Here is a 72,089-nt window from a genome sequence, read left to right on the forward strand (position 1 = left end):
CAAACTTAATTGTGTGGAAGTAATCCCAGGCAGTTTGATTCATAGGGTCATATCCCATACGAAAATAGAATGATAATAGATCAAACTAATGCAAAATATCTTATAACCACAATCAAATAGAATTTCTCTTGACATAGGATTCAAGTTGGCATGGCATCCCTATCATACAGGGTTTTTATTCATACTATGCTACAAATCGAAAATAAGATGGGTCGACACTTTATCGCGGCAAATAGGGCAGCTGGCGTTCGTTACAAACCAGGAGAAGATGCACTTCCTATGGAACGGGTGTTTGCATCCCCAGAGACGCACCGTTGTGCGCTGCGACAGCCCCAGCATGCATATGCTGCAGTGGCCGTCCTTCGGCGCAACTAGGACCCAACTGTCTTGCAACGCCGACAAGTTGACGATGAGCCGGTGGTCCACCCTAAGGGTGAGGTCGAAGTGGAGGCCACCGACCCGATGACACGCCTGCTGCCACATCAGGTGCATAACATCGTAAGGCATGATGATGTCCCACTCCTCCTCCGTGAGGTTCAGGTTCTTGAGCAGCCATACACGAGCAAGAATCTCGCGCATAGTTCGCACGACATTGCCCCCACTACGCAGCTCCCTCGGAGGCAAGCCAAGATCCAGCACCAACTCTTCGCAGGGTGTAGTGGTGATATCGTCCTCATCCAGTGGGGCAGGGAGGGGGCCGGCCATCCTCCTGAGCTCGTACGTCCTCGAGAAGAAGATCTGCATTGTCATAGTGTACGGGGACGCCTCGCCCACGGCCGGCGGCTCGCCGACGGAGAAGTCGGTCGTGCTTGCCGACACACGGCAGGCACGGAACACATGGGGGCCAGACTCGATGATGCGCTCGCGTGAGGAGCGCTCTAGTAGGGGCGTCGACGCCATTGGGGATTCTTTGGAGGGGTGTAGACTGGCGGGTAGTCGACGGTGAGGTGGTTGCTGTGAGATCTCTGGGATGAGGCCAGGGGAAGTGGGCGAAGTGCTCGGGACTAGGGACTGCCCTCAACTTTCCGCAGTAGTAACACTGTTCAAAAACTAGGCCGATTCACCGATTACTAGGCCGATTAATCGCTACTAGGACCCCGACCGTGTCGATTACCATTAATCGCTTGTGTTAATCCTTTAACCCGATTAATCATATCAAAAGTCCGATTACTAGGTATGTTCCCGATTAACTACTACACTTGGTCAAAAAAGTTACAAAAATTTCAATGCATATCGCTAGTATAAGCGCCATCCCTCCCCAATAAAGTAGGTTTTGCGAAGCTCCCGCTTGATTGCAGCCTCCAGCAGCTCGGTTTGTACTGCCGCCAACTAGTTCTTTGTGCTCTGAGACTAGTTACTCGTAGTTGCCCAGATACAGGAGTTCGACCACCTCGAGGAGCTCGTGCAAGAGCTCGAGGACACCTTCAATAGGTTAGGTGGTTGAGGTGTAAGAGGGGTCGTACCGTAGGTAAGTGGTGGGACAAGGTAAACTTCAGAGGTGAGAGGAGAAGAAGTGGAAGGAAGGAACGAGGCTTCGGCTAGTGGATTCTGATTCGCTCATGACCTTGAAGATTAGGTCACGGAGGAGAAGCGTACATGTTTTTCTGGGATTTTAGGCTCTAGAGAAGTAGCGCCAGACATATAGATGCTCATATACTATTATTTCTCTTATATTAACTGTTTTAAGTGCTAATTTGTGTAGGTTGCCCGATTAATAGCCGACCGATTAAATCAGTTAATCGTCCGAATTCCGATTAATCGCTGCTACCAAGCCGACCGAGCAGTTAACGATTACCGATTTCCTTACCATTCAGTAATAATAATTAGTGGACGAGGGAGACTAGTCCAGAGACTACCCAAAGTTGAGTATAGTAGTAGTACATCATGTTCGAGGGAAAATGCCCAAGATTTATTATCAAAATTCAAGCTAATTTCGCCTATTTTGTTCTGCCGTTTTTTCCTTGAACACAGTTCTGCCGTTCATTAGACATCATCCAACGGCCTTTGTCTTTGGGATTCGATGCTACAGTGCCATCTACTATTTTCTACCCAATTCCAGAAACATCCATAAAGCTATAGATATCTTTCCTGCTTGTTGGCCCCACCCCATTTTTTAAATCTTTTCTTCCTTATCCCCTTCGCTCATGCTAGCAGCTACTAGCAGCCATTGCTACACCAGCGAGGTGATCTCTATGATAGGCACGGTTTTAGATAGATAACCATGAGACACATGCCTCTCTGGTTGAGACTGAGCTCGCTCTTGTGATTGGGCTCCAATGGTCGAGGTGACACACAGCTGCAATGACAGAGGTTTGTGCTGGATGTAGGCAGTGGGATAAAATTAATTACCACAGAGGCGTAACTAGCACTAGATGGAGAAGGCATAGTACACAATTCGGACACGAAGTCGCGTCTGGCGAGCAGCTCGCATTCACTTGCATCAGTGCGGTACAACAAAGATGATGAAGAAGGATTGGAGCTTTGAAGGTAGTCAAAAAAGTTACAAAAAATAACACGTGCAAAACTTAACCTGTATAAACGCACATACATGGATAATTTTACATTTCTGCATGAGAAAGACATGTCAATTTTCAGTAAGACATGGTTTGATTTGTCAAATTTGATGCTCCTTAATGCATTTTAAGTGAAAATTATAGGTTAATTCATTATAATTTCCGATTTTTAACGTGCAAAGCACGCGAAGCTGACTAGTAAACTATAAGTGTGTGATTGCTTGCTTCCAAAATCAGGATATGTAATCATTTTATATAAGGTAGTACCAATTAGTTGTTATATTGCAGAACTTAGAGTTTTGAGAGATTCAACTCGTTGCTACTCCATTAGAATGGTCATGTTGACAAATTTGATCCCGTGTTGAACAGAGCTAGAAACATTTCTAAAACCTGAGCATGGAAGAGGCTAGGGGTAATTGCCCCAAGGCCAGCCGAGCCTATCGTAGGTGTCGTCCCGAGGCCGATGTGGTCTTCGCCGGTACGTATCTCCGCGTAATAGGTACCTTAATTTGGGGCGCGCGTGGACGTTGTTGTACCCCTAGCTCGAGACGCCGCCGTACCGCTAGCTCGACCCGCGACAAGGCATGGTGGCGGTGGCGGAAGGTAAAGCTCCTGCTGACAAACATATTAGGCACAAATGGGCAACCTTCAGTAACCCATGATCCATTTTTTTGTCAGGATAACCCCATGTACCAATGTTGTACCCCTAGCATGAGATTCTACATAAAAGTTGTTTTTATTTATTTTGAATTATTGGGTTCCAATGTTTGAAACTGATCATGCCCAATATGAAAATCCTTGATCGCTCTATACCCACACGGATAATGGTATTTTTAAAAATTCTTAAAGTGGATTTGAAATTTAAAACATATCCTAAAAATTCCATGATTTAATCTATCAACTTGCAAGATCTTGGAGCGAAAGAGCTTGTATTAGTCTGCAGAATCCTCAACGTTTCAAAGGCGGCAGGGGATCAAAAGAAAAAGGAAGTAGCCAGAAATTAGGGGTCAAAAATAACTCCAACAAAGGAAACTTTTATTGTTCGTAGAGGATGACATGCGGGACCCATGAGCCAGCAGCTTACTCAACGTTCCAAAGGCGGCATCAGGTCGAAAGAAAAAGGCATGTGACCAAATATCAGGAGCCAAAAATAATCCAAGAAATGAAACTTTATTGTACATAGAGGATGACATGCGGGTCCGATTTTGCAGCAGCGGTCTCAACCTTTGAAATGCGGCTTGAGATCAAAAGAAAAAGAAAGTAGCCAGAAATTAGGGGGTAAAAAACTCCAAAAAAAGAAAGTTGATTGTACATAGAGGATGACATGCGGGTCCCATGAGTCAGCAGCTTACTCAACGTTTCCAAGGCGGCGGGGGATCAAAAGAAAAAGGAAATAGCCAAAAATCAGAGGGTGAAAAAATCCAAGAAAAGAGACTTTTATAGTACATAGAGGATGACATGCGGGTCCCATGAGCCAGCAGGTTCCTCAACGTTTTAAAAGGAGGCTGGGGATCAAAAGAAAAAGGCAAATAGCCAGAAATTAGGGGTAAAAAATAAATCCAACATAGCAAAGGTTTATTGTTCATAGAGGCTGACATGTGGGACCCATGAGCCAGCAGCGTCCTCAATTTCAAAGGCGGCACATGATCGAAAGAAAAAGGCAAGTGACCAAAAATCAGGGGGTACAAAAAATTCTAAGAAAAGAAACTTTATTGTACATAGAGGATGACATGCGGGTCCCATGAGCCAGCACCTTAATCAACGTTTCAGAGGCGGGATGAGATCGAAAGAAAAAGGAAAGTGACCAAATATCAGGAGCAAAAAATAATCCAAGAAAATAAACTTTTATTGTACATAGAGGATGACATATGGGTCCCACTAATACAAGCTATTTCGCTCCAAGATCTTACAAGTTGATTGTACATAGAGGATGACATACAGGCCCATGTGTCAGCAGCTTACTCAACGTTTCCTAGGCGGGAGTGGATCAAAAGAAAAAGGAAATAGGCAAAAAACCAGAGGGTGCAAAATAAATCCAACAAAGGAAAGGTTTATAGTTCATAGAGGCTAACATCTGGGACCCATGAGCCAGCAGCGTCCTCTACGTTTCGAAGGCGGCTGAGGATCCAAAGAAAAAAGGCAAATAGCCAGAAATTAGGGGTAAAAAATAACTCCAAGAAAGGAAATGTTTATTGTTCATAGAGGCTGACATGTGGGACCCATGAGCCAGCAAAGTCTTCAACATTTCAAAGGTGGCAGGGGATCAAAAGAAAAAGGAAGTAGCCATAAATTAGGGGTCAAAAATAACTCCAAGAAAGGAAACTATAATTGTTCATAGAGGATGACATGCGGGATCCATGCGCCAGCAGCTTCCTCAACGTTTCAAAGGCGGCATGAGATCGAAAGAAAAAGGCAAGTGACCAAATATCAGGACCCGAAAATAATCCAAGAAACGAAACTTTTATTTTTTTGCGAAAGAAAGGAAACTTTTATTGTACATAGAGGATGACATGCGGGACCCATTTTGCAGCAGCGGTCTCAATGTTTCCAAGGCGGCACGGGATCAAAAGAAAAAGGAAGTAGCCAGAAATCAGGGGGTCAAAAAAATCCAATAAAAGAAAGATTTCAATTGGGCTGCATCTGGCCATCTGGGCCTTCGAACTATTGTGCTGGCGCTTTTTGACTTGTACAATTTCAGCCCACTCGAAAACATGAAAGTCCTTTTTTTCATAAAAAACATGAAAGTCCTATGTTTCGCAAAAACAAAAAACAAGGAGATTCAACATATAAGTTTGTTATGTAAAAATAAAGATTTAATTTATCCGTTTGCAAAGCTCAGAGCGAAATACACTGTTTATTGTATGCAAAATAATCAATATATCACATGTTTCTTGTACGGGGAGGCTGACATCGGGGACCCATGAGCCAGCAGCGTCGTCAACGTTTTAAAGGAAGCAGGAGACAAAAAGAAAAAATAAGCCAACAATCGGTTGGTAAAAAATCCAAGAAAATAAACATTTATGGTTTTGAGAGGATGACATGCGGGACCCATGGGGCAGCATCATCCTCAACATTTCCAAGGTGGCACAGGATTAAAAAAGGCAAAATAGCCAGAAATTAGAGGTCAAAATAACTCCAAGAAAGGAAAGGTTTATTGTTCGTAGAGGCTGACATGTGGGACCCATGAGCCAGCAGAATCCTCAACGTTTCAAAGGCGGCAGGGGATCAAAAGAAAAAGGAAGTATCCAGAAATTAGGGGGAAAAATAACTCCAAGAAAGGAAACTTTTATTGTTCGTACAGGATGACATGCGGGACCCATGTGCCAGCAGCTTAATCAACGTTTCAAAGGCGACATGAGATCGAAAGAAAAATGAAAGTGACAAAATATCAGGAGCCAAAGATAATCCAAGAAAAGTTATTGAACATAGAGGATGACATATAGGACTGACCTGCCAGCTGCGTCGTCATCGTTTCAAAGAGGGCAGGGGATCAAAAGAAAATGGCAAATAGCCAGAAATTAGGGGTAAAAAATAAATCCAACAAAGGAAACTTTTATTATTCATAGAGGATGACATGAGGGACCCATGAGCCAGCAGCTTCCTCAATGTTTAAAAGTCGGCATGAGATCGAAAGAAAAAGGCAAGTGACCAAATATCAGGAGCCAAAAATAATCCAAGAAAAGAAACTTTATTGTACATAGAGGATGACATGCGGGTCCTATTTTGCAGCAGCGGTCTCAACGTTTCCAAGGAGGCACAGGACAAAAAAAAATGAAGTAGCCAGAAATCAGGGGTGAAAAAAATTCAAGAAAAGAAAGATTTCAATTGGGCTGCATCTGGACATCTGGGCCCTCGTACTATCCTGCTGGGCCTTTTGACTCGTGCAATTTCAGCCCACGCCAAAACATGAATGTTCGGATTTTTCTCAAAAAAAAACAGGAAAGTCCTATGCTTCGCAAAAACAAAAAACAAGGAGATTCAACATATAAGTTTATTTATGAAAAATAAAGATTTAATTTATCCGTTTGCAATAGCTCAGAGCGAAGTACACTGTTTATTGTCTACAAAATAATCAAGATATCACATGTTTCTTGTACGGGGAGGCTGACATCGGGGACCCGTGAGAAAGCAGCATCGTCAACGTTTTAAAGGCGGCAGGAGCTCGAAAGAAAAAAATAAGCCAAAAATCATTTGGTAAACAAAATCCAAGAAAAGAAACATTTACCATTCTGAGAGGATGACATGCGGGACCCATGAGGCAGCAGCATCCTCAGCGTTTATTGTTCATAGAGGTTGAGATGTGGGACCCGTGAGCCAGCAACGTTCTCAACGTTTTAAAGGCGGCAGGAGATCGAAAGAAAAAATAAGCCAAAAATCATTTGGTAAACAAAATCCAAGAAAAGAAACATTTACCGTTCTGAGAGGATCAGATGCGGGACCCATGAGGCAGCAGCATCCTCAACGATTCGAAGGCGGCAGGGGATCAAAAGAAAAGAAAGGAAATATCCATAAATTAATTAGGGGTTCAAAATAAATCCATCAAAGGAAACTTTTATTGTTCATAGAGGATGACATGTGGGGCCGAGTTGCCAACAACGTCCTCATCGTTTCAAAGGGGGCAGGAGATCAAAAGAAAAAGGCAAATAGCCAGAAATTAGGGGTCAAAAATAACTCCAAGAAAGGAAAATTTTATTGTTCGTAGAGGATGACATGCGGGACCCATGAGCCAGCAACTTACTCAGTGTTTCAAAGGTGGCATGAGATCGAAAGAAAAAGGCAAGTGACAAAATATCAGGAGCCAAAGATAATCCAAGAAAAGAAACTTTATTGTACATAGAGGATGATATGTGGGTCCCATTTAGCAGCAGCGGTCTCAACGTTTCAAATGCGGCTTGAGATCAAAAGAAAAAGAAAGTTGATTGTACATAGAGGGTGACATGTGGGTCCCATGAGTCAGCAGCTTACTCAACGTTTCCAAGGTGGCAGGGGATCAAAATAAAAAGGAAATAGCCAAAAATCAGAGGGTGAAAAAAAATCCTAGAAAATAAACTTTTATAGCACATAGAGGATGACATGCGGGTCCCATGAGCCAGCTGGTTCATCAACGTTTCAAACGTGGCATGAGATCGAAAGAAAAAGGCAAGTGACTAAATATTAGGAGCTAAAAATAATTCAAGAAAAGAAACTTGATTGTACATAGAGGATGACATGCGGGTCCCATTTTGCAGCAGCGGTATCACCGTTTGAGAGGCGACACAGGATCGAAAGAAAAAGGCAAGTGACCAAATATCAGGAGCCAAAAATAATTCAAGAAAAGAAAGTTGATTGTACATAGAGGATGACATGCGGGTCCCATTTAGCAGCAGCGGTATCACCGTTTCAAACGTGGCATGAGATCGAAAGAAAAAGGCAAGTGACCACATATCAGGTGCCAAATAAATCCAAAAAAATAAAGTTTTATAGTACATAGAGGATGACATGCGGGTCCCATTTAGCAGCAGCGGGATCACCGTTTGAGAGGCGGCACGAGATCGAAAGAAAAAGGCAAGTGACCAAATATCAGGTGCCAAAAAAATCCAAGAAAACAAAGTTTTATAGTACATAGAGGATGACATGCGGGTCCCATTTAGCAGCAGCGTGATCACCGTTTGAGAGGTGGCACAGTATCGAAAGAAAAAGGCAACTGACTGATACGTCTCAAACGTATCTATAATTTCTTATGTTCCATGCTAGTTTTATGACAATACTCACATGTTTTATATACACTTTATATCATTTTGATGCATTTTCCGGCACTAACCTATTAACAAGATGCCGAAGCGCCAGTTCCTGTTTTCTGCTGTTTTTGGTTTCAGAAATCCTACACAGGAAATATTCTCGGAATTGGACGAAACAAAAGCCCATGGTCTTATTTTGCACAGGGGCGACGAGGCGGCCACAGCCTAGGGGGGCGCGGCCCCACCCCTGGCCGCGCCGCCCTATGGGGTGGGCCCCTCGAGCGTCCCCCGACTCTGCCCCCTTGCCTATTTATTCTCTCCGTCGCGAAAACCCTAGTACCGAGAGCCACGATACGAGAAAAGTTACTGTGACGCCGCCGCCGCCGCCAATCCCATCTCGGGGGATTCAGGAGATCGCCTCCGGCACCCTGCCGGAGAGGGGAATCATCACCGGAGGGCTCTACATCACCATGCCCGCCTCCGGACTGATGAGTGAGTAGTTCATCCTTGGACTATGGGTCCATAGCAGTAGCTAGATGGTTGTCTTCTCCTATTGTGCTATCATGTTTAGATCTTGTGAGCTGCCTATCATGATCAGGATCATCTATTTGTAATGCTACATGTTGTGTTTGTTGGGATCCGATGAATATGGAATACTATGTCAAGTTGATTATTGATCTATCATATATGTGTTGTTTATGATCTTGCATGCTCTCCGTTGCTAGTAGAGGCTCTAGCCAAGTTGATACTTGTGACTCCAAGAGGGAGTATTTATGCTCGATAGTGGGTTCATGCCTCCATTGAATCTGGGATAGTGACAGAAAGTTCTAAGGTTATGGATGTGCTGTTGCCACTAGGGATAAAACAACAATGCTTTGTCTAAGGATATTTGTATTGTTTACATTACGCACAGTACTTAATGCAATTGTCTGTTGTTTGCAACTTAATACTGGAAGGGGTGCGGATGCTAACCCGAAGGTGGACTTTAGGCATAGATGCATGCTGGATAGCGGTCTATGTTCTTTGTCGTAATGCCCTAAGTAAATCTCATATTAGTCATCATGATATGTATGTGCATTGTTATGCCCTCTCTATCTGTCAATTGCCCAACTGTAATTTGTTCACCCAACATGCTATTTCTTATTGGAGAGACACCACTAGTGAACTGTGGACCCCGGTCCATTCTTTTACATCTGAAATACAACCTACTGCAATCATTGTTCTTGAATGTACTAGGACGTCGCCTAGAGGGGGGTGAATAGGCGGTGTATAAAAACTTCTACTTGAGAGCTAAACTAGGCGGAATAAAACTACACATGTGTTTACTAGTTTAGCTCAAAGCCTATCAACTAGGGGTTTGCCTAAGAGCACCAACAACCTATGCTAGCATGATGAGCAACAAGATGATAACAAGCTAGGTATAGCACATCAAGCAAGATAGATATAACAAGGTAAAGCGCATAGGTAAAGGAGCTTGGGTTGAGAAGTAACCGGTGCACGAGGAGACGACGATGTATCCCGAAGTTCACACCCAAGGGTGCTACGTCTCCGTCTGGAGCGGTGTGGAGGCACAAGGCACTCCAATGAGCCACTAGGGCCACCGTATTCTCCTCGAGCCTTTCCTCCAAGGAGGAAAGCCTCAATCCACTAAGGGACCCTTGAGGGTGGTCACCGAACCCGTACAAGCTTAGGTAAACACCCAAGTATTAAGCTTGAGGCAACTCCACAACACGGAGGCTCTCAAGCACACAGCCACAAGAGGCTACAACACACCACAAAGCCACCAAGACACTATCGCGCCACAACCGGCTCCAAAACCACAAAGGCTAACACACTCCACAAAGGCCACAACGCCACAAAGGCCACCACGCCACAAAGACGATAAGGCCACTAAGGCTACAAGGCCACAAAGGATACAACACCACAAAGGCAACAACGCCACAAAGGCCACCACGCCACAAAGACGATAAGGCCACTAAGGCAAGAACACCACTAAGGTAACAAGGCCACTAAGGCAACAACACCACCAAGGTCAACATGCCCTCTACGAGATCGAAACCCCGGAGAGAACCCAAACCGATGCACCTAATGCAATGGCTAAGAACACCACTAAGATGCCCAAGTTCTTCTCTCCCAAATTCCAACAAAGCTACAAAAGCTATTGGGGGAATAAGGGAGGAAGAACAAATATGTGGAGAAACACCAAATAACTCCAAGACCTAGATCTAGCAAGATCACCTCACTTGGAGAGGGATTCAATTGGTGAAGCTCTAGATCTAGGTCTCCTCTCTCCTTTCCCCCAAAAATATGCAAGAAATAGTGGGGGGATCAAGAGGAGGAAGAAACAACTCAAGGTCAACAATGGAGGAGAGAGAATTGAGGGGAAGAAGTGTTTTTGGGTCAGAGGTGGAAGAGAGGTCTATATAGGGGGCCCAGAAATATGACTGTTGGGGCGGAAAAATGGTCAGATCCGCGCCCAAAGCGGTACTACCGCTTGTCGAAGCGGTACTACCGCTCGCGCGCGAACTGCGCAGAAAACAGTTGAAAAACGGGCCAAACCGGTAGTACCGCTCTGCGGAGCGGTACTACCGCTTGTGTCCAAATCAAAGCAAACTGAATCTAAGAGAATTAGAGAGAGAAGCGGGGCAGTGAGCAGAGCATCACGCGCAGCGAGCAGCAGTGCATGCAGCGGCGTGGGCTGGAAAGCGCGCGGCATGCGAGGCAGCAGATGGGGCTAGGGAGCAGCAGACGAGGGCGCACGTGGGGATCGGCGGGCGCGTCTCCCGCTCGGTCAACGCCACGGCCCCGATCGGATCGAGCGCGGGCGAGCATGCGTGCAGTGGGCGAGCGAGGCGGCAGTGAGCGGGCGCGCTAGCTGGGCCAAGGCGGCATGCGGCGGCCCAAGGCGGGCAGGGTGGTGGCTGAAGCTAGGCTATGAGCTGGAGAGAGGAAGAAGGGGCCCAGCCGGTAGTACCGTCCTGGTACCGGTTGGGTACCGTAATGGGCTGACCGGTACTACCGCCCCAGTACCGGTCTGGTACCAGACGCGATCCAGTAAGCAAAATTGCCCAAGCGGTACTTAGGCCGGTACCGCTCGCGGTAGTACCGCCCGGCCCATTGTGCTGTTTTTCTTTTCTAAATAATATGCAACACGGAAAACGCAATAACTTGAGCTAGGAAACTCGGAACGACATGAAACCAATTTTGTAGGAAAGAGGACGACAAGAGCTACATCTTTACAAGGTGAAATCATGCAAAAGAGTGAGTGATGATTTTCTCATGGTCATAGAGGTGTAACCTCTCAATACGGTATATCGGGAAAATCATCACCCTCGCACATGCAACATGCGATGCAACCGGAATCCGTTTCATGGATAAGAACCAAGAAGAACCAAGAAACACGATGCAATGCATGCAAGATTTGAGCTCTCTTCGATGATGCGACCCACTATCCTATCGAGAACAAACCATGTCCTTGCGCGTTCCTCTCGAGTCGGCAAGCTCCGTCTTCATCCTCTTCATGATTGTACATGCCACCGTCTTCCTCCAACATACACGCCACCATCTTCTTCGATCTTATACGCACGCCACCGTCTTCATCCATCTTCTACGCCATCTTCATCTCTCTTCATCTTCAACACGGTCTTCGTCTCTCTTCGACACCGTCTTCGTCATTGTACTCCGTCTTCTCCATCTTGCAACCTTGAGTCCAACACATGGCTATGGACTTGACCTAAGATTGATTCTCAATGCAACCGTTAGTCCGTAGGGATTGTCATCAATTACCAAAACCACACATGGGGTAATGGACATTTTCTTTCAATCTCCCCCATTGTGGTAATTGATGACAATCTCTTTGAGAGGGTTTAAATATGGAATTTAACGAACAACCCAAGTTGAATATTTAGAAGAAACTCCCCCATAATATATGCATGTGTGAATGAACTTGAATTTCATTGCACATACCGGCAATTAAAGCCTAGCGGAGTATCCTCTAAATATTCAACCATGCAAAGTAACAAATGCAAGGCATGAAAGGAAAATGCTTAAGAACCAACAAAAGCAATTCCCTTAAACCCTCCAAACTTCTCCCCCATTGACATCGATTGCCGAAATGGGTGAAAGGTTTAGAAGGCCAATATAGTGAGCGTTCCTCCATAAGTTGTGCATTTCTCATGATTGTGAGTGAAATCAAATGCACATATTCAATGACGAATCTTCGGAGGAAATCAAACTATATTGAGGATCAAAGATTGCAAGAGGATATGAAGATGAGAAGGCTTTGACAAATGAAGCAAGCAATCCAATGACCCAAAGAATCAAGTTAAAGATATTATGATAAGATCAAGAAGGATGCTCCAAGTAATGTGTGGAAACTCCCCAAGGTTTGTGCACAAGATAATTTTCATTGAAGAATATGGTGCACAAACATGGCATCATCGCTCCCACAAGATCACTCAAAGCTTGTGCCAAAATCAACTATGAATGCTTGAAGATGCAAATAGGACAAAATGAGCACTCATAGCCAAGTTCTTTGTGGAGTCATCAAAGAGTCAAGTAAGAATAAAGGAATGGACTCCAACAAAGAGGGATATCAAAAGATATGCACCATCTCTTATGTATATAAGTTTCTCTAAGTGGAAAACATCACAAAGATATTTATCCACAAAGAAACATGCACACACAAGATAGGTACAAGAGAAATAGAGCAAGATATGCAAAACAAGCATGCTCAAGGACTTATCTCATTATAGGAAAATAAAACCAAATATCAAGTAATGAGATAACAAACTCCCAAAGAAAGCAAGGTTCCAAATAAACCAAACCCTCAATTCTTTTCATGATGGCACAAGAGTACCGAAAAGAAAAGGTTTGTCTTCCAAGTCAAATTCTTGAAACAAGGGAGTGTTCTAGCAAACATAAGAAGAGCTCCCCCAAAATTAGTGCACTGTTTAGGATTTTGCATTTGAATACAAAATGCACAAATGTGGGATTATTGCTCAACCATGTTTATCAAAACACTAACAAGGTTCAAGTGGAAAAAGGAGATCCAAAAGAAGCAAGGAAGACATATGGGAGTCTAACCCACAAGGACAAATTCTTGGCAAGAAATGAAGCAATTGAGCACATGAGCCAAGTGTGAGGATGATCCGGAACAATACCACACAATTTATTACCAATTGTCCAAGGACAAGAGGTATTTAGGAATATTACATATGGTAGTTTGTGAGTATGTCCAAGATTATCTTCACAACAAAGAAAGCATATCGTAAAGTGGGATTTGTTTGAGCAAACATGTCACATAGGAACAAGATAATCTAAAATATCAATTCTATGTGACACAACCTCAAATGTTCACATTTTCTAGGCTTGTAAGATGCACAAAGCATAATACTCCCCCACAATGTGATGAAGACATTTTTTCATGCAAGAGGCAAATAAGAACCAAGTGAGATAATTAATGGACATTATAGAATTTTAATTCATCATGTCGCACATTTTAGGATTGTGAAATGCACAAAGCGTATCACTCCCCCAAAATGGGATAGTCCATTTATTTATCACATGAGCCAACAACTAAGATATCAATAAGATGCAATAGGCTCCACAAAGAACAATTGTATATGATGTGTCACCCAACATATATAAGCATGGAAGCAAGATAAGCAAGTAGGAGGCACAACATACACAACCACATGCAAGGTACAAAACCAACACATGTAAAAGGGGAGCGAGTAACTTTCAATGTAAAGGAGTTGAGGACTCGTTACCGCAAGGAGGAGCATGGGTAAAGGATGAAAGGAATAGTACTTGACTTGAGGAAGTGAGAATTAATGATGAAGATCCCCCAAGTCTTCATGAACTAGTCAAGCCTCCATGCCCTCCAAAATGTACCTATTGATCAAATTTTGGCTTGTTGGTCCCCAACCAAGTTGGGTCCTAAGAAGTTAGTCACAATAGGCTTGGAAACCCAAATGGTTCTTTTTACGAAACCACTTTGAGTGCCAACATATTTGGCAAACACATCGCCAACCTTATCCTTATGTATGAATAAGCACCATGTATCAAGATAGGGTTGGATGAGTTACCAATAGTGCAAAAGGAGGAGATGTGGCCCTTCTCATGGCATATGTAGCATGTTCTTCTCTTCTCCTTCTTCTCACTTGATTTCTCCACAACGGGAGTCTTGGCTTGATCCTTCTTGGGTAGCGGCTGATGGCGTGTATTTCACACGTTCGTTGGGAACCCCAAGAGGAAGGTATGATGCGCACAGCAGCAAGTTTTCCCTCAGAAAGAAACCAAGGTTTATCGAACCAGGAGGAGCCAAGAAGCACGTTGAAGGTTGATGGCGGCGGGATGTAGTGCGGCGCAACACCGGAGATTCCGGCGCCAACGTGGAACCTGCACAACACAACCAAAGTACTTTGCCCCAACGAAACGAGTGAGGTTGTCAATCTCACCGGCTTGCTCGTAACAAAGGATTAACCGTATTGTGTGGAAGATGATTGTTTGCAGAGAAAACGAGTAAAAACAAGTATTGCGACAGATTTGTATTTCAGTATTAAAAGAATGGACCGGGGTCCACAGTTCACTAGAGGTGTCTCTCCCATAAGATAAAAGCATGTTGGGTGAACAAATTACGATCGGGCAATTGACAAATAGAGAGGGCATAACAATGCACATACATGTCATGATAAGTACGAGTGAGATTTAATTGGGCATTACGACAAAGTACATAGACCGTCATCCAACCGCATCTATGCCTAAAAAGTCCACCTTCAGGTTATCGTCCGAACCCCTTCCGAGTATTAAGTTGCAAAGCAACGAGACAATTGCATTAAGTATGGTGCGTAATGTAATCAACAACTACATCCTCGGACATAGCGCCAATGTTTTATCCCTAGTGGCAACAAGCACAACACAACCTTAGAACTTTCTGTCACTCGTCCCGGTGTCAATGCGGGCATGAACCCACTATCGAGCATAAATACTCCCTCTTGGAGTTAAGAGCAAAAACTTGGCCGAGCCTCTACTAATAACGAGAGAGCATGCAAGATCATAAACAACACATATGCAATAACTTGATAATTAACATAACATGGTATTCTCTATCCATCGGATCCCGACAAACACAACATAGAGTATTACGGATAGATGATCTTGATCATGTTAGGCAGCTCACAAGATCCAACAATGAAGCACAATGAGGAGAAGACAACCATCTAGCTACTGCTATGGACCCATAGTCCAGGGGTGAACTACTCACTCATCACTCCGGAGGCGACCATGGCGGTGTAGAGTCCTCCGGGAGATGAATCCCCTCTCCGGCAGGGTGCCGGAGGAGATCTCCGGAATCCCCCGAGATGGGATTGGCGGCGGCGGCGTCTCTGGAAGGTTTTCCGTATCGTGGTTTTTCGCATCAGGGGTTTCGCGACGGAGGCTTTAAGTAGGCGGAAGGGCGGAGTCGGAGGGCTGAAGAGGGGCCCACACCATAGGGCGGCGCGGGCCCCCCCTTGGCCGCGTCGCCTTGTGGTGTCGCCACCTCGTGGCCCCACTTCGTATGCTCTTCGGTCTTCTGGAAGGTTCGTGGCAAAATAGGACCCTGGGTCTTGATTTCGTCCAATTCCGAGAATATTTCGTTACTAGGATTTCTAAACCAAAAACAGCGAAAAAGAGCAACCGGCACTTCGGCATCTTGTTAATAGGTTAGTTCCGGAAAATGCACGAATATGACATAAAGTGTGCATAAAACATGTAGGTATCATCAATAATATGGCATAGAACATAAGAAATTATCGATACGTCGGAGACGTATCAAGCATCCCCAAGCTTAGTTCCGCTCGTCCCGAGCAGGTAAAACGATAACAAAGATAATTTCTGAAGTGACATGCCATCATAACCTTGATCATACTATTTGTAAACATATGTAGTGGATGCAGCGATCATAACAATGGTAATGACATGAGTAAACAAGTGAATCATAAAGCAAAGACTTTACATGAATAGTACTTCAAGACAAGTATTAATAAGTCTTGCATAAGAGTTAACTCATAAAGCAATAAATCAAAGTAAAGGTATTGAAGCAACACTAAGGAAGATTAAGTTTCAGCGGTTGCTTTCAACTTGTAACATGTATATCTCATGGATAATTGTCAACATAGAGTAATATAACAAGTGCAATATGCAAGTATGTAGGAATCAATGCACAGTTCACACAAGTGTTTGCTTCTTGAGTTGGAGAGAGATAGGTGAACTGACTCAACATAAAAGTAAAGAGAATGGTCCTTCAAAGAGGAAAAGCATCGATTGCTATATTTGTGCTAGAGCTTTGATTTTGAAAACATGAAACAATTTTGTCAACGGTAGTAATAAAGCATATGAGTTATGTAAATTATATCTTACAAGTTGCAAGCCTCATGCATAGTATACTAATAGTGCCCGCACCTTGTCCTAATTAGCTTGGACTACCGGATCATCGCAATACACATGTTTTAACCAAGTGTCACAATGGGGTACCTCCATGCCGCCCGTACAAAGGTCTAAGGAGAAAGCTCGCATTTTGGATTTCTCGCTTTTGATTATTCTCAACTTAGACATCCATACCGGGACAACATGGACAACAGATAATGGACTCCTCTTTAATGCATAAGCATGTGGCAACAATTATTATTCTCATATGAGATTGAGGATATATGTCCAAAACTGAAACTTCCACCATGAATCATGGCTTTAGTTAGCGGCCCAATGTTCTTCTCTAACAATATGTATGCTCCAACCATAAAGGTGGTAGATCTCTCTTACTTCGGACAAGACGGACATGCATAGCAACTCACATGATATTCAACAAAGAATAGTTGATGGCGTCCCCGTAAGCATGGTTATCGCACAACAAGCAACTTAATAAGAGATAAAGTGCATAAGTACATATTCAATACCACAATAGTTTTTAAGCTATTTGTCCCATGAGCTATATATTGCAAAGGTGAATGATGGAATTTTAAAGGTAGCACTCAAGCAATTTACTTTGGAATGGCGGATAAATACCATGTAGTAGGTAGGTATGGTGGACACAAATGGCATAGTGGTTGGCTCAAGTATTTTGGATGCATGCGAAGTACTCCCTCTCGATACAAGGCTTAGGCTAGCAAGGTTATTTGAAACAAACACAAGGATGAACGGTGCAGCAAAACTCACATAAAAGACATATTGTAAACATTATAAGACTCTACACCGTCTTCCTTGTTGTTCAAAACTCAATACTAGATATTATCTAGACTCTAGAGAAACCAAATATGCAAACCAAATTAGCAAGCTCTAAGTGTTTCTTCATTAATGGGTGCAAAGTATATGATGCAAGAGCTTAAACATGAGCACAACAATTGCCAAGTATCAAATTATCCAAGACATTTTAGAATTACTACATGTAGTATTTTCCAATTCCAACCATATAACAATTTAACGAAGAAGAAACTTCGTCATGAATACTATGAGTAGAGCCTAAGGACATACTTGTCCATATGCTACAGCGGAGCGTGTCTCTCTCCCACAAAGTGAATGCTAGGATCCATTTTATTCAAACAAAACAAAAACAAAAACAAACCGACGCTCCAAGCAAAGTGCATAAGATGTGACGGAATAAAAATATAGTTTCAGGGGAGGAACCTGATAATGATGTCGATGAAGAAGGGGATGCCTTGGGCATCCCCAAGCTTAGACGCTTGAGTCTTCTTAGAATATGCAGAGGTGAACCACCGGGGCATCCCCAAGCTTAGAGCTTTCACTCTCCTTGATCATATTGCATCATACTCCTCTCTTGATCCTTGAAAACTTCCTCCACAACAAACTCGAAACAACTCATTAGAGGGTTAGTGCACAATAAAAATTAACATGTTCAGAGGTGACACAATCATTCTTAACACTTCTGGACATTGCATAAAGCTACTGGACATTAATGGATCAAAGAAATTCATCCAACATAGCGAAAGAGGCAATGCAAAATAAAAAGGCAGAATCTGTCAAAACAGAACAGTCCGTAAAGATGGATTTTATTAGGCCACCAGACTTGCTCAAATGAAAATGCTCAAATTGAATGAAAGTTGAGTACATATCTGAGGATCATGCACGTAAATTGGCTTAATTTTCTGAGCTACCTACAGGGAGGTAGACCCAGATTCGTGACAGACAAAGAAATCTGGAACTGCGCAAGTAATCCAAATCTAGTATTTACTTTACTATCAAAGACTTTACTTGGCACAACAAAACATAAAACTAAGATAAGGAGAGGTTGCTACAGTAGTAAACAACTTCCAAGACTCAAATATAAAACAAAGTACTGTAGCAAAATAACACATGGGTTATCTCCCAAGAAGTTCTTTCTTTATAGCCATTAAGATGGGCTCAGCAGTTTTAATGATGCACTCGTAAGAAATAGTATTTGGAGCAAAAGAGAGCATCAAGAGGCAAATTCAAAACACATTTAAGTCTAAAATGCTTCCTATGCATAGGAATCTTGTAAATAAACAAGTTCATGAAGAGCAAAGTAACAAGCATAGGAAGATAAAACAAGTGTAGCTTCAAAAATTTCAGCACATAGAGAGGTGTTTTAGTAACATGAAAATTTCTACAACCATATTTTCCTCTCTCATTATAATTTTCAGTAGCATCATGAGCAAACTCAACAATGTAACTATCACATAAAGCATTCTTATCATGAGTCTCATGCATAAAATTATTACTCTCCACGTAAGCATAATCAATTTTATTAGTTGTAGTTGGAGCAAATTCAACAAAGTGGCTATCATCATATATAGGAGGCATATTGTAATCATAAAAGAAAATTTTCTCCTCAATGCTTGGGGGACTAAAAAGATCATGCTCATCGAGCCAGCTTCCCCAAGCTTAGAATTTTCCATAGCATTAGCAACAATGGTGTTCAAAGCATCCATAGTAATAACATTCCCATTAGCATACATATAAAGTTCCATGGGTTTTTTAATTCTCTCTTCAAACACATCATGTCCTAATTCAAGATAAAGTTCATAAAGATCTCTCATATTTTTGTTGTTTTCCATTATGCTTAACTAGTGAAATAAAAACATGCATGATATTAAGTAAAGTAAAACAAGTAACTAATTTTTTTGTGTTTTTGATATAGCAAACAAGATAGCAAATAAAGTGAAACTAGCAACTAATTTTTTTGTATTTTGATTTAGTGCAGCAAACAAAGTAGTAAGTAAAACTAAGAAAGACAAAAACAAAGTAAAGAGGTTGAGAAGTGGAGACTCCCCTTGCAGCGTGTCTTGATCTCCCCGGCATCGGCGCCAGAAAAAGAGCTTGATGGCGTGTATTTCACACGTTCGTTGGGAACCCCAAGAGGAAGGTATGATGCGCACAGCGAGCAAGTTTTCCCTCGGAAAGAAACCAAGGTTTATCGAACCAGGAGGAGCCAAGAAGCACGTTGAAGGTTGATGGCGGCGGGATGTAGTGCGGCGCAACACCGGAGATTCCGGCGCCAACGTGGAACCTGCACAACACAACCAAAGTACTTTGCCCCAACGAAACGAGTGAGGTTGTCAATCTCACCGGCTTGTCTGTAACAAAGGATTAACCGTATTGTGTGGAAGATGATTGTTTGCAGAGAAAACAAGTAAAAACAAGTATTGCGAGCAGATTTGTATTTCAGTATTAAAAGAATGGACCGGGGTCCACAGTTCACTAGAGGTGTCTCTCCCATAAGATAAAAGCATGTTGGGTGAACAAATTACGGTCGGGCAATTGACAAATAGAGAGGGCATAACAATGCACATACATGTCATGATAAGTACAATGAGATTTAATTGGGCATTACGACAAAGTACATAGACCGCCATCCAACCGCATCTATGCCTAAAAAGTCCACCTTCAGAGTTATCGTCCGAACCCCTTCCAGTATTAAGTTGCAAAGCAACGGACAATTGCATTAAGTATGGTGCGTAATGTAATCAACAACTACATCCTCGGACATAGCGCCAATGTTTTATCCCTAGTGGCAACATCACAACACAACCTTAGAACTTTCTGTCACTGTCCCAGGTGTCAATGCAGGCATGAACCCACTATCGAGCATAAATACTCCCTCTTGGAGTTAAGAGCAAAAACTTGGCCAGAGCCTCTACTAATAACGGAGAACATGCAAGATCATAAACAACACATATGCAATTACTTGATAATTAACATAACATGGTATTCTCTATCCATCGGATCCCGACAAACACAACATAGAGTATTACAGATAGATGATCTTGATCATGTTAGGCAGCTCACAAGATCCAACAATGAAGCACAATGAGGAGAAGACAACCATCTAGCTACTGCTATGGACCCATAGTCCAGGGGTGAACTACTCACTCATCACTCCGGAGGCGACAATGGCGGTGTAGAGTCCTCCGGGAGATGAATCCCCTCTCCGGCAGGGTGCCGGAGGAGATCTCCAGAATCCCCCGAGATGGGATTGGCGGCGGCGGCGTCTCTGGAAGGTTTTCCGTATCGTGGTTTTTCGCATCGGGGTTTCGCGACGGAAGCTTTAAGTAGGCGGAAGGGCGGAGTCGGAGGGCCGACGAGGGGCCCACACCATAGGGCGGCGCGGGCCCCCTTGGCCGCGCCGCCTTGTGGTGTCGCCACCTCGTGGCCCCACTTCGTATGCTCTTCGGTCTTCCGGAAGGTTCGTGGCAAAATAGGACCCCGGGTCTTGATTTCGTCCAATTCCGAGAATATTTCGTTATTAGGATTTCGAAACCAAAAACAGCAGAAAACGAAGAATCGGCACTTCGGCATCTTGTTAATAGGTTAGTTCCAGAAAATGCACGAATATGACATAAAGTGTGCATAAAACATGTAGGTATCATCAATAATATGGCATAGAACATAAGAAATTACCGATACGTCGGAGATGTATCAGCGGCCTTTCTTCAAGTCGAGGAAGACCTTGAGCTTGGCCTTGAGGTAGACCATGTGCTCCATCTTGAGGCCGCTTCCCTTGTTTCTTCAAGCCAAGTGGCTTCTTCTTCAAGGGGCACAATCTAACATGATGCCCTTCAATCTTGCACTTGAAGCACACAATCTTGGCGGGGTCCTTCACATGCCCTTGGCCCTTCTTCCACTTGTGCGTGGTGGACTTGTTCTTGTTATTGGAGTTGAATCCAAGTCCACTCTTGTCATTGGGGAATTGCTTCCCTTCATGACCCTTTACCAAGTCCTTCTTCAAAGAAGTGACTTGGGCGTCGAGCTCTTCGATTTCCCCTACATGGTTAGTAACAACACAAGTACTAGAGAGAGTGGAAGCTTCATTGTTAGAGCAACAAGGCAAGGTATGTAAATCATCACAAGATATAGCAATAGCATGGGTGGGTGAATTACTAGCACTAGCACATGGAATTGTAGAACAAGGCATAGAAGGTAGTTCACCACAAGATAAGTCAATACCATGAGTGGGTGAACTAAAAGCACTAGCACATGGAAAAATAGCATTTTGAGAGGTAGTGCTAGTACTCACATGAGGCTCACAAGATTTTACCTTTGACATGATAGCCTCATGAGCTAACTTTAGCAAATCATGAGAGACTAGAAGATCATCATGGGAGCTAGAAAGCTTTCCATAATTTTCTTCCAATTTCTCATAATTGCTTGTTAGCAAAGCAACTTGAGCCCTTAGCTCAACATTCTCCTTCAAGATGGAGGCTTTACAAGAGGTAGAGTTAGTAGCACAAGCATTATCAATTATAGCACAAGGAGAAGGCAACTTAGCAAGCTCTATTAGGTTGAGAGCCTTAAATTGCTCATGTGACTCGGTGAGTTTGATGAGATCACCCTCAATAGCCCTAGAGCTACTTTTGAGAAGCTCAAAATCCTCAAAGAGTTTAGCACGAGCACTTACTAGCTCAACATTTTTAATTCGAAAATCATGTGCCACCTCTAAAGCTCTATCACGAGATTCATTTACCATAGATAGCTCTAGAGTAAAGGTCTCCTCAAGAGATTCATTGGTGGTTTGTTGTTCTTTAAGAGCTTCACTAAGAGTTGCAATCTCGTCCGCATCCTCTTGCTCATGCTCTTCCATTTTCTCAATAAGTTTTGTGCTCTCAATGGCAAAAGCCAAGATTTTCATGAAGTTAGAGCAAGCAAATTTCTTACCATGGAGAACATGGAATACCAACTCACCCAACTTGTTTAAGGAAGCGACATTAAGTCCTTCCATATCATCATCCTCATCATCACTAGATAGATAGGGTTCCAAGGAAGGAGATACCTTAGAAGCCTTAGCCATAAGACAAGTGTAGGGACCGTGCGATGATGAAGACGATGAACTACTTGAAGGTCCATCCAAGATCTTGTCTTGGCCCATAGTATCTTCGGTTTCCTCTACATTGTTAGTCACACAAGTACTAGAGGAAAGCAAATATCTTCATTATGGCAACAAGACAAGGCAAGCATATCAACATGGGATGAAGACATGCACGGAATACCAACACTAGCATGTAAAACATTTATAGTGCTACAAGTGTTCAAGTCCAAAGATGAAACATTGCAATGGGATAGGGATAAAGAATCATCAAGAGAAGGCTCACCATCAACAATGCAACGTTCATCACCACTCACCATACCATTACCTTGTGTCTTACCACACATTGATGAAGTGGAAGGAGTGTGATCATCTTCAATGGTCTTGGACCCACCATATGTATCTCGAAGCTTTGTCCAAAACTCATGAGCACTCCGGAAAGGCGTGATGGAGGAGATCACTACATGACTCACAACATGGCAAAGCACTTTAGTAGCTTGAGCATCTAGATAAGAGTTTTTCTTCTCCTCAATAGTTGGATTTTGTAGATCCTGAGGAGGAGAAAAACCCATATCAAGAATTTGCTCCACATGTGGGTGCATGCCCCTAAAATAATCAAGCATGTAGGATTTCCAAGCATCATAATTAGTGCCACCAAATGTAAAGGTGGAAATGTGCACTAATCCTCTAGCCGACGTCATACTCTCTAGGCGGTGAAGCCCAACAAGATAAGAGATCCCTAGCTCTGATACCAATTGAATGTACTAGGACGTCGCCTAGAGGGGGGGTGAATAGGCGGTGTATAAAAACTTCTACTTGAGAGCTAAACTAGGCGGAATAAAACTACACATGTGTTTACTAGTTTAGCTCAAAGCCTATCAACTAGGGGTTTGCCTAAGAGAACCAACAACCTATGCTAGCATGATGAGCAACAAGATGATAACAAGCTAGGTATAGCACATCAAGCAAGATAGATATAACAAGGTAAAGCGAATAGGTAAAGGAGCTTGGGTTGAGAAGTAACCGGGTGCACGAGGAGACGACGATGTATCCCGAAGTTCACACCCAAGGGTGCTACGTCTCCGTCTGGAGCGGTGTGGAGGCACAAGGCACTCCAATGAGCCACTAGGGCCATCGTATTCTCCTCGAGCCTTTCCTCCAAGGAGGAAAGCCTCAATCCACTAAGGGACCTTTGAGGGTGGTCACCGAACCCGTACAAGCTTAGGTAAACACCCAAGTATCAAGCTTGAGGCAACTCCACAACACGGAGGCTCTCAAGCACACGGCCACAAGAGGCTACAACACACCACAAAGCCACCAAGACACTATCGCGCCACAACCGGCTCCAAAACCACAAAGGCTAACACACTCCACAAAGGCCACAACGCCACAAAGGCCACCACGCCACAAAGACGATAAGGCCACTAAGGCTACAAGGCCACAAAGGATACAACACCACAAAGGCAACAACGCCACAAAGGCCACCACGCCACAAAGACGATAAGGCCACTAAGGCAAGAACACCACTAAGGTAACAAGGCCACTAAGGCAACAGCACCACCAAGGTCAACATGCCCTCTACGAGATCGAAACCCCGGAGAGAACCCAAACCGATGCACCTAATACAATGGCTAAGAACACCACTAAGATGCCCAAGTTCTTCTCTCCCAAATTCCAACAAAGCTACAAAAGCTATGGGGGAATAAGGGAGGAAGAACAAATATGTGGAGAAACACCAAATAACTCCAAGACCTAGATCTAGCAAGATCCCCTCACTTGGAGAGGGATTCAATTGGTGAAGCTCTAGATCTAGGTATCCTCTCTCCTTTCCCCCAAAAATATGCAAGAAATAGTGGGGGATCAAGAGGAGGAAGAAACAACTCAAGGTCAACAATGGAGGAGAGAGAATGGAGGGGAAGAAGTGTTTTTGGGTCAGAGGTGGAAGAGAGATATATATAGGGGGCCCAGAAATATGACTGTTGGGACTGAAAAACGGTCAGATCCGCGCCCAAAGCGGTACTACCGCTTGTCGAAGCGGTACTACCGCTCGCGCGCGAACTGCGCAGAAAACAGCTGAAAAACGGGCCAAACCGGTAGTACCGCTCTGCGGAGCGGTACTACCGCTTGTGTCCAAATCAAAGCAAACTGAATCTGAGAGAATTAGAGAGAGAAGCGGAGCAGTGAGCAGAGCATCACGCGCAGCGAGCAGCAGTGCATGCAGCGGCGTGGGCGGGAAAGCGCGCGGCATGCGAGGAAGCAGATGGGGCCAGGGAGCAGCAAACGAGGGCGCACGTGGGGATCGGCGGGCGCGTCTCCCGCTCGGTCAACGCCACTGCCCCGATCGGATCGAGCGCAGGTGAGCATGCGTGCAGTGGGCGAGCGAGGCGGCAGCGAGCGGGCGCAGTAGCTGGGCCAAGGCGGCATGCGGCGGCCCAAGGCGGGCAGGGTGGTGGCTGAAGCTGGGCTATGAGCTGGAGAGAGGAAGAAGGGGCCCAGCCGGTAGTACCGGCCTGGTACCGATTGGGTACCGTAATGGGCTGACCGGTACTACCGGCCCAGTACCGGTCTGGTACCGGAGGCGATCCAGTAAGCAAAATTGCCCGAGCGGTACTTAGGCCGGTACCACTCGCGGTAGTACCGCCCGGCCCATTGTTCTGTTTTTCTTTTCTAAATAATATGCAACACGGAAAACGCAATAACTTGAGCTAGGAAACTCGGAACGACATGAAACCAATTTTGTTGGAAAGAGGACGACAAGAGCTACATCTTTACAAGCTGAAATCATGCAAAAGAGTGAGTGATGATTTTCTCATGGTCATAGAGGTGTAACCTCTCAATACGGTATATCGGGAAAATCATCACCCTCGCACATGCAACATGCGATGCAACCGGAATCCGTTTCATGGATAAGAACCAAGAAGAACCAAGAAACATGATGCAATGCATGCAAGGTTTGAGCTCTCTTCGATGATGCGACCCACTATCCTATCGAGCACAAACCTTGTCCTTGCGCGTTCCTCTCGAGTCGGCAAGCTCCGTCTTCATCCTCTTCATGATTGTACATGCCACCGTCTTCCTCCAACATACACGCCACCATCTTCTTCGATCTTGTACGCACGCCACCGTCTTGATCCATCTTCTACGCCATCTTCATCTCTCTTCATCTTCAACACGGTCTTCGTCTCTCTTCGACACCGTCTTCGTCATTGTACTCCGTCTTCTCCATCTTGCAACCTTGAGTCCAACACATGGCTATGGACTTGACCTAAGATTGATTCTCAATGCAACCGTTAGTCCATAGGGATTGTCATCAATTACCAAAACCACACATGGGGTAATGGACATGTTCTTTCAGTTCTCTGATGTTCTTTGCAAACAAACATCATTCTCCACACCATACGTTTAATCCTTTGTTTACAGCAAGCCGGTGAGATTGACAACCTCACTTTTAAGTTGGGGCAAAGTATTTTGATTGTGTTGTGCAGGTTCCACGTTGGCGCCGGAATCCCTGGTGTTGCGCCGCACTACACTCCTCCACCAACAACCTTCACGTGGCCTTCATCTCCTACTCGGTTCGATAACCTTGGTTTCTTTCTCGAGGGAAAACTTGTCTGTTGTGCGCATCACACCTTCCTCTTGGGGTTCCCAACGGACGTGTGCATCACGCGCCATCAAGACTGTTTTCTGGCGCCGTTGCCGGGGAGATCAAGACACGCTGCAAGGGGAGTCTCTCACATCCAATCCCTTTACTTTGATTATTGTCTTGCTTTACTTTAGTTTATTTTCTGTTTTGTTTGATTTCTTTATATCAAAACACAAAAAAATAGTTACTTGCATTTACTTTATTTACCTTTTGTTTATTTCATCATGCTTCCCCCTAAGTTCACTTTGAAAGATATATCAGTAGGGCGTGGGTGTATCATTGGAAGAGATAATATAGAAGAATTTTTCACTCATGTTAGTACAGTTAAAGATTTTGAAGATAGATCCTTGGTACAACTTGCTCCTACTTATGAAATTGCTACTGCCTCTTTAGTGCACATGTTGGAAGCTAGATTTGTTAATCTTAATCCTATAATGCATTATATGTTTCTTACACTCTGTGATATGGAAGAAGGAGAAAAGAAAGATTTTGTTTTAGAAACCCTTCTTAAAGAATTTGGTGATGTAGATGCTTGGCTTTTACACTAATTTTGCAAGTACCCTTGAAAATATGGAAAAATATAGGCTAAAGTACACTAATGAAGCCAATTGTGAGGGGGAGACTAAAGTACCAATACCTTATAAGCTCATAGGAATGCATGAGGCACTAGAAAAGAATTTTGATTGGATTGTTCCCTGAAAAATTTATTTGAGGAGGATAGTAAGCTTAAAAGTAATGAAAGAGGAGCCTCTGAAACTTACATAGATAAGATACAATGCATCATCGAGAAAAGCCCCAATTATGATGTTGATGCTTCATCTCTTGATAATACTTGATTTACACTTTCTGCGCCTAGCTGAAAGGCGTTAAAGAAAAGCGCTTATGGGAGACAACCCATTATTTTATTTCTGCAATTTTTGTTTTATATTTGTGTCTTGGAAGTTGTTACTACTGTAGCAACCTCTACTTATCTTTACTTTATTGCATTGTTGTGCCAAGTAAAGTCTTTGATAGTAAGGTTGATACTAGATTTGGATTTCTGCGCAGAAACAGATTTCTACATGTCACCAATTTGAGTAGATCTCTCTGTAGGAAACTCAGAAAAATCTGCGACAATTCATGAGTGATCCTCAGATATGTACGCAACTTTCATTCAATTTGAGATTCTTCATCTGAGCATGTTAAGTGCCTCTAAAAAATTCATCTTTACAGATTCTGCCTTTTATTTCACATTGCCTCTTTTACTGTGTTTGAATGGATTTCTTTCCTCCATTAACTTTCAGTATCCTTGGGAAATGTCCAGAAGTGTTGGGAATGATTGTGTCCTCTCTTAACATGTGAATTTTTGATTATGCACTAACCCTCTAATGAGATTGTTTTGAGTTTGGTGTGGAGGAAGTTATCAAGGATCAAGAGAGGAGGATGATATAATACGATCAAGAAGAGTGAAAAGTCTAAGCTTGGGGATGCCCCCGTGGTTCATCCCTGCATATTTCAAGAAGACTCAAGCATCTAAGCTTGGGGATGCCCAAGGCATCCCCTTCTTCATCAACAACTTATCAGGTCACCTCTAGTGAAACTATATTTTTATTCCGTCACATCTTATGTGCTTTACTTGGAGCGTCCGTATGTTTTTATTTTTGTTTATGTTTGAATAAATTCGGATCCTAGCAATCCTTGTGTGGGAGAAAGACACGCTCCGCTGTTTCATATTGAACACTGGTGTTCTTAGCTTTACTTTTAATGTTCATGGCGAAGGTTGAAAGTCGCTTCATTCATTGCTATTTGGTTGGAAACAGAAAATGCTTCATGTGGTAATTGGTATATTATTTTGAATAATTTGATACTTGGCAATTGTTTTGAGCTCTCAAGTAGATCATGTTTAAGCTCCTGCATCATGTTGTTTAAACCTATTAGTGGAAAACTACTGTAGAGCTTGTTGAAATTTGGTTTGCATGATTGGTCTCTCTAAAGTCTAGATATTTTCTGGTAAAAATGTTTGAACAACAAGGAGACAGTGTAGAGTCTTATAATGCTTGCAATATGTTCTTATGTAAGTTTTGCTGTATCGGTTCATACTTGTGTTTGCTTCAAACAACCTTGCTAGCCAAAGCCTTGTACTGAGAGGGAATGCTTCTCGTGCATCCAAAACCTTGAGAAACTTATGCCATTTGTGTCCACCATAACTACCTACTATGTGGTATTTCTCTGCCATTCCAAGTAAATTGCTTGCGTGCTACCTTTAAAATTTCATTCCTTGTCTTTGCAATACATAGCTCATGGGAAAGTAGCTTAAAAACTATTGTGGTAAAGAATATGTCGCTTATGTATCTTATTTCTTATAAGTGGCTTGTTGAGCGGTAACCATGTTTCTGGGGACGCCATCAACTGTTACACCTTTGTTGAATATCATGTGAGTTGCTATGCATGTTCGTCTTGTCTGAAGTAAGAGAGATTTGCCATGAGTTGAATGGTTTGAGTATGCATATTGTTAGAGAAGAACATTGGGCCGCCAACCAAAGCCATGTATCATGGTGGAAGTTTCAGCTTGGACATTAATCCTCAAATCTCTTATGAGAATATTATCTGTTGTTGAATGCTTAAAGCATTAAAGAGGAGTCAATTATCTGTTTTCTATGTTGTCCCGCTATGGATGTCCTCAAGTTGAGATCTATCAAAATCGAGAAATCAAATGCGATTTATCTCCTTGGACCTTTGTACAGGTGGCATAGAGGTACCCCTTTGTGACACTTGGTTGAAACATATGTAATGCAATGATAATCCATGGAAATCCGAGCTAATTAGGACAAGGTGCGAGCACTATTGGTATTCGATGCATGAGGCTTGCGACTTATAGGATGTTTTATGCATAACACATATGAATTATTACTACCGTTGACAAAATTGTTTCCATGTTTTCAAAATAAAAAGCTCTAGCACATAAGTAATCCCTGCTTCCCTCTGCGAAGGGCCTTTCTTTTACTTTATGTTGAGTCAGTTTACCTACTTATTTCCATCTTAGAAGCAAACACTTGTGTCAACTGTGTGAATTGATTCTTACATACTTGCTTGTTTGCATTCATCATATTACTTTGTGTTGACAATTATCCATGAGATATACATGTTGATGTTGAAAGCAACTGCTGAAACTTAAATCTTCCTTTGTGTTGTTTCAAAACCTTCTATTAAGAATCTATAGCTTTATGAGTTAACTCTTATGCAAGACTTGTTGATGCTTGTGTTGAAAGTACTATTCATGAAAAGTCTTTGCTATATGATTCAGTTGTTTAGTCATTATCTTTACCATTGCTTTGAATCACTTCATTCATCTCATATGCTTTACAATAGTATTGATCAAGATTATGATAGTAGCATGTCACTTCGTAAATTATCCTTGTTATCGTTTACCTACTCGAGGGCGAGTAGGAACTAAGCTTGGGGATGCTTGATACGTCTCAAACGTATCTATAATTTCTTATGTTCCATGCTAGTTTTATGACAATACACACATGTTTTATATACACGTTATATCATTTTGATGCATTTTCCGGCACTAACCTATTAACAAGATGCCGAAAAGCGCCAGTTCCTGTTTTCTGCTGTTTTTGGTTTCAGAAATCCTACACAGGAAATATTCTCGGAATTGGACGAAACAAAAGCCCACAGAATTATTTTGCACGGAGCCTTCCAGAAGTCCGAAGAGGAGATGAAGAGGGGCGACAAGGCGGCCACACCCTAGGGGGGCGCGGCCCCACCCCTGGCCGCACCGCCCTATGGGGTGGGCCCCTCGAGCGTCCCCCGACTCTGCCCCTTCGCCTATTTATTCTCTCCGTCGCGAAAACCCTAGTACCGAGAGCCACGTTACGAGACAAGTTACTGTGACGCCGCCGCCGCCAATCCCATCTCGGGGGATTCAGGAGATCACCTCCGGCACCCTGCCGGAGAGGGGAATCATCACCGGAGGGCTCTACATCACCATGCCCGCCTCCGGACTGATGCATGAGTAGTTCATCCTTGGACTATGGGTCCATAGCAGTAGCTAGATGGTTGTCTTCTCCTATTGTGCTATCATGTTTAGATCTTGTGAGTTGCCTATCATGATCAGGATCATCTATTTGTAATGCTACATGTTGTGTTTGTTGGGATTCGATGAATATGGAATACTATGTCAAGTTGATTATTGATCTATCATATATGTGTTGTTTATGATCTTGCATGCTCTCCATTGCTAGTAGAGGCTCTGGCCAAGTTGATACTTGTAACTCCAAGAGGGAGTATTTATGCTCGATAGTGGTTTCATGCCTCCATTGAATCCGGGACAGTGACAGAAAGTTCTAAGGTTATGGATGTGTTGTTGCCACTAGGGATAAAACAACAGTGCTTTGTCTAAGGATATTTGTATTGTTTACATTATGCACAATACTTAATGCAATTGTCTAGTGTTTGCAACTTAATACTGGAAGGGGTGCGGATGCTAACCCGAAGGTGGACATTTTAGGCATAGATGCATGCTGGATAGCGGTCTATGTTCTTTGTCGTAATGCCCTAAGTAAATCTCATATTAGTCATCATGATAAGTATGTGCATTGTTATGCCCTCTCTATTTGTCAATTTCCCAACTGTAATTTTTTCACCCAACATGCTATTTCTTATTGGAGAGACACCACTAGTGAACTGTGGACCCCGGTCCATTCTTTTACATCTGAAATACAACCTACTGCAATCATTGTTCTCTGCTGTTCTTTGCAAACAAACATCATCCTCCACACCATACGTTTAATCCTTTGTTTACAGCAAGCCGGTGAGATTGACAACCTCACTCTGTTAAGTTGGGGCAAAGTATTTTGATTGTGTTGTGCAGGTTCCACGTTGGCGCCGGAATCCCTGGTGTTGCGCCGCACTACACTCCTCCACCAACAACCTTCACGTGGCCTTCATCTCCTACTGGTTCGATAACCTTGGTTTCTTTCTGAGGGGAAACTTGCTGCTGTGCGCATCACACCTTCCTCTTGGGGTTCCCAACGGACGTGTGCATCACGCGCCATCAGTGGCCAATTATGAGGTGACAAAAAAATCCAAAAAAAGATAGTTTTATAGTACATAGAGGATGACATGCGGGTCCCATTTAGCAGCAGCGGTCTCACCGTTTGAGAGGCGGCACGGGATCAAAATAAAAAGTCTAGTGACCAAATATGAGGTGCCAAAAAAATCCAAGAAAAGAAAGTTTTATAGTACATAGAGGATGACATGCGGATCCCACTTAGCAGCAGCGGTCTCACCGTTTGAGAGGCGACAGGGGATCGAAAGAAAAAGGCAAGTGACCAAATATGAGGTGCCAAAAATAACTCCAAGAAAAGAAAGTTGATTTCACATAGAGGATGACATGCGGGTCCCATTTAGCAGCAGCGGTCTCAACGTTTCCAAGGCGGCACAGGATCAAAAGAAAAAGGAAGTAGCCAGAAATCAGGGGGTCAAAAAAATCCAAGAATAGAAAGAATTTTGGTTCATAGAGGATGACATGCGTGACCCATGATCCAGCATCGTAAACGGCTCGACCGGAGAGCGTTGAACGAGATGGCGCGATCGAGAAAAAAAACAATGCTAGAGAGGCTGCCATCTGGGCCATACATCCCTGGGCGATGCGGATTTGCGTTGACTCGGCCGGCGAACCCAAGAATTCGCGATGCACCATGTCCCGGGCCACCATAGGAGACGTTTTGGCCGCTTTCGTCGGGCTAGGTGGCCTCAAAAACGAGAAAAAAAAGTTTTGACATGCACCACGGAGAGACCCAAAATCGTCGGCCATGGTGCACCAGCAACCACGGTGCGACTTCAACTTCGTCGGCCATGGCAACTTTTCTTGTAGTGAAGTAAGCATGTTTCCTTCTTAGTCACTCCAAAATGAAGCTCTTGGGAGGGTTTTTGAAATTTCCATGTTTGAAACCAAAAACCACTTCTCTTCATGCTTGACTTCATAAGACATAGTATAGGGTTAGGGGGTAGATACATGATTTTTCTTGTTTGAATATGTCTAGACCTTGTTTATCAACTTGAATGCTTACTATATGACACACGAAGACTATGTGCTTTGGTTTTTCATTTTTTCATTTTTTTTTATTTTTGTGCCTATTTGAATCTTGGTCAAATCCTAGGTTTGACCAATATTTAAACAATTTTAAAACATGAATAAGAAAACGTAATCCTGTATCCTTCTTAGTCACTCCAAAATGAAGCTCTTGGGATGGTTTTTGAAATTTCCATGTTTGAAACCAAAAACCACTTCTCTTCATGTTTGACTTCATCAGACGGAGTTTAGGGTTAGAGGGTAGATACATGATTTTTCTGGTTTGAATATGTCTAGGCCTTGTTTATCAACTTAATTGAATGCTTACTATATGACATAAGAAGACTATGCGCCTTGGTTTTTCATTTTTTTTTATTTTTTTTAAATTTTTATGCCCATTTGAATCTTGGATAAATCCTGGATTCCCCAAGATTTAAACAAGTTTAAAACATGAATATGAAAAAGTAAGCCTGTATCGATCCTTCTTAGTCACTCCAGAAGTAAGCTCGTGGGAGGTTTCTGAAATTTCCATGTTTGAAACCCAAACCCACTTCTCTTCATGCTTGACTTCATAAGAAAGAGTTTAGGGTTAGGGGTAGATACGTTATTTTTCTGGTTTGAATATGTCTAGACCTTGTTTATCAACTTGAATGCTTACTATATGATATATGAAGACTATGTGCTTTGGTATATCATTTTTTTGATTTTTTTTGAATTTTATGCCCATTTGAATCCTGGTCAAATCCTAGGTTTGGGAAAGATTTGAACAAGTTTAAAACATGAATATGAAAAAGTAAGCATGTATCCTTGTTAGTCACTCCAAAATGAAGCTCTTGGAGGGTTTTTGAAATTTCCATGTTTGAAACCAAAACCACTTCTCTTCATGCTTGACTTCATAAGACAGAGTTTAGGGTTAGGGGGTAGATACATGATTTTTCTGGTTTAAATATGTCTAGACCTTGTTTGTGAACTTAATTGAATGCTTACTATATGACATAAGAAGACCTTGGTTTTTCATTCTTTTTGATTTTTTTGAATTTTTATGCCTATTTAAATCGTGGTCAAATCCTATGTTTGACCAAGATTTAAACAAGTTTAAAACATGAATTTGAAAAAGTAAGCCTATATCGATCCTTCTTAGTCACTCCAAAATGAAGCTCGTGGGAGGTTTTTGAAATTTCCATGTTTGAACCCAAAACCACTTCTCTTCATGCTTGACTTCATGAGACAGAGTTTAGGGTTAGGGGTAGATACATGATTTTTCTAGTTTGAATATGTCTAGACCTTTTTATCAACTTGAATGCTTACTATATGACATACGAAGACTATGTGCTTTGGTTTTTCATTTTTTTGATTTGTTTTTTGAATTTTTATACCCATTTGAATCTTGGTCAAATCCTAGGTTTGACCAAGATTTAAACAAGTTTAAAACATGAATATGAAAAAGTAAGCATGTATCCTTCTTAGTCACTCCATAATAAAGCTCTTGGGAGGGTTTTTGAAATTTCCATGATTGGCTCTGGCAAGACTAAGAAGGCTAGCAACCCGCAAATTTACCCTCTGTTCCTCAGCAGCAGTATCCAGAAATGCACCTATGAGAGATAAAGAAAAAAGCAATATAGCACAGTGACAGACACAGAAGAACAATGCAAAAGAGTTGAGACAGAAATAACATACCAACCATATCCTGACTTGCATCAGTCATGAGGTCGAGCATATAATTTTCGCGTTGAGCAGATCGAGCAGCGTTGGCAGTCGCAGCTTCTTGCAGCTCAAGAGATTCTCGTGCCTGACGAAGAGCCGTTTGTTCCCGATCCGAGGATTTCCGCGATTGCTCCAAAGCAGTCATGGTTCGCTTCTTCATCGACTGAAGTTGTTGTTGTAAATCGGCCACCTCCTTTTTGATCGAGTCAAGACACGGCGAAATATCCAAGGAAGCACTTTCAGGTATTTTCATAAAGTGCGAGGCAGCAGGGGACATGTCAGAATATGCAGCCCTGGTACAGTTGTAAAAAATAAACTGGATGGTAAAAAATTATCGAAATCAATCATTCAGAAAGGCAAATTTTCCATTCATGGCCATAGTACATTACATAAAGGAGTTTTTCATAATATACGGCTCACAAGGCGCTTACATAAATGATCGGGAGCAACAAAAGGCGAAAATATCTACAAAAGAAAAGGAGTGCAAGTTGGTCTACTTGACCTCCATTTGGGAAGTGCTGGCAGAGGCTGAAGACCCTTGGTCAAGGATGGTGATGAGTTTCTTCGCGTAGAGTTTGGCATCCTTCACCAGAACCTTCCACGTCTCGTTGTTCAAGCCCCTGACAGCAGCAACCCTCGCCCAGTCGACCTTTTGACCATTGGCCGTCACAAGAGCAAGAGTTCCTTCGACTCCAATCTTCAAGCTTGCTTGGCGATGCTCCAGGGCTGGATCATCCTTTCCAAGGAAGGGCTTGACGAGTTGGTCAAATCTCTCGGGCTGTGTGGTATTCGGGAAAAAGTGAGGGAAGATACGTCCAAACGCAGTCCGCGCAGACAACAAGCACTTGCGCGCTAGGGAGTAGTTCAACTCGAGGACGCTGAGAGTATCCAGGAGACGATCTTCGTCCAAGTCCTGGTTCCTGGTGTAATGCTCACCAAACTTCCCTGCTGGAGAAAGGAAAGATTTTGTCAATATAGATATAACGACAGCATGAAAACGCAAGTAAAAGGACAAAGGGAGAGATAGTATTACTCGAAAATTTGGAGGATTGCGTCTGGAAGCACGCAATTATGTCGTTCTCGCGTTGGACGAGTTTGGCTTCTTTGTCGCTCAAGGCATCTTCAACGGCTTGAAGTCTTTGGCGAAGATCTTCGACATCATCATCTCCTTTTTCAGCCTTTTTGCGAGCTTTCTCGCTGGCCTTAAGCTTTTTCTCCAAGTCGTTGGTGCGTTCCTCGGCAAGATGCAACACCTATGAGAGAAAGAATGGATGAAGGCACAAAACAAGAAAGAAACGTCTAAAGCGTCGGGTGCAATAAAACTTTACCTCTCACGGAACCCAATAAAACAGGAGCCTATGTCAACCATCTCCTTCATCAAGGGCTGCAAAAATAGTCGACGGATATAAATATAGTATCAAGAAGTCGAAAATTGTTCGAGTAAAAAAATAATGCGACAAACAAGAAAAGATATCTTACATCATCAAGGAGAGGAGTCAACAAACTCCTGGTCACAATTTCCTGCTTACCAGCAGCACCCATCCTAGCCTTCTTCTTCTTTGATGCTTGGGGCCTGCGCGCTGGAGCCGACGCTTCTGGAGCAACGTATGGCGGGGGCGAAGTTCCTGGCGCAGCATGCAGTTCCTCAGAAAGAACTAGCGTATGGGATGTGCTCGTGTTTGCTGGCCTAGGAGCTTCGAGCTCCAATTCTTCTTCGTCATCCCTGTCCATATAGCAGCAATTTCAATACACGTAACCCAAAAACAAGATAGTTGGAATTAAAGAAGGAACAACTTACAAGATGATATTACCAGTAGCAGTGAAGGGGTCAAAGATTCCTTGTTCTTCGGGAGAAAATTCTTTGGCGGCTGGTTCAGACAGTTTAGACGCGCCGGAATCTTCTTCGTCAGGGTTTCTCTTCCTCTTGCATTTCAGGAGGAGGAGAGTTTGAATTAGAAGAGTCAGAAGTTTGTCCTGACTCTGAGACCTTGTCAGAGGAACCCGCACTCTTATCAGATTCTGCGGGTTGGCTCTCGCAGACAGAAGTTTATTGCGAGTCGTCGGTGATGCTAGCTCGCTCGGATACATCTCCACCTTCAGGTAGTGGAGGAAGGGAAGAAAGAGTTTGGTGATCATGTAAGAAGAAAGAGCGAAAGAGCACGACAAAATTATCAGACCTGAAGAAAAAACAAATACAATTAAAAGCAAAAGTAAAAGTCGAAGAAAGAAACTTACAGCTGGAAGCGCATGGACACCACTGAATGGTTCCACGCGATAGGAGGAAGGAACTATACTCTTCTTGCTCAAAGAGGTAAAGCGGCGCACTAGTTTTTCCAAGTCCTTCAAAAAAAGATCTTCAGAAATCCTATAAGCATCTTCAGCACCCGAATATAACCAAAGGGGATTCTTGCGAGCTTGAAGAGGCTGCACTCGAATCCACAAGAAGTGGGCCATGATCTGCACACCCGACAGCTCCTCCCCTTCAGGGTTTTGCAGCTCCTGGATACGAGCAATTAGAGACTCGGTGGTCGCATTTTCTTCGGCTGTGGCCTCAGTGTCCCAGGATCTGCGCCTCTGAATATCCTCCGAGGAATCAAAAGGAGCAAGGCCTTATTCTTTGGTATCCGAGGATTCGTCCTTAACATAGAGCATTTCTTGCGCCAGCCTTGGATATTCATATTCGAAACAAGGTTGGTTAGCTTTATCAATCCAAGATCCAAGATCCCCAGGCATCTGCATCGCTTCCTTGTTGAACATGCCTAGGTTCTTGATCATCTGTTGTCCTGCGAAGAGATCTTGGATCTCTCCCACCCGGAGATCTTTTCCTTCTCCACGCGCTCGCCGGTACCGGGAGCGACGTTCCTAGTGAGCTTGCTTCGCGGAGGCATGGTAACAAAGTGGAGGAGATGAGAGAGGAAGAGGAAGATGGGCGCAGGTGGTGTTCAAGGAAGGAGAAAGGGAGAGAAATGGCAGGAGTTAACGATGGTGCAGCACAGCGAAGGGGAAAACTGAGCCCAGGGGTAAAAATTTATAACCTGGAAGACGATGAGGCTCAACCATTCGATAAACACGGGAAGATCCTGGACCCTACACGTGGTTGCGCGGTAAGAATTATTTATAGTTTATTTTGGAGAGAAGGAAGTTATCGCGCGCGTGCCGGGAATATCGGAGGATGTGTGCGACACACTTGCGCGACGTGGGCAAAGGGCAGAAATATTGGACCCACAAAAGCAGTGGTTCGCCAGAGATCGTGTCTTCCCGAGGTGGTTTTACGTGGCCTTCGTAAGCACCAATGTCATAATGACAGAAAACTTCGAGTTAATAGAGCAATATATTAAGTGAATATCGGGAGCCTATGACCAGATGCAAACACCTGTTCATATGCTTGGGGGCTACTCTTATCAGAAGTATTGAAAATACTTCTGATAAGATGATGTGACGGTGATGAAAATACAGAGTTATTTAAATAACAGAAGTTCACCCTACAACCAAGTGCAAACACTCGGCTGTAGCCTCGGGGGCTACTCCCATCGAAAGCGCTGGTCGCGCACCTGATGAAATATAGAAGAGAAAAGAAAGAGAGACAAATGACAAGACAATATAGAGTTGAAGCCGAAGAAACTTTACGTACATCTTTCAGTTACATGTAACTCGTCATGTACTCCCATCGGGAGGCCGAGATATTGCGCAGTATAAATATGTCAACCCGAAGATATGAAGGATTCCATCAGCCGCACAAAGGCACTTGACAATATATTCTCAGAGCGTGTCTGCCGCGATAAAAACTCTGAATGCCGTGACTCGAAAAAGAGTTCGCGAAGGTAAGACCCCAGGAACCATCCTATGTGGTGTGGCATCGCACATGAATGTTCTCTCCCGCTTTATCCACATAAACGTATGTATAAAAAAACCGACGGACGCGGTGGTTAATCGATAAAATAAGACTGGAATTCATAAGTCCTGAAGCGGCACGTATCGAATTACGCCAGTATTCTGGGTCTGGGTTTGAGTCCAGGGACTTGAGCTTGAAGTAGGTTTATGCGGGTTTGCGACGAGAGCAATTAACTGGTACCTGATCCGTCAGATGAACCAACCTCATTTCCTATTATCCCTATACAAAATAGACATTGAGCAAAAATTTAGCATAACTCGAAAGTTTCATTAAATAGATGTACGATGGAGATTTTACTCAACTCTACGATTCAAGCAAAATCTCGGGGGCTACTGAGATAGGTATGCCTAATAGGCATGTCGAATAAAGTACGTGGATCTATAAGGAAGCATGAAGCCCATGGACTCGAAGCTTTGGAGGCCCAGAAGATTGGAGGCTTTCAGCTTAGGAAAGTAGAGTTGTAATAGGAAACTTGTATCAATATAGGAAAGGCCCAACACGGCTTGGATAGTTCGTAACTTGTACGACACGGAAAGCCTTGGCTTCACCTCCTATATAAAGGAGAAGCCGAGGGAGAAAGAGGGGATCGAAACCATTGTAACCCTAGCCGCCATAATCGCGAGTTGAGCACCTTTGTTCAGCTGAACCTTCGAGATCTACTTGCCCTCTACTTTTTATGAAACCCTAAGTCTACAATACATAGGCATTGACGAGTTAATTCCTCGTAAGGTGGTAAAACTCGTAGATTATCAGACGGAATATGCAATTGCAGTTGTGGTGGTTTTTGAGATAATGTTTGTTCTGGTGCTTCTCTTTCTTCATTATTAAATGGCTCCTCTAAGTACATATCTTTCCACCGCGTCCAATGAAGAAACTGCCATAGAAGCAAGAATTTCCAGTATATCTTTCTGAAAATTTTCTTTATCTAAATACTTATGTTGTAAACTTTGAAAAATAAAATTCTTACCTTTCACCAGCACATTTAATGAATACTTTCTCTTTTGGTAAACTAATTTCAGCACCCACGGTATGTAAGAAATGTCTACCAAATATAATATATAGGACAAAATGCATCTTGGGAGCAACCAAGTACAATAAAATCAGCGGGATACTTCATCTTTCCTACTAATACCTCAACATATTTTACCATACCATGAGGACAAATATACTCTTTATTAGCAAGTTGAATAGTTATACATGTTTCTTCCATGTGTATGGGATCAATGTCAGGCTTGATTTCAAGATATAGAGAATATGGTATCACACTTATACTTGCTCCAATATCACATAGACCATGATAGAATGAATTTCCAGTCGCACACGATATAATAGGTTTACCAACTTTATTAGTATTACCTTGAACTACCTTCACATAAATAAACACCAGGAGGAGTTTCTGCATTTAATTCTTTGATGGCCGAAATTTGATGATTCATGTCAATTTGTTCATACGGTTCATGACATATTCTGGCACTCTTATTTGCAACAGTAGTGAGTAAATTTTCCTTCACTCTTTTTGGATATGGTGGACACTCCACATATTCTTCTATGATGATAGAGGATGCTTGGTTAACCCGTTTCTCAACTTTAGCAATATATGGAGAATTCTTAAGAGGTTCAACATAAACTTTAAATCCTTTATTAGGAACATTTAAATGGTTAGAAAATGATTTAGTAACTTCCTCTAATATATGAGGATCAAGGTCAAACATATTATTAATTCTTCAAACAATATAGTAGTAGAGAAATTCTCTACACATGCATATTCATATTCGAAACGAGGTTGGTTACCTTTATCAATACAATATCCAAGATCCCCAAGCATTTGCATCGCTTCCTTGTTGAACATGCCTAGGTTCTTGAGCATCCGTTGTCCCGCGGAGAGATATTGGATCTCTCCCACCCGGAGATCTTTTGCTTCTCCACGCGCTCGCCGGTACCGGGAGCGATGTTCCTAGTGAGCTTGGTTCGCGGAGGCATGGTGACAAAGTGGAGGAGCAGAGAGAGGAAGAGGAAGATGGACGTAGGTGGTGTTCAAGGAAGGAGAAAGGGAGAGAAATGGCAGGAGTTAATGATGGTGCAGCACAACGAAGGGGAAAACTGAGCCCAGGGGTAAAAAATTATAACCTGGAAGACAATGAGGCTCGACCATTCGATAGACACGGGAAGATCCTGGACCCTACACGTGGCTGCGCGGTAAAAATTATTTATAGTTTATTTTGGAGAGAAGGAAGTTATCGCGCGCGTGTCGGGAATATCGGAGGATGTGTGCGACACACTTGTGCGACGTGGGCAAAGGGCAGAAATATTGGACCCACAAAAACAGTGGTTCGCCAGAGATTGTGTCTTCCCGAGGTGGTTTTACGTGGCCTTCGTAAGCACCAATGTCAGAATGACAGAAAACTTCGAGTTAATGGAGCAATATATTAAGTGAATCTCGGAAGCCTATGACCAGATGCAAACACCTGTTCATATGCTTGGGGGCTACTCTTATCAGAAGTATTGAAAATACTTCTGATAAGATGATGTGACGGTGATGCAAATACAGAGTTATTTAAATAACAGAAGTTGACCCTACAACCAAGTGCAAACACTCGGCTGTAGCCTCGGGGGCTACTCCCATCGAAAGCGCTGGTCGCGCACCTGATGAAATATAGAAGAGAAAAGAAAGAGAGACAAATGACAAGACAATATAGACTTGAAGCCGAAGAAACTTTACGTACATCTTTGAGTTACATGTAACTCATCATGTACTCCCATCGGGAGGCCGAGATATTGCGCATTATAAATATGTCAACCCAAAGAAATGAAGGATTCCATCAGCCGCACAAAGGCACTTGACAATATATTCTCAGAGCGCGTCTGCCGCGATAAAAACTCTGAATGCCATGACTTGAAAAAGAGTTCCCGAAGGTAAGACCCCAGGATCCGTCCTATGTGGTGTGGCATCGCACATGAATGTGCTCTCCCGCTTTATCCACGTCAACGTATGTAAAAAAACCCGACGGACGCGTTGGTTACTCGATAAAATAAGACTAGAATTCGATTCACGATAAGTCCTGAAGCGGCACGTATCGAATTACGCCAGTATTCTGGGTTTGAGTCCAGGGACTTGAGCTTGAAGTAGGTTTATGCGGGTTTGCCACGAGATCAATTAACTGGTACCTGATCCGTCAGATGAACCAGCCTCATTTCCTATTATCCCTGTACAAAATAGACATTGAACAAAAATTTAGCATACCTCAAAAGTTTCATTAAATAGATGTATGATGGAGATTTTACTCAACTCTACGATTCAAGCAAAATCTCGGGGGCTACTAACATAGGTATGCCTAATAGGCATGTCGAATAAAGTACCCTGGATCTATAAGGAAGCATGAAGCCCATGGACTCGAAGCTTTGGAGGCCCAGAAGATTGGAGGCTTTCGGCTTAGGAAAGTAGAGTTGTAATAGGAAACTTGTATCAATATTGGAAAGGCCCAACACGGCTTGGATAGTTTGTAACTTGTACGACACGGAAAGCCTTGGCTTCACATCCAATATAAAGGAGAAGCCGAGGGAGAAAGAGGGGATCGAAACCATTGTAACCCTAGCCGCCATAATCACGAGTTGAGCACCTTTGTTCAGCTGAACCTTCGAGATCTACTTGCCCTCTACTTCTTACGAAACCCTAAGTCTACAATTCATAGGCGTTGACGAGTTAATTCCTCGTAAGGTGGTAAAACTCGTAGATTATCAGACGGAATATGCAATTGCAGTTGTGGTGGTTTTTGAGATAATGTTTGTTCTGGTGCTTCTCTTTCTTCATTATTAAATGGCTCCTCTTGATTAAGTACATATCCTTCCACCACGTCCAATGAAGAAACTGCCATAGAAGCAAGAGTTTCCAATATATCTTTCTGAAAATTTTATTTATCTAAATGCTTATGTGGTAAACTTTGAAAAATAAAATTCTTACCTTTCACTAGCACATTTATTGAATACTTTCTCTTTTGGTAAACTAATTTCAGCACCCACAGTATGTAAGAACTGTCTACCAAATATATTATATAGGACAAAATGCATCTTGGGAGCAACCATGTACAATAAAATCAGCGGGATACTTAATCTTTCCTACTAATACCTCAACATATTTTACCATACCATGAGGACAAATATACTCTTTATTAGCAAGTTGAATAGTTATACATGTTTCTTCCATGTGTATGGGATCAATGTCAGGCTTGATTTCAAGATATAGAGAATATGGTATCACACTTATACTTGCTCCAATATCACATAGACCATGATAGAATGAATTTCCAGTCGCACAAGATATAATAGGTTTACCAACTTTATTAGTATTACCTTGAACTACCTTCACATAAATAAACATCAGGAGGAGTTTCTGCATTTAATTCTTTGATGGCCGAAATTTGATGTTTCATGTCAATTTGTTCATACGGTTCATGACATATTCTGGCACTCTTATTTGCAACAGTAGTGAGTAAATTTTCCTTCACTCTTTTTGGATATGGTGGACACTCCACATATTCTTCTATGATGATAGTGGATGCTTGGTTAACCCGTTTCTCAACTTTAGCAATATATGGAGAATTCTTAAGAGGTTCAACATAAACTTTAAATCCTTTATTAGGAACATTTAAATGGTTAGAAAATGATTTAGTAACTTCCTCTGATATATGAGGATCAAGTTCAAACATATTATTTAATTCTTCAAACAATATAGTAGTAGAGAAATTCTCTACACATGCATATTCATATTCGAAACGAGGTTGGTTACCTTTATCAATCCCATGCAACAGTATTATTAGCAATAATATCCAATAAATCCCATGCTTCTTGTTGAGTTCTATTAGTAATACTCCCTTCCGATGAATTATCTAGAAAGTTCTTATGATGTTGTGGTAGCCTCACATAGAAATTTATCAATATAATACTATCAGGAATACCATGACAAGGATTCTTACGGATGAGATCACTAAGCCTCCCCCAGGCTTGATCAATAATTTCACCAACATGAGGCAAAAAAATTATAAATTTGAAAGCGGTCATCATAAGCTTCTTTAGGATTATAGTATTTGATAACCCCCAAGTGCAGGGTATCACCGTATACAATTCTATAAGTATTTGAGTGTCAAACCCACGAGGAGTTGTAGGTAAACTATTTATTCTCTAAAGACCTAAAACCCACTTATATGGCCTTCTATGCAAAGCTAGGATCTATAGTGTGTTTGTGTGTGTGGAGATGTTTCTACTATAAAACTATATGTGCTAAAATTAAAATGCATTGAGTCAAACTAATACAAAAAGTAAAGTGCACTAGAGTAAATTGAGATGAAGTGAAGTGAAGTGAAGTGGAGTAACTCAAGGGAGTAAGTGTTTTGGAAAATTCCTACTTCATTTGTGTCGTTGGCATAATTAGTGAAGCGCAAAGATAGTCTTTTATTGTTTCTTCTAAGTAGGAGCCATGAATAGGTGCAACCATATACATGAGCAAATACACCCCTAGTGATTTATCCCAAGGCCAAATAAGAGCAAACAAGGGAATTATTAAGACATAAATTCCAACCACCGCATTTAGATCTAAGGTACCCATGATAATACCCTCGTTGCTTAACAATGAATTAATACACCATGTATCTCTAAGACTTGGGATTCGGCTTCTGTTAAACTTCGGCTATACCTCATCCTATCAACATGCAAAGGTGACAACCTTGTTCATCCCACAACATATGTGTGCACTCATATGTTAGTACAACAATATCATCATAGAATATAACATATACATGTATGCAACCAACAAAAAACTATATCACAATTGCCAAGAACAAGTCACTACTCCAACATCAACATTGAGATACAATAGATCATGGAAAACAATATATTACATCATACATCATTTTTGCCAAGATATTACAGTGGGGTGATGGAAAGTTGCTGTAGATGGTGATGAAGATGATGATGTTGATGAAGATGATCACACCGGAGGGGGTGGAGTCCACCAAAGGTGATTCCGATAGTGTTTCCCCCCTCTGATCTTCGGCGGCGGCGGCCTGCGAACTCTATGTTTAAGTGTTTTTTATCTCTGGCACCGTAGCCTTGATGAAACACTGGGGGTTGTATATATAGGGTTTTTTAGGTCAAAACAAGTCAGTTCGCGAAAGATTGAGTAGAATCAGACGGTCGAGGGGGAAATGAGCATAGGTGGCATGCCCTAAGTGGTGGGAATGCCACCTGCTCTAGTTTCCATCCCCTTGACCTACTGGTGCCCCACCTTAGCTCATTTTTTGTCTCAATAATTCTGAAGTGTGGCCCCTGACATTGCCCTTTTCCTATTCCAGTAGCTCCTACAAAGTCAAAGACACTAAAAAGTGGCATTTTCTACCAGACAGAGTTAGAACCAGAGGAGAGGGGATTGTTTACAAAATCCCCGAAAACAATATAAAACATGCAAATAACATTATATAAGATGCAAATATGTGGTAATATGTGGCAATAAAGTGCAAAGTTCATCTATGCATTTTACATGCATCAATATTTGATAGAAAGCTTTCCTCAGACATTCCCAATCAAGACGACATTTTCATTCAGAGATCTAAACCATATGCGTGAATCACCAGAAATAAATAGATACTATAATTTCTTCTTCACATCATCATGATGAATACCAGCTAATTTAAATAAAGAGCATAGATCTTCAATAGCATGTAAATGTACCATAGCAGTTTGACTCATATTCCGTGTAAAAGTTAGTTTCATAGCTTTCTTGGTAATACCAATAGGAATTTGATATGCCACCTTAGGTTCTGGGGGTTTCTCTTCATTCTCTTTAACAGATAGAACATATTCATATAAAGCTAAGCGCATCTCATCGCATCTTGAAATAGCGCTTAGCTTAGCACTAGAGTTAGAACCAGAGGAGACGATGCCCGAGTGCGAAATGGGTATCGGTGGCGTGCTAGCCAGGTAGGGTGTGCCACCCGTACTCTTTCAGCTCTCATGGTCTTCTCGTGTGATTCTTTCGTCCACGGTGCTTCTTCGGGTGAAAAAATGATCATGTATTTTTCCCTTGATTTTTAGGTGCCCAGAAAGTCCCTGAAACAATAAAAAACAAAAAAGGATGTTTTCTACGTCCCATGAATTAAATACCAATGAAGGGGACTTTGTAGAAAAGTCCCAGAAATCAACTCAAAATGCATAAATAATGATGTATGATGGAAAATATCAATATAAACTAAACATATATGTGAAAATATTGATGATGTAAAATGCATGTATCAACTACTCACACATAATAAGAAGATCAAAGATAGGAATCATTGTTATAAATACGTAGATTCAAATCAAATATTCTTACAATGGTCACAAATTCTCAAGGAGATCTCTATTACAAGGTGATGGCTATGGTTATGGAGGGCATTGGTTAGGAGATGGATGGACTATGGTGGTGGATCTCCTTTGGTGAGTTGTAGATGGATCTAGTGGATGTTGGCTCTATTTGGCGACAAATGGTTCTCCTTCTGGAATGATTCCCTTCACAAAATTTATAGGGTTTGACCTCAGGGGTCCTCCAGCGCACTGTACGGGACAACGGTACGGGCAGGGCTTGCCCAGACCGATGCCCGCTATTGCTTCGGGAACCGACCTTTTGAACCTGGTCGACTTTGCTGCAATTGTGACAGGATTATCTTCCGTAATTGCACGTCCATTTGCCTTAAAACGTGATTTCCTGCACATCACACAAAAAGAGAAGAGATTGCACATCTTTGCAATAAATAGTCATTAGAAGCATACTTAGAGAGATATTCAGTCAATTACTTGACTTAACAAAGGGTTTAAACATAAGGAGAAATGGCGTATTTCAGAGCCATGACTGCCCAACATGATTATGGTCATATATGTAATTCCTATGTGGTGGATCTTTATTCCATGAGTTTATATTTGAGATTGGAATCATATTATGTGTAAGATGTATGAGTAGATGCATATCATTTACTCAGTTCTTAACTGCTTGTTTTGATCCAACTTGTATGAGAGAATATGTGTGGGGGAACGTGTGTATTAGTTGGAGTAACATGGTGATAGTGATTGAATACTGATAAAAAAATTGAGATCTACTATGGTTTTTACATATCTTTTGCTACCTCACTAGGGATAAAGTGAAGTCATGTGCTTCCTAGTCGACCGCCAAGTTGCAGATAAGAAGGGAATTTTCAAAGAGGCTCGAATTCATAGCAGAGAGGAAGGCAAGTGGTTATTTATCTTCCTAGTCGACCGAACAAAAAACCATATCTAGCTTCTCCAACGTAGGTTCCTCCCTTTCATTCGACCAAGTGTATCTACGGCCATTGAGGTAGACCTTCTTGAGCTCCAGCTCGGCCCATCATGCGCCGATGAAGGTTCACATTGTTATGCTCACATCTTCCACGATCAAGTTGAAGTCCCTAGTAACCAACCATGGTCCCGAGTGTAGATCCCTAACCTCATAGAGCTCCTGCGGGAATAAGACCTTGTTAGCCTCCGTCTGCAGACCATACACACCTGATGAGGATACACTCATGGAATATGATGATTGTACATGCTTAAGCTGGAAAGAAACATTAAGTCTAATTTACGATTACTATAAGGTGAATTCTTTCCTGGTTGATAGTAACGCTTGGGTTTATGAGAACGTTATACTACCTAAGTATATGCACTTGTGTATGATTAGGTTCGAGGGTGAAACAAGCATTGCACGAGGAGAAGAGGAGCAGCTGGACGTGAAGACATTCCACGGACATGCGAGGGGGGGAGGGAGGCATGCGCGAAGGAGGGAGGAAGTGGTTCCATCATAGAGGAAGAAAATCAGATTTAAAATCAAAGTCAAAGTCAATTCTTATTCGGTTCAGACAAACATAAGTTCTGATTTTGAAACGGACGTGGTTTCTTCATACGAACTCCAAATTAGGCAAATAAGGACTCATTGGAAATATAATTTCATTTCGTTTCCAATGAGTAGGCCCACACATACCGGTTCGTCACGTACAAGTCGTGCCGGCCGAAACAAGTCGACGGTCGTTTCTGCCCGTTTCCAGATATAGGGTTTTCAAGTTAGGAAAGTTAGAGATATGATAGATTTCGACTCCAACCCTATGTTGGAAGTCAATTAGCCTTTATATATGCTTGTAAGTTGTGGCTTTAGGTTATATGACGTTTCAGATAAACTTGAGTTCATAGTTAATTGCTTTGCAACTCTATTGAATCTATACACCAATTCGCATTGATCTAGTGTCTTGCTACTGCAAGTTTTGTTTGATCTGTTGTTTCATTGGGAATTACATGGTTGCAATTTACCGCTTCATGGTCGGCGGCTATGTGCGAAAGTGTGTGGAGTTACGAATATCTTGCAGGGTTGAGAGCTATTGCATTGGCGACATGAATCAATCGAGAGACTTCGTCGGCGTCATACAAGTTATCGTCCACTTATCACCGTGTATTCTCCATTGTGTTCATCGCGTGTTTATCACTATCCACCTCGCTTACTGAGAAGATCGGGCAACCCCTTATCATCTTGGTATCAGATTTCAGCGTTTCCTCGGTAAGCCATCCACAATCCACCCCATAGTTGAGTTGTGTGTGTTTCCTATACAGAAAAAACCAAAAATATTATGGTTTCTAGTTTGCCATAGCCTTAGATTGCATCAATTTCAAGTTTTAGTTGTTGTTCGTGTTTAGTTTTTTATCCAATCTTGTGTCTGTGGTTCTGCCGTGGCACAGTTTTTGGTCGTTTTTCCGCGGTGACAGAAAATCCTGTCGTGAGTCATGCCGTGGTTATGCCGTGGCACGATTTCTGCCAGTTTCTCTACCGCGACACAGTTTTCTGTCGTAGGTTGTTTTTCATGCTTTTTATTGCTCCGAGTCCACATAGCGTACAATTTGGTTTATATCTGAACCATAGACACAGCCTTTCGATATACGTGACTAGGAACTTTCCCACAAGAGACTAGTTTTGCTGCTCGATAGGCTGCTCATTAGGTTTTTGGTACTTTGCAATTTCTGTTGGCTATGTTACAAGGAGTAGAGTCAAAAAAATCAAAAAATGGAGAAAATTGAAAAGAAACAAAAAGAGCTACATTGCTGCGTGTGAGAAAATCAAAAAAAAAAAGTGAAGAGAAAAAGTCAAGTGCTAGTAAGATCAAGTGAAGGCCTAGTTTACTTGTCTACACCCATAGTTGAGCAATCTTGTGCCTGTCCCGTTGAGCTTTGCTAGTTTCTCTCGAGTGCATTGCAACCTGTTCATCCATATTGTTGCATTGCCACATTTATCGTCTTGTGTGAGCATCATTGGTTATTTTCTACGGTCAGCGCTAAATCTTGTTATTGGTCCAAACACTACTAGAAAACAGGCAATCAGTGGCGCACCACTTTTTGTCATCAGTGGCGCACTAGTGGTGCGCCACTACGATCACGCCACTGCTAACTGTTAGCAGTGACGCACCAGTGATGCGCCACTAGTAAGGATACATACCTATAGCGCACTAGTAGGTGCGCCATTGATAAGCTATAAGGTACGCCATTGCAACGATGTAGGGTGCGCCACTGCTGCTGAATAAAATAGAAAATAAAAAAGGGCACATGGGCCTGGATGTGGCAGGCAGAGACGGTGGATCTGGGTTGACCACTTTACAAAAGAGCACTTCTACTTTATTACAAATTAGACTAATTACATTTAATACAACCAAAGTTTCTAATCTTTGCAGCCGGCACCCTAAAAGAAAAGAAAAAATGCAATCAAATCCTCTCAGCTCCTCAGCCGGACTCGTCGACGGCGGCGGCTGTGCTTCTTGGCGAGGCGGTTGGCGGCGTGGACATAGCGGTCACAGCGGCGGTGGCAGGCTGCGAGCGCGGAGATCAGATCGGATCCGCCTGTGGTGGCGGATGCCCGGGAGCGCGTCGCCGCGCTCGATGTCGTGGACGGCCTCGACGTGGGCAGGATCGTCGGTGCGCTCGAAGGAGGCGTCGGGGAAGGGCATGGCCATGAAGATGCCGCACACCACCTTGCGGCGGGGCGCGTCGAGGCGGGATCTGGGTTCACCTCGTGGGCAGGCTTGATTTTGATGCCGGCGACCTTGGAACCCGAGTGGGCAGTGATGGCGCGCATGGGCCCGCCGACGCCGCAGCCGACATCGAGGAGGTGGTGGCCAGGCTTGGCGTTGAGGAGGTCGGCGGCTGGCGTCGCGGTCACCTCGTGCCGTCGCGGCCACCTCGTGTCGTCGAGGTTCTAGCTCGCTGTGGAGATCCACCACGCGTCGTCGCGGATCGAGCTTGCGCCGTCGCAGATCGAGCTTGCGTTGTCGCAGATCCCATCGCGCCGCCAGGCGGATATGGAGAGGCGTGGTGCGGTTTCAAGAAGGGAAAGGGCGTGGTGCGTGTGCGGTGTGACTTGTGCGTGTGCGGTGTTGTGGGTTGGTGCGGTGTAAAAATCCAAACGTGAGCTGCTCTAGTGTATTTGTTTTTATCTCTGTATGCGGTGTGGCTGTGCTGGTGCAAACGGGAGCTAGGACACATGGATTTGCTAGTGTAGGGTGTGTGCGTGCGGTGGTGGGTGGTTTGGGTGGGTGCAAGCCGGTAGAGGCATGTGAGGTGTGGAACACGAGTGGCGCAGCACGTTACAGTGCGCTATTGTTGTTTGGAGCACAGTGGCGCACCACATATAGGTGCGCCATTGCTATTCGAATAGCAATGGCGCACCTATATGTGGTGCGCCACTGCTAACCTGAGGCCTATCTGTAATCCAGCTAAAAAATTAGTAGTGGTCTATCAATATACTAGTGCGCCATTGGTAATAAGGTACTAGTGCAGCACCACTTATTGGTGCGCCACTGCTAACTAGTAGTGGCGCACTACTTTTGTGGTGCGCTACTGACACCCATCTTACGGTTAGGCCTTTTCCTAGTAGTGAAATAGGTAGCCTACCTACAGCCCCACATATATCCTACTTTATCCTGTGATTGTTCTTATACCCTTGATATTCGCTTTGCTACATCCGTGCACTAGTTCTTCAAAACAAGTGGTAAGCAATACTTACTCACTTTGGAGAGGTAACATTTACCTTACTTATCAGTTTTAGAGTGAGTTGTGAGAGTGCCACCAAAGATTTTTACACTAATCTACTAATCATGTCTTCTAGTGATTTTGATGTGATGCAGAAAAAGAAGGTTCCGATGTGTATGAACTCTTCTTGCAGTAACACCTTCTGGGAGCAGAATTTTGATAGGGAGCCTAAAGCTGGTTTGTTTCACTTTGACGCGGACATTGGTGATACACCTGTTGCTATTACCATTGACAATAATTCTTTCACAAACCTGATTAGTATTGATATTGTTGAAAAGTTGTGGTTTCCTACAACTATACATTACCGTCCATATATGTTAACTACTAATGATCATCAAGTGCTAATTACTGAAGCTGCATTTGTTTCTATAACCATTTATGGTCATACTGTAGAAGTTATATGTAATGTGTTTCCTAGAACACTAAATTTTTGGCATCTAATGTTGGAACAAATTTGGTCTGATAGATTCAAAGTTGTTTTTGGTGGTGTTCATCCAGATCCTACTATCTTTTGGTATGGGAAAAACATGTGGTTATACCATACACACATTAAGAAATTTCAGGAGATTAGGAGTCGAGACATATGTCCTCATGTACACACCAACACAAAACCAAAAGTTGATCATATAGTTGAAAAACCGAGAGTAGGAGTTGAGGAAACATGTGAGGTTTCTACTAACGTAACTATCTCTACTCCTAGTGTTGTTTCTTGTGCTATGCAGGTTGCTTTTGAAGAAAGGGAGCCACTTGTGTTACAACCTGCATCACCAGACCATGCATCATCATGTGAGAAAGATGTTTCAGTACCTACTACATCTGAGGAGGATGACATTTTAGATAGTACTGATTTGGGGCTGCATCCAGCCAATGAGATATTCGGTATTGATTTAGAGCTACATCCAGTACATACGACTGAATGTTGTGAGTCTACTCCTTTGTTCGTTCCATCATTGGATTTGATTTGCACATATGCTTCGACACCATGTGATGACTTGCAAATTTCAAATTTTGATCATGTGCTATTGATTACTCTAAAATACCGTATGATAATATTGTGTCTTATATCATGTTAAATGAAACTATGAGTATGCAATGTGCTATGGACATGATTTCTGAAATTTCTTATGTGAACTCTAGCACATATGCATGTTCTTTCATTTTTAATCTTATTGGTGATTGTAGCATGGATGAGAACTTTCTGGTAGATCACACACTACAAGAGAATTGGCATGTAGAGACACTATTTTGGTCCAGTAGAGACACTTAAATTGCTCTTACGTAGTTATAAAGACACTTTCCATATTGTCTCAAAAGTGTCACTACGGGCGGTGTCTCTACGTGCTAAGGACAATAGTAATAATGTCTTTACATTTTAGAAGACATAAAAGAGGCATTATATTGTGTCTCTAGTGTAAATAAATGTGAAGAAACCATGTGAAAAGTAATACTCGAACTCATGACCTTAATGATTAAGACTTAATCCATTAACCATCTCGCCCTTTCACAAGTATATGTTGATACTTTGAACAAATTTCTAATTAGTATTGCCCACCATGCCCCAAACATATAACAAATGTCTCCAGAGAACAAGAAAAATGCCTCAAACATTGCCTCTAGAGGAAAATTAAAGACATACAATGAAGTGTCTCATGGATTGCCTCTTGATAACTTATCTGTGACACTTTTGGAGTGTCTCATAAGTTGTCTATAGAATGAAAATTGCAATACCTTACAGAAATGTCTCAACTAATGTCCCTACATTTGAGACTATTTCTCAAGTGTCTCAAAAAGTGCCACTACAATATGCAAAGTGTCTTAATGTGATTTTTAATGAGGCAAAGTACGAAGTGTCTCTAGTAAAATGTCTCTATGGAAGGTTTTTCTTGTAGTGACATATGCGTTACTTGTGATAAGATTGCTGAATTGAAAATTGCTATTTGTATTTCTATATGCTATGTGATAAAGTGTTTTTGCAGTGGGATAGTACATAATTTCTATGATTGTATGAATATTGATTCGGTTTTAGTTGATACGCTACAACCATCAAAAGTAATTTTACAGATGTTCGATTGTTCTAATTTTTCTAAAGTAGAATAAGTTTTGTCATATCCTTTCTGTTTGTCCCAACACATGCTGCATTTCAAATTTGCAACTTAATTTTATACGTTGTTCTTTTTGTTCCTTCCACTTTCAGCTTACCCAAAGCCGGGGACGGTTTTCCTGAAGAAAGGGAGGATGATGAGGATACACTCATGGAATATGATGATTGTACATGCTTAAGCTGGAAAGAAACATTAAGTCTAATTGACGATTACTATAAGGTGAATTTTTTTCTGGTTGATAGTAATGCTTGGATTTATGAGAATGTTATACTACCTAAGTCTATGCACTTGTGTATGATTAGGTTCGAGTGTGAAACAAGCATTGCACGAGCAGAAGAGGAGCAGCTGGACATAAAGACATTCCATAAACGCGCGGGGGGGGGGGGAGAGGCACGCACGAAGGAGGGAGGAAGTGGTGCCAGAGAGGAAGAAAATTGGATTCAAAATCGAAGTCAAAATCAGTTCTGATTCGGTTGGGACAGACAGAAGTTCTGATTTTGAAACGGACGTGCTTTCTTCATACGAACTCCAAAATAGGTAAATAAGAACTCATTGGAAACATAATTTCATGTCCTTTCCAATGAGTATACCCACACATACCGGTTCGTCACGTATAAGTCGTGCTGGCCGAAACAAGTCGAAAGTCGTTTCTACCAGTTTCCAGATATAGGGTTTTCAAGTTAGAAAAGTTAGATATATGATAGATTTCGACTCCAACCCTATGTTGGACGTCTAGTAGCCTTTATATATGCTTGTAAGTCATGGATTTTAGGTCATACGACGTTTGAGATAAACCCTAGTTCATAGTTGATTGCTTTCCAACTCTATTGAATCTATACACCAATTCGCATTAATCTTGTGTCTTGCTACTGAAAGTTTTGTGTGATATGTTGTTCCATTGGGAATTAGAAGGTTGCAATTTACCGCTTCATGGTCGGCGACTATGTGCGCAAATGTGTGGAGTTGCGAATATCTTGCAGGGTTGAGAGTTGTTGCATTGGTGACATGAATCAATCGACGTCATACAAGGTATCATCCACTTATCACCGTGTATTATCCGCTGTGTTCATCGCGTGTTCATCACCATCCACCTCGCTTACTGAAAACATCGGGTAACCCCTTATCAACACCTGTGAGCCCCACACGCACGGTGAGAGTGTTAGCCGTGGGTTAGAGATTGTTACCACCTAGGACTTCCAGGCGAGGATGATGCCCCCACATGTGCGTGCGGACAGGAGATAGAAGTATTTTATCAAAACCCATGCCCAAACAACGTGACACCCCAACATAATCAATAGCCTCCATTTTTGTCTCCTCAAACACAACGACACTAGCTCTAGAAAGAGCTACAAGATGATAAATCGCATCGCACATACGGGGAGAGTTTAATCCGCACACGTTCCACACTAACAAAGCAAAGTGGTTCCACATAGCTTCTAGGCAACACACAACCACGTCCTAGGCCAAAGCAAGAACCAAACGCAAAGTGGTTCCACATAGCTTCTAGGCAACACACAACCACGTCCTAGGCCAAAGCAAGAACCAAACGGACTAGACAATTAAAGTCTCCAGCTCCTCATCTCCAAACGACATCACCTCCGGCTAGCCGAATATGGCCAACACGGTTTAAATGTGTTCCGGTGATAGCGGCTTATCGAACAAGGGCATGTAGGCTTGCAGGGCTTCCTCGCAGATGCGGTCTCCTTCCATAGCAATGCCGAGCTACACCATCAAGGTCTTTTGCCGCCTCTTGATGGGTGGCCCAGTAGCGAAACGCCCGGCGATCCTTTGACTCCGTAGAACAACCGAAGGAGCTGGGGGGGGGGGGCAGATTGAGGCGATGACGTTGAAGCATGGCTAGGGCAACTTGAGCACTTCCCATTGAGCATGGAGGCCGAGGCGGAGTCCTCTAGTCGAGGCAACAACACTGATTTTCTTCGTTGATGATGCACTTCGATGCGATCTACGGAAGGCACCGTGCTCTGGATCTTGATTCACCGCACTCGATCTGTCGGCCTAGTTTCAGTGGGTCTAGTGGCCAGTGATGACCAATAGTGTGCGGGCTGCCGTCCTGGCTTTGAATAAAGGGGTTTGGTCCTAGGATCCCTCACACGCCATGACGAAGATCTTCTTGATGCGTGTCTTCATTGATCTGACTGGAGTATCGAGTTCCAAAAGGCTCCACCGACGAACTCCAATGGACGACATGCCTGGAGATTGCCGGATTGGATGGGATTCGAACACACACAACCATGTTTTTTAACTGTTGTATTTCAGAGGGAGCGATGCGAAGCTTCCCAGTCTATTGCGACCGTGGGACATGTATTTGGTCCATGGTGAAGTTAGTCACGGAGAATGGCATAGAAGCCAAGATCTGAGGACTAGTAATGGTGATTCGACTCCTGGTGGCCATGAGGTTTTGGCTTGGTGATGTTTGGTATGATGTTATAAGCAATAGATCTCTATGCAGGGCTTCTCTTTTCTGTATTTTTTTCAAGGATACACCATGAAAAGGTTATCGATCACATAGAAGGGTGCCAAAGAAGGCAAAGTTAGTGCTGCCAACTGGGGTGGAAGCTCCCCACTCACGCATACTACTGGCGTGTAGTTGACAAACATCTGTTGGGAACCCCAAGAGGAAGGTGTGATGCGTACAGCAGCAAGTTTTCCCTCAGTAAGAAACCAAGGTTATTGAACCAGTAGGAGTCAAGGGCCACGTGAAGGTTGTTGGTGACGGAGTGTAGTGCGGCGCAACACCAGGGATTCCGGCGCCAACGTGGAACCTGCACAACACAATCACAATACTTTGCCCCAACTTAACAGTGAGGTTGTCAATCTCACCGGCTTGCTGTAAACAAAGGATTAAACGTATGGTGTGGAAAATGATGTTTGTTTGCGAAGAACAGTAGAGAATAGAGTTTGCAGTAGATTGTATTTCAGATGTAAAAGAATGGACCGGGGTCCACAGTTCACTAGTGGTGTCTCTCCGATAAGAAATAACATGTTGGGTGAACAAATTACAGTTGGGCAATTGACAAATAGAGAGGGCATAACAATGCACATACATATCACGATGACTACTATGAGATTTAATCAGGGCATTACGACAAAGTACATAGACCGCTATGCAGCATGCATCTATGCCTAAAAATTCCACCTTCAGGTTAGCATCCGCACCCCTTTCAGTATTAAGTTGAAAACAACAGACAATTGCATTAATTATGGTGCGTAATGTAATAAACACAAATATCCTTAGACAAAGCATTGATGTTTTATCCCTAGTGGCAACAGCACATCCACAACCTTAGAACTTTCTGTCACTCGTCCCGCATTCAATGGAGGCATGAACCCACTATAGAGCATAAATACTCCCTCTTGGAGTTACAAGTATCAACTTGGCCAGAGCCTCTACTAGCAACGGAGAGCATGCAAGAACATAAACAACACATATATGATAGATTGATCATCAACTTGACATAGTATTCCATATTCATCGGATCCCAACAAACACAACATGTAGCATTACAAATAGATGATCTTGATCATGATAGGCAGCTCACAAGATCTAACATGATAGCACAATGAGGAGAAGACAACCATCTAGCTACTGCTATGGACCCATAGTCCAAGGGTGAACTACTCACACATCAATCCGGAGGCGATCATGGTGATGAAGAGTCCTCCGGGAGATGACTCCCCTCTCCGGCAGGGTGCCGGAGGCGATCTCCTGAATCCCCCGAGATGGGATCGGCGGCGGCGGCGTCTCTGGAAGTATTTCCGTATCGTGGCTCTCGGTAAAAGGGTTTTCGCGACGGAGGCTATAAGTAGGTGGAAAGGCAGAGTCGGAGGGCTAACGAGGGCCCCACACCATAGGCCGGCGCGGGCCCCATGCTGGCCGCGCCGCCCTATGGGTACGGGCCCTCGTGGCCCCACTTCGTATGCTCTTCGGTCTTCTGGAAGCTCCGTGGAAAAATAAGACCCTGGGCGTTGATTTCGTCCAATTCCGAGAATATTTCCTTTGTAGGATTTACGTAACCAAAAACAGCGAAAAACAAGAATCGGCTCTTCGGCATCTCATCAATAGGTTAGTGCCGGAAAATGCATAATAATGACATAAAGTGTGTATAAAACATGTGAGTATCATCATAAAAGTAGCATGGAACATAAGAAATTATAGATACGTTTGAGACGTATCAAGCATCCCCAAGCTTAGTTCCTACTCGCCCTCGAGTAGGTAAACGATAACAAGGATAATTTCTGAAGTGACATGCTATCATAATCTTGATCAATACTATTGTAAAGCATATGAGATGAATGCAGTGATTCGAAGCAATGGTAAAGACAATGTTTAAACAACTGAATCATATAGCAGAGACTTTTCATGAATAGTACTTTCAAGACAAGCATCTATAAGACCTGCACAGGAGTTAACTCATAAAGCAATAAATTCTTAGTAGAAAGATTTGAAACAACACAAAGGAAGATATAAGTTTCAGCAGTTGCTTTCAACTTCCACATGTTTATCTCATGGATATGTCTCATGGATAATTGTCAACACAAAGTAATATGATGAATGCAAATAAGCAAGTATGTAGGAATCAATGCACACAGTTGACACAAGTGTTTGCTTCTAAGATAAAAAGAAGTAGGTATACTGACTCAACATAAAGTAAAAGAATGACCCTTCGCAGAGGGTGATACGTCCAAAACGTATCTACTTTCCCGAACACTTTTGCTATTGTTTTGCCTCTAATTTGTGTATTTTGGATACAACTAACACGGACTAACGCTGTTTTCAGCAGAATTGCCCTGGTGTCTCGTTTTTGTGCAGAAATTCAACTTTCAGGAAAATCCTCGGAATTTATGCCGAAGGGCCTATTTTTCCAGAAGAATCACGGAGCCAGAAGGGCAGACCTGGGGAGGCCCAGGCCCCCCAGACATTAGGCCGGCGAGGCCTGTAGGGGGGGCGCGCCGCCCTAGCGTGTGCCCCCCTCGGCCAGCCTCTGACGCCCTCCTCTGGACTACTTAAGGATTTCGATCTAAAAACGCGAGACAAGAAGTCGAAGTCGACAGAAACCATCCAGTACGCCGCCACCGTCGCGAAACTCCGTCTCGGGACCAGAAACTCCATTCTGGCACTCCGCCGGGACGGGGAATTGGAGATCATCGCCATCATCACCACCGACGCCTCTCCATCGACCAGCCATGTTTCCCCATCCATGTGTGAGTAATTCCCCCACTGTAGGCTGAAGGGGATGGTAGGGATTGGATGAGATTGGTCATGTAATAGCATAAGATTGTTAGGGCATAGTGCCTAGTGTCCGTAATTGGTACTTTTATGATATTGTTGCAACTTGTTATGCTTAATGCTTGTCACTAGGGCCCGAGTGCCATGATCTCAGATCTGAACATGTTATCAATTCATGATGATATTCATTGCTTTATGATCTTACCTGCAAGTTGTATACACGTATTGTTGTCCGGAACCCGAGGCCCCAAAGTGACGAAATTGGGACAACCGAAGGGGAAGGCGGTGATATGAAGATCACATGTGTTCACGGAGTGTTAATGCTTTGCTCCGGTGCTCTATTAAAAGGAGTACCTTAATTTCTAGTAGATTCCCTAGAGGCCCGGCTGCCACCGGCTGGTAGGACAAAAGATGTTGTGCAAGTTTCTCATTGCGAGCACGTACGACTAAATATGGAACACATGCCTATTGATTGATTAGTACTTGGATACCGTTTTATTATTATCTGCAAATGCCCTGCTTGATTGTTACATGAGTTTCTCTCATCCATGCAACGCTCGTTCATCCATCCCTGTGCCTACGGTATTTTAATCCTGTTGTTTACTATAATCACCACTCGCTGTCTTTGTTACTCTGCTGTCGTTATTTCACTCATCGCTACTGCTATAAAACTGTTACTACTCGATAAACTCTTGCGAGCAAGTCTGTTTCCGAGTGCAGCTGAATTGACAACTCCGCTGTTAAGGCTTTCAAGTATTCTTTGTCTCCCCTTGTGTCGAATCAATAAATTGGGTTTTACTTCCCACGAAGACTGTTGCGATCCCCTATACTTGTGGGTCATCAAGACTATTTTCTGGCGCCGTTGCCGGGGAAGCATAGCTTTATTTGCAAGTTCACTTGGATTGATATTGTTCGCTGCGAATTCTCCATCATGGGTAAACCTCGCGATACTAAAGTCGCCATATTACCATCCACTACAAGAAAAGGTACAACTCTGAGTACCTCTGCTGCTCTTGATTCACCATCTGTGATAGATAAACTTGTTTCACCACCACAAGCTTCACATGCTAGTACTTCTGCTAGATCTGAAAATTCCTCTTATAATTTTGATGATGCTTCTGATGTGCTTGATAATGATGGTTCGTTAGGATCTTTTCTAGATGCTACAATTGCTAGGTCTAGACAAATTGGAAGTACTGAAACTCCTAATGAAAATGCTGCTACACCTGTTAATTCACCTGAGTCTGTTGAATACTCTAGTGATGATCTTGATGAAGATTATGTAGAACTTGATGATGATTTTATTGATAAATGCAATGCTACTACTGATGCAAGAAAAATTAAAAAGTTGTTTGCACAACATACTGTTAGATATAAACTGTCTCCTGATCCTAAATTTGCCACATCTCCTATAAACATTAAGGATAAGGATTATGATTTTTCTCTTGATTTATCTCATATATCTATTGTTGAGAAAACACCTTTTTGTGGTACTGAAAAATAAAGTGTTGTAGAACACATGATTGAGCTGTCTACTCTGAGTAGCATGTTTTCTGATGATGTTAAGAAGCGTACTTATTTCGTTGCTAAAATTTTCCCTTTCTCATTAAAGGATGATGCTAAAACTTGGTAAATAGTTTGCCACCTGATTCTATTAATAGTCCAAAAGAATTGCTTGATGTTTTCTTCCGGAAATACTTTCCTGCTAGTGCTCAACATATTGCTTTGCAGAGAATTTATAATTTTAACCAAGAAGATGGAGAGAAATTGCCTGAGGCTTGGGCGAGATTTTGCTCTCTTATTAGAGCTCGGCCTGAACATGATTTGGAAAAGCATGATTTACTTGATATATTTTATAGTGGACTAACCATTGAGTCTAGGGCATACCTGGATAGTTGTGCTGGTTGTGTTTTCAGGAAAAGAACTCCAGACGATGCTGAAGAATTATTGGCGAGAATAGGCCGGAATCATGATGATTGGTCTACACCTGAACCATCCCCAACACCAATATTGAAGAAGAGGGGTATGATTAAATTAAATGATGAAGATATGAGGGAAGCCAAGAAATCTCTTAAAGAGAATGGTACTAAATCCGAAGACGTGAAGAATTTACCTCCCATAGAAGATTTATGTAAGATCACTCCCCCTTCATCCATAATTGAGGTACACTCTCTTGAACGCTTTACTAGAGAAGATATTCCGTATTCAAAACCTCCTGCACAATGCTTAGATGAGTTTGATAATTATATTGTTAAGTAAAATAATTTCAATATGAGAGTAGAGAATCATTTAATGGAAAATTCTCGAGCTATTGGTGAATTGCATGGTATTGTGGAGAGAACCTCCAATGATGTTAAGATGCTTGTTAAACATTTTCATATGATTCAAACTCAAATTGATCGACTCACTAAAGTGCAAAATGACTTGCTAAAAAATAATTCTAAAGAGAAACATGCTTATGAAGTAACAACTAGAGGCGGTGTTTCTACCCAGGATCCTCTATATCCTGAAGGGCATCCCAAAAGAGTTGAACAAGATTCTCAACAAACTGAAACTAGTGCTCCTTCTAAGAAAAAGAAAAAGAAACATAAAACTGTTGTAGAATCCTCTGAGCCTGTTATTGATCCTAATAGTATTTCTATTTCTGATGCTGAAACTGAAAGTGGTAATGAACATGATAAAGATAACGATAAGAATGATGCTTCGATAAAGAAGAGGTTGAAGAAGAACACTGAAAAGCATGCTAAAAATAAAAAGTATACTAAAGAAGATTTTATTGCTAAGAAACATGGTAATGAAAGAGAACCTTGGGTTCAAAAGCAAATGCCTTTTCCTGCTAAGAAACTAAAATCAAAGGAAGAAGAACACTATAACAAATTTTGTGATTGGATGAAACCTTTTATTCCTGCAAATACCTTTGACTGATGCTATTAAACTGCCTCCTTATTCAAAGTATATGAAAGATATTGTCTCTAACAAAAGGAAAATTCCTAATGAGGAGATTTCCACTATGCTTGCTAATTACTCTTTCAATGGCAAAGTTCCAAAGAAGCTTGGCGACCCAGGTATACCGACTATTCCTTGTTCTATTAAGAATAATTATGTTAGAACCGCTCTATGTGATTTGGGAGCGGGTGTTAGTGTTATGCCTTTCTCTCTTTATAAGAGACTTTATTTAGATAAGTTGATACCGACTGATATATCTTTGCAAATGGCTGATAAATCTACTGCTATTCCTGTTGGTATATGTGAGGATGTTCCTGTTCAAGTTACTAATAATTTCTTAATATTAACTAATTTTGTTGTGTTGGAAATGCATGAAGATGATAATATGTCTATTATTCTTGGGAGACATTTTCTTAACACCGCAGGGGCTGTTATTGATTGCAATAAAGGGAAAGTTACTTTCAATGTCGATGACAAGGAGCATACCGTTTATTTTCCCAAGAGGATTGATAAAGTATGTGGAGTTAATACAATTTCTAATGTGAGAACTATCAAAGTGGGAACTATTGATTGTCCTATATATGAGCCTAAGCAAGGATATCAAAATATTATGATTGGATCCATATCAATTCAATACAAGGTAACATGATTGATTTGAGGTTTATTTCTTCTTATTTCGTGTAAAATTTATTTGGTGGCAAGACTTGATCAACCTTGTTAACAAGTAAATTTTATATGCATATAAGAGCTAAACAACATCTCTTTCTTCCTCCACTTGTTCTACTTGCTGTAGCACTTTTGTTTTGCAAAGTGACAAGGTATCAACTCGTCAATGCCTATGGATTGTAGGCTAGGGTTTAGTTGGAAGTAGAGGGCAAGTAGATCTCGAAGGTTTCAGCCGAAAAGTACTCGACGATTATGAAAACTAGGGTTTGTAAACAATGATTCGATGATCTCTTCGTCCCTCGACTCCCCCTTTATATAGGAGGCGGAGCCGAGGGTTTCGTTTTGTACAAGTTACAGAGTACGGGACGGTTTCTAACTCATCCCGCTAGATTACAAATAGCACTTCCTATTACAACTCTAACTTTCCTTAATATATCTTGGGCTCCCGAATCTTCTTATTCTTCAAGTAGTGGGCCTTCAATAAACCCCGGGTACTATCTTCGGCAGGCCCATTTGGATGCCTATGTCAGTAGCCCCCGAGATTTTGCTTGAATCGTAGAATCAGGGAAAATCTCCACTGTTTATTTTTATTCGAGAGCTTTAACTTTTTTATATTCCTTCATATAAAATTCTATATTGTACAGGGATAATGGTAATTGGGGCTAGTTCATCTGACGGATCAGGTACTAGTTAACTGCTCTAGTGGCAATCCGCAAAAACCTACTTCAAGATCACGTCCCTGGACATGATCTCGGGATACTGGTGCAAACTTCGACAGGTGCCGCTTAAGGTCTTACCATTCTGTCGAGTCCCAGTCAAATTTATCGAGTACCTAACGCGTCTGTTAGGATTTTTCTTCGTATCTGTTGATACGGATAAAAGTAGCAGAGCGCAGTCTTCGGCGATGCCACGCCCAGCAGAACGGATCTGGGGTCTTACCTTCGCAAATTTGCGGCATTCAGAAATTGATCGCAACTTTGGCGTTCGAGAATATATTGTCGAGTGCTTTTCGGCTGTTGGAATGGCACATTTTATCGAGTCAAATATGACTTATATTGCTCTCCCGATGGGAGTATATGTAGAGTTAATTATAACTCGAAATATACTCTCTTGCTTTTCTATCTTTTTTTTCTTTTTTAATTTCATCGGGCACGCGAACAGCGTTCCCGATGGGAGTAGCCCCCGAGGCTACAGCCAAGAACTTGTGCTTGGTTGTAGGCTCAACATTTTAGTCCACCTTGTCGCTATATTGTCATTATTTCCCGATATGATCTTCTTTTCATCTCTCGGGTGCGCGAACAGCGCTCCCGATGGGAGTAGCCCCCGAGGCTACAGCCAAAAACTTGTGCTTGGTTGTAGGCTCCCACAATTTCTATATTGCCATACTCGAAATTTTACTTTTATCGAAGTAGCCCCCGAGCATTTGGGCAAAAACTTGTATGTGACCAAAGGCTCCCGAAGTATTTAAATAACTTCTCCTGTCGCCAATCTTCTTTTTTTATTTTTCTTGTCGGCACGCTTCCCTTAGCCAAATTCACTTCATCCCTATTAATAGTCGGGATTTTTCTGCCTTGTGGGTCCATTGTTTCCACCACGTTGACACGTCGTACAAGTGGGGGACACACGTCCTCCGCTTTTCCTGGCGCACGTACAGTAACGCCTGTTCCATTCCATCTCAGTAAAAATACCTTTTTACCCTTTTATCTACAAGATCCTTTTTCACCACACGATTTCTTTATCCAACGGTGCATTGCTTCGCCCGATTCCTATATAAATCTTTCTTCAACCTCGGTTCACTCCTTCGCTTGCGCCGCACATCTGTTCCTCTTTGCAAAAACTTCCCCTGCGCCCAACTCTCTTTGATCTTCCGCACGCACGAAACGTTGCTTTTCCAGTGCCGTTGATGCCACCGCGCACGCGACTCACTCGCCACAGTACTCCAGAGTCCAAGATGGCCGCTGAAGATCTTGAGTGGGAGAGATCTAAAATCTCCAACCAAGACGTCAACATGTTGAAGAGGCTTGGCCTGATGAAGAAAGAGGACGCCATCCGCTTTCCCAGCGAAGAAAGCTACCCAAACCCTCCAATGGAGTACCGGGTTAGTTTCGTTGATCACCTCATCCGCGGCCTTTCTACCCCAATTCATGATTTCCTCCGCGGCCTTCTTTTTGTTTATGGGATTCAACTGCACCAGTTGACTCCCAATTCCATCCTCCATATTTCCATTTTTATCACGCTGTGCGAATGCTTCCTCGGAATCCCTCCTAACTGGGCTCGTGGAAACGCATTTTCCGCCTCCGCCGCAATGGCTCCCACAACGCCACCTATAACATAGGCGGCGTTGTTATCTCGTGTCCGAACCGACGTTGATTACTTCGACGTCAAATTTCCCGATTCTCGTCCAAGGATGGCGCAAAAGGTGGCTCTACATACACGAAGAAAGTGCCAATTCTGTGGAACACAACATAGTCCCTTTCGACGGAAATGCCAAAATTCAACGCCGCCGCTCCTGGGATGCTGAAGCTTCCGAAGAAGAGAAAAAGGGGAAAGAAGCACTTATGTCTCGTATTCATCAGCTTAAAAATACTCGAGGCAAAGAGCTGTCTGGTGTTCAAATCACTGCCTACTTTCTTAGGATTAGAGTGCAGCCTCTTCAGGCTCGCAAAAATCCCCTTTGGACGTATGCTGGAGAAAATGACGCCAATAGGCTCTCCAATGATCTTTCTGTGAAGGACTTGGAGAAGCTGATTCGAAGAATTTCCTCGCTGAACAAGAAGGATCCTATTCCCTCCTCTTGCCGCGTGGAACCATACAACGCCGCCAATCCTCTCCCCGAGGTATTTTGTCTTCTCGAATTTTTATCTTGTTCCGAACTTTCCCTGCATCTCATTGTATTGATATTTCTCTAATTTTTCTTTTGTCGCTATTTTCCTGCAGAACCATCCTACTATGGCTTCCCTTCCTCCTCTTCCTGAGGATGGAGAAGTCGAAGAAAGGGGCATTGTCATTGACGACAATCAAGAAGCTCCGTCTTTTGTGAATGATCCCGTGGATTCTCGAAAGTCTGCGGGATCTTCCGAGGACACTACGTCGGTCCAATCTCCTCCTCCCGCTGATTCTCCAAAAGGAAAAGGAAGAGGAGTAACGCCGAAGATTCCGGCACTTCCAAAGCCGAAGAAGTTGATCCTTCACAGCAGAAGGCAACTTATGATCCATATCTCGCATCCCTCGTCAGCTCGTAAGTCACCTTGATTTTCCCTTATTTCTGTAGTCGAAGTTTTTTATCTTGTCTTGCTTTTTATGCTATTGATCCTCAATCGCAGTGATGACGAGGAAGAAGTACCAACTCGTGACGTGGCTCCTCGGACGAGCGCGTCACACACTTTGCTTGTATCAGAGACGGTAGTTGAGGGAGAAGAATCTTCGCCTCCTCAACAAAACGTCGTCACCACCACTCCTCCTTCAAGCCCCCTTGCTTCTTCACCAAAAAGGACAAGGGTTGAAACGATCATCGAGCCTGCCCCTCAATTGTGCAGTTCTTCGACCCTGCTCTTGGATGATGTAAGTTTGTCGATATCTATATTTCCTTTATTTTGCTTTTTCATGCCTTCACTCTTTTTTCATGCCGATGTTTCTCTTGCTTTGTTCTTTTTTGACAGCCCATGATCAAAGATCTTATCCGCATCGGATCCCAATTCATTGGGTACCGTGAGTATGCCAGCAGAACTGAAGGTAACAACCTTTATACTTGCCGTTCTTTCTGACTTTTTGCTCCTGTTGTTTGTCGCAATTTTTTGATCTTTCCTCCTTTTTTTTTATCTCGACAGAGAAACTTGCAGAGGCCAATAAACGTGCCGACGCACTTGCTCAAAAACTGGAGCAAAGTGAGGCGGCTCGCAAGAAAGCCGAACTTGTTGCTAGCGAAGCTAAAGCCGAGGCTGATGAAGCCAGAGCAAAAGCTGCTAGTGTCGAGGAACTGCAGAAAAGACTTAAGGATGCTGAATCTGCTTTAAACGAGCATAAAGCTGCACAAGCTGCTCGTGAGCAGGGGATCCTCAAGCGTCTGAAGTCACAAAGTCGACGTACTTTGAGTAATATTATCGATCCCTTCTATTTTTAGTGGACTTCCTGTTTCTTGTTTTTTGATTAATGTATTGTTTCTTGTGGCAGCCCAAACAAACCAAGATTTTGATCTGGAGAATCCCGACAATGACCCTCTCCTTGACGCACTTTCTTATCTGGAGCTTCATGGGTCCGAAATTCGTGAAGGCGTGGCAAATGCTAGTGCAGGATTGTCGACGCTGTTCCCCTACTTCTTCCCGAAGAAAGAGGAGCCCCCGACTTTCATTGCCCTTGCCAAGAGCTTCAATTCATCAGAAGACCTTGGACTGAAGATGCGCCAGGAAAACATGAAGATTGCTGTCGAAAACACTGTTGCCCTGGTTGCTGACAGCCAACAGACTATTGATTGGATGAAAGTTGGCGACACCGATCAATAAGAGCAATCGAGATGGAGGTCGCTGATTAAGGCAGCCAAGCCCAACACGAAGAAAATCTTGGCATATCTCGGGATCAAGCCAGCTTCGACTCCTAGCTCATCGAGGCCGGAGGTCTAGTTGCATGCCTCCTTGTTTTTTTCTTTCTCTGTTTCTTTTGCTCTTGTCGCCAAAGTAGTTATTTGACGATACGTACTTCTTTAGCTCCACTGTAAGGTCTTTGTAATTATCCCGAAAGATTAATGAAAACTCTATCTTTGCTTGTTGATTGATATTGTCTTGTTTTATTAAATTTCAGTTGGTATTTGATAACTATACTCCATCTTCCGCTCCTTCCAATATTTCGCCTTCTTCTTCTCGCTCAAGGAGAGCTCTTGCTGATACTACCCCTGTCGAAGATTCCTTGCCGCAAGAATTGGATGAACTTCAGTATGCGAAGAAGCAAACACTTGTGATGTTGGAAAAGTCTCGTAAGTCATCTGAAGCCGAAAAAATTGCACTTCAGCAAGCTCGCGAGGCCGTGGCTGCTAGGGAAATTGCTGCTTCCTAGGCTGAAAAGGCGACTACTCGAGAAAATTTCATGCTCGAGTTAATGAATGAAGCCAGTGCGGATATGTCGGGTATGCTTGTTCCATCCTCAATATCTTCCGTCTTCGTGCTATGTCTCTTAAAATTTTCTGCTCCTTTGTGTTAATAGGTTCCTTTATTGATGTTGTTGCCGAAGAGGAGAAGGTAAATACTAGGACAAACCTCCTTGTTAACCTTTCCCTTGATCATGGTTCTCTGTTTTGGGCTACCCCAGAGAGGACCCGCCAGATTGTCGGATTTCGGGATCGCGCCTCTCAAACTCGCGACTTCCTTGACTTCTGTACCAAGACCCTGTCTATGGTTTATAACTCCATGTTTCCTCGGAACGTTCAACCAAAAACTCTTCCCGAGTTAATGGAGAAATTTAAGGATGCCCACAGGATCCATGACTTTGTCAAAGCTCAACTGGTAGCTGGCGCCAGATTTTCCCTTATCATGCTTCCGATCTGCCACTCAAAGCTTGACCTGACCCAAGTTGTTGCGAAAGTTCACGAGAAGGTACGGCGCCGAAGAGTTGGTGTCGATCGTATTAACACGAAGGTTTCGCCTATAGCTGAAGAAATGATTGAAGACCTTCTTCGGATGGATGCCGACTTTTTTGCGGATGGTCATTATGCTGATTTTCTTGGCGCTGCTCTCGAAGAAAACAGGATTACCCTTGATGATATATTGAATCATGACTAATTATTTTCCTTTGGTAAATAATTCTTCCTTGTAAATCATGATTGTGATTATATTGTGAAGCAAACATCATATTTCTATATTTTTCTAGCCCCCGAGTGTTTTTGGTGGCTATTCACTGTATTTGTATAATGCGAGGTTTTGAACCAAGGCATTTATTCAATATGTAGTTGTGGCGAATATCAGCCCCCGAGCTTCTTTATTGAGTACTATTTTGTATTTTTATTAACTCACGAGGTATTTTAATACCAAGGCAAGGCTTTTCTTTTTTCGAGGAACTATATTGAAATTCGTCGGGTCGGGGATTTTGAGCATGTCGATAAAGAAAAGTTATATTGACACTATCTTTATTATATTGCAGCACCGCGAGCCCGCCTCATTAAAAACCTTTCCCGGCCCCACTCGGTGCCCCGAAAAAGGAAAAGAGTGCGTCCGAAAACTCGCGGGCGTTTCGGTACATTGAAGTTTTACAAGGACTATGTTTTAGCTCTAGGCGTAGAACCGCCCGAGTTGCGCCACGTTCCGGGGTTTTGCTCCTCCACCCCTGTCTTCTTGTCCTTTATCCTGTATGCTCCTCCTCCGATTACTTCCGTGACAATGTAAGGGCCAAGCCATGGTGACTCGAGTTTTTCATGACTTTTTTGCGTGAGCCGAAGAACTAGGTCTCCCACCTGAAAAGATCTTGGCCGCAGGCGTCGACTGTGGTAATTCTTCAAGTCCTGTTGGTATTTGGTTACCCTTGATAATACTTCGTCTCGAGCTTCGTCGAGTGCGTCTACGTCGTCTTCCAATGCTGTCCTGGAAGTTTCTTCATTATACTCTGTGACTCTGGGGGAGTCATGCTCTATTTCTATTGGTAGTACTGCCTCTGCTCCATGGACCAGGAAAAACGGCGTCTCCTGTGTCGCTGTATTTGGTGTTGTTCGGATGCTCCACAACACACTTGGTAGTTCTTCTGGCCGGGTATGTCGAGCTTTTTCCGGTGGTCCTAACAGGCGTTTCTTGATGCCATTGCGGATGATGCCATTGGCTTTCTCGACTTGCCCATTGGTTTGAGGATGTGCAAGCGACGCAAAGTGCAACTTGATACCCACTTCTTTGCAATAATCTTTGAATTCGTGGGATGTGAAGTTACTCGCCATTGTCCGTGACGATGCTCGTGGGGCACTCCAAATCTGAAGACGAGGCCTTTTATGAATTTTACTCGCGGATGCTCCATCTGGTGAATTTATCGGCTTCGCTTCTATCCACTTTGTAAATTTGTCGACAGCTACTAGCATGTATTCCTTTCCTCCTGGCCATGATTTATGTAACTTGCCCACCATATCGAGTCCCCATTGTGCAAAGGGCCATGACAATGGTATTGGTGTTAGTTCTGCTGCTGGAGAGTGAGGTTTTGCGGCAAACCTTTGACACGCATCGCAAGTCCTTACTATTTCTTTGGCGTCCTCGATTGCTGTCAACCAGTAGAATCCTGCCCGAAAAACCTTGGCTGCAATGGCTCGACTACTCGCGTGGTGGCCGCATATTCCTTCGTGTACATCCTTCAGAATTATTCTTCCTTCTTCGGGTGTGACACACCTTTGCAGGACGCCTGAAATACTTCACTTGTACAATTCTCCTTTGATCACCGTGAAAGCTTTAGAGCGTCGAATTACTCGCCTTGCCTCAACTGGATCATCGGGTATTTCTTTCCTGAGGATGTATGATATATATGCTTGCATCCAAGGGACCTGTACCATCATCACAAGCTCTTGTTCCTCTTCATCCTCCGTGGTTTCTGTGAGGGGTGTCGAAGTTTTCTCTTCTTTTGCTTTTTTCTGCACCTTTTTTGGCTTCGTAGATCTCTCCGCTATTTCTTCCCAAAATACTCCTGGCGGGATTGGGAGGCATTGCGACCCGATGTTTGCGAGGACGTCAGCTTCATCGTTGCTCAATCTACTGATGTGATTTACCTCGCATCCATCAAATAGCTTCTCGAGTTCATTATACACCTCCTTGTATGCTACCATGCTATCATTGATCGCATCACATTGGTTCATAACTTGCCGAGCCACCAATTGTGAGTCGCCAAAGATTTTTAGTCGAGTTGCACCTTAAGCTTTCGCCATCTTCATCCCGTGTATGAGGGCTTCATATTCTGCTTCATTGTTAGATGCGTTAGGGAACGTCATCCGAAGGATGTACTTCAACTTGTCGCCTTCAGGTGATATAAGTACTACTCCTGCGCCAGCTCCTTCTACTCTCTTGGACCCGTCGAAATTCATGGTCCAGGTTCTCGACAAGTCCGGGGGTCCTGTGTTTTGCAGCTCCATCCACTCTGCGATGAAGTCTGGCGGAACTTGCGACTTGATTGCTTTTCTTTTTTCATACGTGATGTCCCGAGGGGAAAGTTCTATTCCCCAAAGGGAGACACGACCCGTAGCTTCTGGATTGTTTAGTATATTTGACAAGGGAGCTTCATTGACCACTATGATCGGGTGTGCCGAAAAATAGTGGCGCAATTTTCGTGCTGTTGTGAACACTCCGTATGCTAGCTTTTGGTACCGAGGGTACCTTTGTTTTGATGGCGATAAAACTTCGCTGACGAAGTATACTGGCCTCTGTACTCCGTGGAGTTTTCCTTCTTCTTCTCTTTCGACAACTAGCACCGTGCTCACCACTTGGGGTGTGGCTGCGATATATAGCAGGAGAGGTTCCTTTTCCTTCGGCGCCACCAAAATTGGTGGTGTCGAGATTGTGCGCTTCAAATCTTCGAAAGCTCTGTCGGCCTCTTCGTTCCACTGGAATTTGTCTCCTTGCTTTATCAGAGCGTAGAATGGTAATGCTTTTTCTCCCAGCCTGGCGACGAATCTGCTCAAAGCTGCGACTCGCCCAGTTAGCTGTTGTATTTCTTTCAACTTTGTTGGCTTTCTCATTGTTACGATAGCTTGTATTTTATCGGGATTTGCTTCAATCCCTCTTGCTGAGACTAGAAACCCCAGAAGTTCTCCTGCTGGGACCCCAAAGGAACACTTCGTCGGGTTCAACTTCAGGCAGAATTTGTCGAGGTTGTCAAAAGTTTCCTTGAGATCCTCGATCAGTGTTGTCCCCTGTTTTGACGTTATGACGACATCATCGATATATACTTGCACGTTTTTCCCAATCTGTGTCGCCAAACACTTCTGCATCATCCTCTGATATGTTGCTCCCGCATTTTTTAGACCAAATGGCATTGTTCTCGTAGCAAAACACGCCGTAAGGTGTAATAAACGCGGTCTTTACTTCATCTTCTTCTTTCAATCTGATCTGGTTATAACCAGAATATGCGTCCAGGAAGGAAAGACGTTCACATCCAGCCGTGGAGTCGATAATTTGATCGATCCTCGGGAGGGGAAAGTGATCCTTTGGACAATGTTTATTGAGACACGTAAAGTCGACGCACATGCGAAGGACCTTAGTGTTTTCTTTGGCACCAACACAGGATTTGCTACCCATGTGGCTTCTGTGAATATCTCTTTGATAAAACCAGCTTCTTGTAGTCGATTGATTTCTGACAGCATAGCTTTGCGGTTTGGTTCCGAAAAACGCCGCAAAGGTTGTTTGATTGGTCTCGCTAATGGATCCAAATTTAGGTGGTGCTCGGCAAGTTCCCCGGGTACTCCTGGCATGTCGGCTGGACACCATGCGAAGATTTTCCAGTTCTCACGGAGGAACTCGACGAGCGCGCTTTCCTATGCGATATCCATGTCGTTTGCGATAGATGTCGTCTTTTTCGGGTCTGTCGGGTGAATCTGCACCTCCTTAGAATTTTTCTCGGTATTGAAAGTTGATTCTTTATTTGGCCTTCCAACGTCTGGTAATACGTCGTAATCAGTCATACTTTTTGATGCCAAATACTCAGCTTGCATCCCGAAAGTTTCTGATAATCGATGAAAATCCTTGTCGCACTTATCGGCTAAGGCGAAGCTTCCTTTAACTGTGATTGGTCCCTTTGGTCCAGGCAATCTCCACAACAGGTATGTATAGTGTGGTACCGCCATAAATCTAGCATATGTTGGTCGTCCCAACAAAGCGTGGTACTGCGATGGAAAATCCACGACTTCAAATTCCAGCTTCTCGATTCTATAATTTTCTCGGGTTCCAAACTGAACGTCGAGATTGATCTTCCCCAATGGATAACTTGGTTTCTCCGGTGTGATGCCGTGGAATCTCGTGTCTGTTGGTTTCAGGTTTGCTAGGGAGATGTTCATCTTCCTTAATGTATCTGCGTACATGAGGTTCAAGCTGCTACCGCCATCTATAAATACGCGAGACACGTCAAATCCTACGATGACCGCTGGTAGTATAAGTGCTGACTGCCCTGGTCGTGGAACTTGCTGCGGATGATCTGCTATGGTGAAGCCGATGTCTTGCCCTGACCAATTGAGGTACTCAACTGTTGGTGGAGGCATTTTCTCTGCCATGAACACCTGTCGCGAGATTACTTTTTGAGTTCTGTTGGACGGCCTTCCCTTCTGAATCATTGACACCGCTCCGTTTGAGTTAGGATCGACATAAGGTGGTGGTGGAGGTGCTGCCGCTATTCTGAGCTGATGCCGATTGTCGTCTGTAATCGCGGGAGGTGGTGGCAGGTGAATCTCGCTCCTGGGCTCCCGAGGATTTCTCTCGTGCTGCTCGAGCGTTAGCGTTCTCTCGCATACCCGAACATTGCTTGAAAATTTCGACAGTCTTTCTGCAGGTGCCCTGACTGTCTTTTTCCGTTGCTGTCGAGGAAAAAATGCATCTGGCACGGTCCGTTCAACATTTCTTCGGGGGACACGAAAGGCCTTGGGAACCTAGGCCCGCTATTTTGCCTATTGCGGGAGTCGTCCCTGTTATCGCCTCGCTGCTCACTGCTTCTCTGATAATCATCTCTATTGTTTCCTCCTGTGTTTGCCCGAAAGCCTGCCGAAATTTGCCCTGGGGCGTCATAGTTCGGGTACTGCCGAGGAAATCGTCGCCTCGGTTGGTAATTTCGACCACGATCCTCCTCTGGCGACATGTGCCGTTTGTTGTGGACATCATCTTCTCCATCTGCCCATCTGTTTGCTATCTCCATTAACGCGGATACTGTCTTTGGATTGGTCCTTCCCAAGTCCTCGACAAAATCTCCACGCCTGATTCCTGCGACAAACGCATCTATTGCTCTCTCGTCAGATATATTCTCTGCTGAGTTTTTGATGATGTTCCACCTTTGGATGTACTTTCTCATTGACTCATCTGGCTTTTGTCGACATGCTCTCAACTCTTCTAACGATGCAGGTTTTTTGCACGTGGATCTGAAGTTCTTGACGAATACGTCCTCGAAACTTTCCCAGCTGTCGATAGATCTTGGTGGAAGTTTCTTGATCCAAGATCGTGCAACTCCACTTAATTGCACCTGAATACTTTGCAT

Source organism: Lolium rigidum, chromosome 6 (assembly GCF_022539505.1).
Source record: "Lolium rigidum isolate FL_2022 chromosome 6, APGP_CSIRO_Lrig_0.1, whole genome shotgun sequence".
Classification (NCBI taxonomy): domain Eukaryota; kingdom Viridiplantae; phylum Streptophyta; class Magnoliopsida; order Poales; family Poaceae; genus Lolium; species Lolium rigidum.